The sequence below is a fragment of the Felis catus genome, chromosome F2 (assembly GCF_018350175.1).
Source record: "Felis catus isolate Fca126 chromosome F2, F.catus_Fca126_mat1.0, whole genome shotgun sequence".
Classification (NCBI taxonomy): domain Eukaryota; kingdom Metazoa; phylum Chordata; class Mammalia; order Carnivora; family Felidae; genus Felis; species Felis catus.
Window position 1 is genome coordinate 19,263,900 of NC_058385.1, and position 72,089 is coordinate 19,335,988.

At 37.0% G+C, this 72,089-nt stretch overlaps 3 long non-coding RNA genes across 3 annotated transcripts; 1 reads left to right on the top strand and 2 right to left on the bottom strand.

Annotated features, from left to right (window-relative positions):
• Positions 1 to 10,378: 10,378 nt before the first annotated feature.
• On the bottom strand, positions 10,379 to 21,231 carry LOC123383134. The gene is made up of 2 exons (XR_006592543.1): positions 21,155 to 21,231; positions 10,379 to 10,959 (listed from the first exon to the last, which is right to left on the bottom strand). It is a non-coding gene; the product is annotated as an uncharacterized LOC123383134 (long non-coding RNA).
• LOC123383133 lies at positions 17,955 to 23,129 on the top strand. Its single transcript, XR_006592542.1, has 2 exons — positions 17,955 to 20,200; positions 20,994 to 23,129. It is a non-coding gene; the product is annotated as an uncharacterized LOC123383133 (long non-coding RNA).
• A 2,830-nt stretch (positions 23,130 to 25,959) lies between these two features.
• On the bottom strand, positions 25,960 to 26,734 carry LOC123383102. Its single transcript, XR_006592468.1, has 2 exons — positions 26,405 to 26,734; positions 25,960 to 26,293 (listed from the first exon to the last, which is right to left on the bottom strand). It is a non-coding gene; the product is annotated as an uncharacterized LOC123383102 (long non-coding RNA).
• Positions 26,735 to 72,089: the final 45,355 nt, after the last annotated feature.

Here is a 72,089-nt window from a genome sequence, read left to right on the forward strand (position 1 = left end):
ATTATAGACAGAAGATCACACATATTTTTACTGCACACTCACAAATTATTGTAAATAGTTCTGACATAGTGACTCTCAAAGTGTGATCCCAGACCAACAGAGACAGAAAACTTGTCAGACATTCACACTGAGTTCCCACCTAGACCAATAGCGTCAGGAGTTCTGAGGTTGGAACCCAGCGATTTTGTTTTAACAAGCCCTCTAGTAATTCTGATCTAAGCTAAAGCTTGCTTCCATTCTCCTGAAATCGATTTCTAATATTTTCTTCCTACTCTTCCTGACACATGTGCACATGCGCACACACGTGTCATGGCTTCTGCTGGACCTTGAGCAATGTCCACTTGTCTTCAAGTCAGACAGCCATGCCTAGCCTGAACTAGGGCACAGGGTAGCTAGTGGAAGCTTCTTAATGGGACCATAAACTGGTTTGGCTCACATATAATAAGTAATGGCAAATAAGAGAGCTTTTATTCCTCAGTCACTTATACTATTAGTGGTGCTACACATGCTATTGACAACACTGAGATTTTTGAAGGGGCTGAATGGTTCTTAAACCGTTCTTTGAATGGTTCTTCCTCTGATTGCTTCCTGCTCCCAGGTTCTGTGTGATTTGAGAGATCTGACAAGAGCATGAACAGCTGGAGCCTCAAAGTCAACTTTACAAGAGACCCAGCCTACTGAGTACAGAAATGCACGTGTTCACACCCAGCCCCCCCCCCCCCCCCGTACAGACCTGGAACTTCCCACCCAAGTAAAAGTTCCAATACACAGAGCATGCCCATTACTCAGCAGTTTGTCTCCCACCAGACCTGATGAGGAAGAAGGAGAAAAGAGCCTCAATGGCCATGCTGGGAATTATTGCTACTTCGGCCTTCCCATATGAGAAGCATAAGCAATGGCTGTTACTCACTTCCTTAGTAACAGTGCTTCACACCATAGACAGGAGTAAAGAATCGGGGAAAGATCCCAGAGTGTTTAGGAAACCAAGATAGCCTGGACAGCAATAATAATTGTTGACATTTACTGACAGCTTATCAGTAACTACTCTTCTTTGTGGTTAATATATGTTTACCTTTTTGATACTTATTCTTTTAAAAATATATTGATTTAGGTGAATGTACTATTAAACCCATTTTGCAGGTGGGGAGACTGATACTAGGAAGTTAGAAATGGTTCCTGCATTGGTTTGGAAGTTGAACTAATAAAGGGAATCCAGTAGCCTCTGCTTTTACAGCCACCTTAATGTGATAAATCAGCATGCATAAATCATGGAAACCAAATAGTCAAAATAAGAGTTTCTTAGTAAGGGTAAGTGGCAATTTGAAAAACCTGATAAAACTTGGTAGAGAAAACATTAGCAGCTTGAAACAGAGTCGCATAAGCTTTTATTTTATTTGAAATATCTTATCGCTCCTGGATATTCTTTTGCCTTTCTTCTCCCTGAAGAGCCTTAGTAGTTACAGGTATAGGTGTTCTCTAGTTTTGCTTCTGTTGTCAATCCATGAGTATCTGTGAAAAGACTGAGAGCCTTGGGAGAGAAGGATATCTGTCCTCAGTTTCCTATTTCCAGTGTCCAGAATATACTTACTGATGTTTTCTTGAAGTGTTCATATTTTATACAAAAATAAGAGCTTCTTATAGAGTTTATCTTCATAGGTAGCCCCAGAAACTTGTTTTCTCTGATGAGCCTAATGCAGCCACTATATACTGAAGATTTCAGGTAGATTCAGTGCTAAGGCCCTTCTGTTATAATTAATTGAACACAATGTCTGAGGCCTCAGACTTGCCTAACCTTCAATTCCCTTTATTGCCCTTGCTTTATTGCTTCTAGAACAACTATCTCTATGTGCTCCCCCACTGGGAGTGCTCTCACATAATTTAGCTCTCCCTTCCCAGAACTACAAGTGCTGAAAACTGGAAATGATCTTGTCTGGGGCATGTGAATATATGTGCTCATGAGAAATCAACCGAGCTGGGAATATCCACTCAGGCCATAACTTTAAATCCACTGTGTGCTAAGAAAAACAGGCTCCATGGAAGGGTGAAGCCTGCATATGCTAACAGAGCCATTGTTTTTCCAAATTTCTGATTCTTATCCAAGCAAACCCACTCTGTTCTAATATATTACGTTGTCATAAGAAATGTGCAACATTACAATCTGGTTCATCTCTAAGTGTCTTTAGGGTATTCTTTGTTTCTCTGTCAATTTCTTGGCTTTTTCCTAGAAGTCAGATGGATATAAATACCCAAAGCAGAACTCCTTGGGAAATGCCTCCATGACCAGACTTGTGGGAAAGTTCAGGACCAGATGGTATTAAAGAAATTATGATAATTTCCCTCAGATACCCTTTAAACCAGACCAGCCTCCTGGAATACACGAAGAATGGGATTTGTGTCCTAGCGCTCCTAAAGCCAGATCTGTACCTCTCGTTCTAGAAACATAGAGTGTGTGTGTGTGTGTGTGTGTGTGTTTCTGGTACTTAGGACAATTAATTCAGCAAAGAATCTCTTCTCTTGGGTTCTACCTGCTGTCATCCAATGAAATATATATATATATATATATATATATATATATATATATACACACACACACACACACACACACACACACACACACACACACACAGAGCTTTGTTTGTAATTATATATAGCTTATCTCTGAAAGGTCCTATGTTGCATTTCTAAAAGGTCAGTTATGTAGGGAATTAAAAGAAATTTTTTATGAGATCTATTTGCTATAATGCCAGATTAGAGACTTCTTTTTCAGTCAGGTAGATTTAAATATTGCTTGGCTTTGCACACTCCCATTAACCCCTTCAACAATCATATTAATATTACAATGAACTTTCTTTTATCCCAGTAGGAAAATGGAAATGTTGTTTTCTTACTAGAACTTAATCATGGAAGATTTATTCACAGATGCACAGGGATCAGATTATGCCTTTCGATCATGCAAAGATGTTCATCTTAACATCCCTTAATGTCTTAGAAAGGCAACCAATCTGCTACCGGTTCAAGGGCAAAGCTGATGTGAATCTCAAGTAAAAAGAAAACAAATTCTGGGCCATCTGGGTGGCTCAGTTGGTTGAGCATCTGACTTCAGCTCAGGTCATGATCTCATGTTCGTGGGTTTGAGCTCCACATCGGACTTGCTGCTGTCAATGTAGAGCCCAGCATGCTTTAGATCCTCTGCCCTCCTCTCTCTCTGCCCCTCTCCCACTTGCACTCTCTCTCAAAAATAAACACTGAAAAAAAACCCAAATTCTAAAGCTGGCCTGATGTTTTACAGATCTGCCTAAGTAGGTCAGAAGGAAAGATCTATGGATAATCCAAGAAACCTAGGATTTGGTTCTCAGATGAGTATGTCTATGAACCATTCACCAGCTCTTGTTGTTCAATAGCCACCTCTGGTTACACTAGCAAAATATCTATCTTTATCTATCTATCTATCTATCTATCTATCTATCTATCTATATCTGCCCATTCTCTCTTACCAATTGGCTAGAAAATTCTCATTAACTCTTTAAAATAGCTTTTCTCTCTTCACTTGAACTGCCACCCCCTGAGTCCTTGCCCTCCCACCCATCTTCTGGGCTGCACAGCCTGCTTCCTCTCAGTGCTGTTCCAAGTTCTCTTTCATGGAATTGCCAGTAACTTCCTTCAAGCAAAAAAAGAAACAGAACAGAACAAAAAAATCAAACAAACTAACCATGTTACTTCTCTAAGAAACACTCTCAGCAACCTGTTGCCAATGCCTGTTGCTCATCTCAAAAGGAAAAGCTTTTGGTTCTCCAGAAACAAAAGCCAGAGAGTCTGTGACTTAAAGCCTGAGAGGCCTTCCTGGAATGTCAGTTCAGCCAAAATGCAGAATCAGGATATTGTCTACCTCTTGTGCCTCAGACATAGTAAATGTCATCTCAAATTATCATCTCAAGTTTTCAAATTAAAAAAAGATAATATAAAATTTTAAGATAAAACACATGAGTCTAGATTAACTCAATTTTTTCATCGAAAAACACAGGATACACACTGAGACTCCCTGAAGCATTGAATGCACTTCCTCTACTATGAGAAAACTTCAGAAAATCATAAAAACTCCAATCCCTTCACCGGGATCTCAGAGTTGTTCCAGACAAGACTCTAAATTACATTGTCATTGCCATCCCACAGCTCTACACTGCTGTGCAGATGTCAAACAAACCCTTGCACAGCGTTCGCGCCATAGATGTTGGGAAACGTGCTTTACATGTCCTTCACCTACCTCTTCCTAGCTGACTCACTTTCGTTCTTCAACATTCATTTCATGTATCACTTCCATGGGAACTTTTTATAATTCCCTGAATCAAATCTTGCTTACTTTTTATCTTACAGGAAAAAAAAAAACTTCATCATGATTTTTTCTGCAAATTCATGTCAGGAAAAACCAAGACAGACCTGAAATGGGGGAAGGGGATGATCACTGGTATCCCTTAGAGTGTACCTTTCTAGGTTAGCTGTGCTTTGCACTGTCTCTGAACTATTTAAGACTGATCATAATGTAAATGATTCTTTTCTAAAAATTTTTTAAGTTTATTTTTAGAGAGAGAGTGTGTGGGAGGGGTAGAAGAGAGAGAGAAAGAGAAAGAGAAAGAATCCCAAACAGGCTCTGCACCATCAGTGTGGAGCCTGATGTGGGGCTCGAACTCACAAACCATGAGATCATGACCTGAGCTGAAATCAAGAGTCGGCCACCTAACCAACTGAGCCACTCAGGCGCCCCTGTAAATGATTCTTTTGGGAAATGCAAAGAAATTGGGTCCTAGTGGAATGCAGTTGACTATTGTCCTATGGATAAACCAGTTTGCACTGATTTATAGGTTTTAGCATTCTTTGTTGCCTGTATTTGTGTATTTTTGAAAATTCCACTCTGAACTGATTGTAACATCTTACTGATTCCCCCATTAATGAATTTAATAAAATGTGTTCATTTTACGTTTTTTGACAACCATGCATTTTTTATCTCTTAAAATACATTATCCTTTAAGGTGCATATAACCTTAGTATTATAATTACAAACCGTTGCACTAAACTGCACTTTCCTGATGAGAGGGGTGTCATGGTAAATACTCAATAAATGTTAGATAAATACAAAGCATAAATACACTGTTTTTGTGCTTTGCAATGTGCCTTGAAACAAGAAAAGTCAGCAACTCGGCTTTTTGCCACATTTTTGAAAGTACAGATTTCTTTTGAGACTCTGTTCTAAGTGTGGAACTTTACCAGAAAACTACACATATGTATAGACAAATACAATACAGCACATGTGATTTTAGTGGCTTAATGGTATTTTCACACCCATTCTTCTTTTAAAAACTGCTTTAAACATTGTGTTTTGCCAGTTTTGTAAAATGAGCCATATTTTGAACCCCTCATCCTCAGTTTTCTCTCTTCATCTAAGAAAAACAGTTCAACAAAAACAAAACAGTAGCTTCTGTCTAACTTTAAAAACATCGCGCTACAATAGTCATGACAACAATGTTCTTTAGAGCAGAGAAATTTTTCAACAGTCCTGTCCTCACTCAGTTCCTCCACAATTGCTTAAGACCAAATGACTAGATATGATTCAAGTACATGGATAAACATGATATATGCAGAATATGAATGTCATAAAAAGATACAGTGACAGCTTTTGGAAAGGAATCAAATGCCTCAGTGAGAAGGGACATTTGCCTTCTAAAGATGTCTCACTTTTGTAAGAAACATATTAGGGGTCCTGTGGACACTGTGGTAGAAATTATATTATCTGTCAAAGAAGAAAACAAGAGCCTAGTCTCCCGGGGAACTTAGAATACAGGCTCTGTTCACTATTAGTGCCTCCACATGGTATTCTTGTGTAGAAAGGTGAATGTGCGACATGCCGGGAATAGTCTAAACCAACACAACTCCATAGTAACCACAAGGTTTAGTTCATTGTTCTCCTGACTTTCAAAAAGAATGCTAGGTCTTTTGGTATAGTGGAATCGACAAGATTCATTCCTTTTTGGTGGAAAATAATTCTATACTGTTAACTTTATAATATGGGGTTACTTTTTATTTCCTTTGATTAAAATAGAACAAACATGTATATACTAAACATCATCCTGAGCGTGGCACTGTGTTATCATTTTCCCTTTCTGAATTAACCTTGATCGTATCTGTGGAGCTGACTAGAAACAGTTCAAGGGTAAGATAAATGCAGTAGTTTTGCTTGGAGAAAATGTCCACAAAACAAACACCATTTTAGAGCATTTGACGGGATACAGGAGTGCTAATGCATAGGGGCACATGTACTCTATTGTTTATAGCAGTGCTTTCAAGAATAGCCAAATTATGGAAACAGCCTAAATGTTCATAAACTGATGAATGGATAAAGAAGATGTGGTTTATATATACAGTGGAATACTACTTGGCAATGAGAAAGAATGAAATCATGCCATTTGCAGCAATGTGGATGGAACTGGAAGGTATTGTGCTGAGTGAAATAAGTCAGCCAGAGAAGGACAGATGTCATATGTTTTCACTCATATGTGAATCTTGAGAAACTTAACAAAAGACCATGGGGGAAGGGAAAGGGGAAAAAATAGTTACAAAGATGGAGGGAGGGAGGCAAACCACAAGAGACTCTTAAATACAGAGAACAAACTGAGGGTGGATGAGGGGTGGTGGAGGAGAGGGGAAAATGGGTGATGGATGGGCATTGAGGACAGCACTTGTTGGGATGAACACTGGGTGTTATATGTAAGCCAATTTGACAATAGATTATATTAAAAATATATAAAGCATACTATATTCTTTTAGCAAGATCTATAGCTTTAGAGCTTATTAAATCATGCATTTTTCTTAATTGAGTTTGAATCTGTCATATCACTTATTGAGTTCTGATTTGAATTGCTATGCTCATGTCAGGGAATACATTCAGTGATAGAATACAGAATTAGATAGAGACTATTCACTCCTCAGTGCCCTTTAATACCTAAGGAGCCAATGAGAAGATCTTTCCTTTCTAGATTATTTACTAAACTTTTATAACTGAAATATAAGAGTTAGTAGTACTTTTATTTATATGCATAAATGATCAGCCAATTGGAAATTTTATTTCTATTTCCCCTTCTCTCCCAAATGCTGATGAGTTCAAGCAAAATCAATGAGAGATTTTTTCCCCCCTCTTTGGAGGAAGGTGAGGAAGGTGTTTGTTTGTTTGTTTATTTATTTCAGATGCATAGGATACCAGAGATACTCAGTCAATTAGCTCACACTCCAAGTTTGGATCAGAGGCCATTTTTAATAAAAGGCCTCATGAAACATATATTCTTATGATCCTTCATTCTTTGTTCTTCTGTATACATTATTCCTTATATCCATTCTTAACTACTTTTCGGGAGGCCATCTTCTAGGTTAGCATCTCTCCTCAATACTTAATTGTTGTGGTAGGCACAGTAATATGTTCTTATTAGTTTAGTAACCAACCAACCACGCAATTTGTGTCATTCTAATAGTACAGCATTTTATCATCATTCTTGCCCCTTTGATCTTCAAGTATTCTTAGATTTTTAATTTCTGGGTTTGTGTAATTTATTACATGGGATTCCCAAGTATTAGCCTTTACCTATGTTCTTTTATATTTATTCTCTTAGCAATTTCTTCCAATTTTATGTTTTCAACTGATACCTTATATTTAGGTGATTCCTAAAACCTCAGTGTTATGGACTGAATTGTGTCTCATTTTCCCCTCACTCCAACGTTGAAGTCCTGACTCCCAGAACCTGAGAGTATAATCATATTTAGAGATAAGATCTTTAAAAGGGTGGTTAAGTTAAAATGACCCTGTTAGGTTAGGTCTCTAATCCAATCGGACTAGTTTTTGTAAATCTAGGAAAAAACACCAGGATGCATGGTACAGAAAAAAAGTCATGTAAAGACGCAATAAGGAGGTGGCCATGTGCAAGACAAGGAAAAACACCCCTCAGAAGAAACCAATGCTATGCTCTGAATGTGCCCCCAACCCAGCTTCCAAATGCATAAATTAAAATCCCAACCCCAAGGCAATGATATTAGGAGGTAGGGCTTTGGGGAGGAAATTTGGTCATGAAAACAAAGTCCTCATGAATTTGATTAGTGCCCTTAAAACAGACTCCAAGGGCACCTGAGTGGCTCAGTAGGTTGGGCATCCAACTTTGGCTCAGGTCACGATCTCATGATTTGTGAGTTTGAGCCCCGCATTGGGCTCTGCACTGACAGTGTGGAAGCCTGCCTGGGATTCTCTCTCTCTTTCCCCCTCCCCAACTTGTGTGCTCTCTCTCTCTGAAAATAAATAAATAAACTTAGGGAGAGAGATCCCAGAGAACTTGTTTGCTCCTTCCACCATGTGAGGACAAAGCAAAAAGTCAACATTCTGCAACCCAGAATAGAATGTTTCTCAGAACCCAACTATGCTGACACCAAGTTCTTGGACTTCCATTCACCAGAACTGTGAGAAACAAATTTCTATCATTTATAAGTCACCTAGTCTGTGGTATTTAGTTATAGCAGCCTGAACAGACTAAGAGAGCACTGATACCCTTATCTTAACACTTCTTTTCTCCAGGACTATGAGAAAATAAATTCCTGTTGTTTAAGCCACCCAGTCTATGTTATTTTTTTTTGAAGCAACTCCTAGAAAACCAATACTAATAATTTTTAGCTTTCTGTTTCTAGAAATCTTTTAAATATCTTCAATATCTTGGAGTGTAATTCCAGATGATTTCCATATTTTCGGTATTGTCTTTATCATTGTCTTCTTCCCAAATAGACGTAAGATTTCTGAGCAACACTCTGTCACCAACTGGTATACTGAAGTACAATTCCAATACTACCTACCTGATATAACCTGTGTCAGACTCTATAGGCTAAATGGCATGATATCCAATAAGAGTATCCTCACTTCAAACACCAGCTACATTTTAAAGGTCCCCAGGTTTCATACACTTCTTTCCAACTGCAACCCCCCCGCCCCCAGGTTCAGTAATTTGCTAGAAAGATTCAGAAAACTCAGGAAAGCACTGTGCTTACACTTTTATTATAAATTATATAAATCAGGACCAGCCAAATGAAGACTCAAAGAGCAAGGTCTAGGAGGGTTCTGAATGCGGTCTCTGGGCTGTCTTGTGGAATCAGTTCGTGACACTTTCCTGCAATGTGTTCACCAGCCAGGAAGCTCCACTGATCTTCAGCATCCAGAGTTTTTATTGGGATTTCATTATGTAGGCATGATTGATTGAATCATTGGCTGTGACTGAACTCACTCTCCAGTCTCAACTCTGTTTATGTGGTTGATCTTTCTGGTGACTAGCCCAAATGCTGAATCATCTCATCTCTTGGCATAAATTCAAGTGTGATCCCAGAAGCTCACAAATCACCAAGATACTCCCATTACTTGGAAAATTGTAAGGATTTAGAGTTTCCTTTCCAGGAAACAGGAATAAATGCCAATCAAATTCTTTATTATACAACGGCAACCTTTGACGTTATCCTCATTTTGTGAAACAATACTCAATTAGTTTCTGAATTACCTGATAGTTTTTAAAAAATAATCCAGGGGCGCCTGGGTGGCGCAGTCGGTTAAGCGTCCGACTTCAGCCAGGTCACGATCTCGCGGTCCGTGAGTTTGAGCCCCGCATCAGGCTCTGGCTGATGGCTCAGAGCCTGGAGCCTGTTTCCGATTCTGTGTCTCCCTCTCTCTCTGCCCCTCCCCCGTTCATGCTCTGTCTCTCTCTGTCCCAAAAATAAATAAAAACGTTGAAAAAAAAAATTAAAAAAAAAAAAAAAAAAAGAAAGAAAAAAGAAAAATAATCCAGTAATTCTTAGATAATGTGTATTATTTTCAAGTTACTTCCTCTATTATTCCTTGCTTAGACTACTATAATAGCTTCCAAAATAATTATCTTTAATTATATCACTGTCCCTAATCCAAACACCACAGATTAATATTCAAGGCAAATTTGCAACTGTTTTACTATATTTCCAAGGGTTTTCTTCATTTTAAAGATAAATCCTAGTTTTTTCAATCAAAGCTTTCTTATCCCTGACTTTACCACACAGTTCCAGCCTTAACTTGAAAATGAACTACTACCTCATTTCTACAGACGCACCGTACCTACTTGCAGTCCACCTAGTGCGGTGTTACTAGAGTGACTTTAAAATCAGACAGACCATGATTCAACAAGAAAGACTAAATTCATTTACTAGTTGTCTGACTTTAAGTAATTTACCTTCTCTAGGCCTTGGTTCTCTATTGTATTAAACGGATATAATGTTTACTCCACAGGAACACTTTAAGGATTAAATGATTAAAAATATTTATTAGAATGTCTGGCACATAGTATAATGTCAACATTTTATTTTTATTTAAATAGAATAAAATGCTCGTAGAATTCTTTTTCTTTATCCCTGAATGGAGGTTTGCTACCCATCTTGCTAGATCCAATTCAAAAATCTCCTCCTTTCTGATGTTCTTAATTTTTTCCTCCAACCAGATATGGATTAAATTGCAAAGCACTATTGGGGTGCCTGGGTGGCTCAGTTGGTTAAGTATCTGACTGTGGCTCAGGTCATGATCTTGCAGTCTGTGTGTTCAAACCCCACATGGGGCTCTGTGTTGACAGCTCAGAGCCTGGAGCCTGCTCCAGATTCTGTGTGTCTCTCTTTCTCTCAAAAATAAATAAAAACATTTAAATTTAAAAAATAAAAATAAAAAATAAAAACTGTAAAGCACTCTCAATTCCTCTCAGGTAGTTTTCATGATGTTGTGTTTATAATGTCTTCATTGTATAATGTCCTTATGCTGTCCTCTCACAACATTGGAACATATGGTCGTTGAGGGCAGGGTCCTTCCAGTACATCTTGAATTTCTCATGACACTCAGTGCAGTCTTCACACTTGAAGGTCATGGTTGGGTTGAGTCATCTGTAATCCAAAATTTGTGAAAATTTTTTCATATGAAATATATTAACTTAAATGTTATGACTAAAAATTCCAGGAATATCTTATTCCCTTCTCATAATCACTATTTTTCCTTTCCTTTCCTTTTTTTTTTTTCCTTAATAGTACAGACAACAAGTCACAACTATTTTTTGGTGACTCTTGCTTTAAATGCATGTATACTCATAAACAAAAGAGCTATTTATTTTTTTTTAAAAAACCTACTAGATGGATGGCTTTATTTCTAATTTTCAAAATAATTATTTAATTTGGAGTATGGTATGTACACTTACAGATGTAAAAATAAGATTTTGAGGAGTTAAGTAAACTTTCCTAGGTTGTTCAATAAGTGAGTGGTAGAGCCAGATCCCAAATACAGCATGTCCATCTGACCCTAAAACCCTTCCCATTTTCAACATTCATTATAATGCCTCTTGGCAAAATTCCTACATGCTTTTGTATAACACATGTAAAGGAAACAGCCTTTAGGCTAAAGGCCCAGTTAAACCTCTAAAAACAAACCAGTCAGGGGAGTGAGTGACAAAATAAAAACAGAAATGCGGTAATGCTTCCCAGGGCTCACAGTGGTATTGTGTGGACAGGAAGTGATGAAATACCTGCATCCCATAAGAAAGGCTGAATTCACTGAGGGGACATAAGACTAATGTCTCGGGCTTAGCCTTGGCTGAGAGCCAGCCTGCAGGAACTCTAACACAATGGATATATTGATTGAAAACCATCTCTGCGTTGAAAGCACCGAGTCCAGCGACAGCATGCTGGAAGGAGACTGGTTTTCTTAGGATGGTGATTTGTTGAATGTTACTGGTATTTATAACATTTCAAGCAAGGTAGTTGAAGCTCACGACTTGCTGGGCAGATTATCACAACTATGTCTATCTCTCTGGTTATGAACATGTTGAGCTACACAATGAAACATCTAGGATTCTTTTGGGGCAGTGTTAGAGAGCCAGTGGGATATGGCATGTCTACTACATGATAAAGTCAGTTGGAAATATTATTTATGGTTATACATGTATGAATGAATAATAGACCAATGAAGTTAAGATACCCTTGTGATGAGAACACTTAGACAGTGGACGATAACCCTTGCCTATGAACCTTAGGTAATCCGGGGGATCCAAGAAGTAGGCTGAACTGATTAAGTGCATTTAAAGCTCTTCTGGGGACTGCCCATATGGGACCTCATAAGCAACTGACTCTGAACTCCTTCTGTGATAGCCACAGTCACCTAGTAGACATTTCGTTTTCCCTGACACAGCAAATACAACTCACATCCAATTCTGGTGGTCCTAATTCCAATCCAAGTAACCCCAGTGGTATTTTCTCCTGGGGTTATATGAGACATAAAGAGGTTCTCATGCAAAAGACAAACCCATTAGAAACTGCCTCTTCTACTTAACTCAAATTGAAAAGTTTGCATAGTTAGACAAGTAGTACAGACTGTACCTCTTGACTGTATGTCAAACTGTCCAGAGAATGTGTATTTAACTAATTCTTTCTAGTGAGCAAACAGAAATGTGTTTATATAAGGCACTACGCAGGTGAAGCTAAAACAAACCATTCTTATTCCACTTCACAAATATTATCTTTGGCTTGCAATATTTTCATGCAACATTATTATATACATGATAACTACTTTCATGACACAATTTAAATTTACGCACTGAAAATATTCTGTAAGAATTGAATTATCTTATACTACTCTTATACCATTCAACTTAATTCTCTTATGTGTTGTACAGGCATCATTCTGTCTAAAGTCCTTAAAATCCTTGGTTAACTCTTAAATGACTATGGGAATATATCCTCACCTTCTAAAATGTATTTGCTTTTAGAGAGATATAAAATTATTTTTGGATTTCTACTTTTGAGGATGTGATATATACACAGTTCTACCATTTGAATATCTCTTAAAGACTACTCCTAAAACCAAGAGAATGGAAACACACATACACACAACATAGACGAAATTAAAGAAGTTTGTGGAGGGTTGGGGGTGGTATAAATAAAGTTGATTCCTCACGTTATATCCAGGAATCAATCCATTAATTTAAAAGCTGGCAAATCAGGTAACTAAAGTGTGTCTTCTTAATGTTGTAAAGCTAAATACTAAAAGAACCAAGAAAATAGCATCAACTATTGTATTGGTAGCAGTGAGAAAAAAGAAAAAAAAGAACTGAGAGGAAGTAGGTAGGATATGTTAGTTTCTTGTGACCTCTTAGTGGAGAGTCATTTGATACTATCCAAATAAATAAAATATTAAATATATTATATTCAGTTACAGTTACAGAAGAAAGTGCTAAGTGTTCTAAAAACAGAAAACAACTCTCCCAAATTATAGGGTCATCATACAAACTCACAAAAGCATAAATAAAGGACACATCTAAAACAAAGCAACATAAAAGAGTGGAAAGTAAAAAAGATGAAAAAAACATTTTAGGAAATGAAGAAAAAAAACAGCAGTGGCCACAATTTCAATACTAGGCTAGTAGAATTCAGAGTGAAAATATCAGACAGGACAAATAAAAGCACATCTTATGATACTAATGGACATAATCTGTCAAGATTTAGACTGACCACATTAAGATATTAAGGGCAGAAGACTTTTGCTTCTTGTTTTATAAGCCAAATGAAGATAATAGAGAAGACCTAAGTAACGCAATAAATTTTATATGCATACGTATAATTCTATAATCTAAAATAGAGAATGTACCTTCTTTTCATCAACTATTAATACACATTGACCAAATATTAGGTCACAAGAGATCTGAGGAAATTGGAACAACTTATGACATAGATAACACTCTCTGATTATACTTCAATTGGCTGATGGTCTCATTAATTAAAATGTAGAAAAACAAAACCCTGTCAATTAAATAGCTCATATCAAAGATATAAACAAAATTGAAATTTCAAATATATAGAAAAAAAGCCATTATGAAAGCAAGTCGAACTATGTGTGCTCTGTAGGGAAAAGTCTTAAATAATCACATTAATAAATAAAAAAAAATTAAAAACTAATAGATCAAGCATTTAATTAAAGTGGTTTGAAACATGAAAAATAACAACCATTGAGTATAAAGAAGACATTAAAGAATAAGAAAACAGAAAAATGGTAGGACTAATACAATGAAGGGTCAATTCTTTGCAAAATAAGTATCCATATAATGGCAAGGTTATTAGCCAGTTTAATCAAGAAAAAAGGGAACAAGTATAAAAATAAATGTAAGAATAGAAAACAGCCATAGATACAGAAGAATTTACAGAATTATGGATGAAATCTTTGTCTAACTCTAGGAAAATAAACTTGAAAACCATGATAAAACATATTTTTCTAAGAAAATGTAACAAATTAAAACTGACACAAGACAAGTTTTCCAGAGGAAATAATGTTTGCAAAAAAGTCTTACTCATCTCTAAGGCATCAGCATCATAGTTTGCTAAGAGGACTATATAAAACCTTTAAATGATAAAAGAGAAACAGCTATTTAAACTGAGGCAGAAGATGGACAAGGACAGCTCTCAGTCCTTTTTATGAAACCAGTATAATGTTAACCATAAAACTCAAAAAGGTACTACATGGAAAACATTTATGGATATTAACTTAATAATCTGAAATATTAACAAGAATAATAGCGCCTGTCCAAGAGAGGTTTATATAAACATTTTTACCAGAGCTCAATATTAGGAAATCTATTAATATGATCATCTCCAAAGATGTTGAAAAGGCATTTTTCCCATTTTTGTATTTATACTTTATTTGGAAAAAAACATCTTGGGGAGCTTGGTTGGCTTAGTCAGCTAAGCGTCCAACTCTTGGTTTCAGCTCAGGTCATGATCTCACAGTTGCAGGATGGAGCCCTGAGTCAGGCTCTGTGCTGGTGCATGGAAGCTGCTTGAGATTCTCTCCCTCTCCCTCTCCCTCTCACTCTTCCTCTCCCTCTCCCTCTCCCCCTCCTCTGTTCACTCTCCTTCTCTCACAATAAATAAACAAACATTAAAAAAATCTCAAAGAAAAACAGGAATAGAGACAAAGTACTTTAATAAAATGTACATTTTGTCTCAACCCAAAGATACTGGAAGTCTTTCCATGGTAATGAAGAATGGACAAGAATTGCGGGGCGCCTGGGTGGCTCAGTCGGTTAAGCGGCCGACTTCGCTCAGGTCACGATCTCGCGGTCCGTGAGTTCGAGCCCCGCGTCGGCTCTGTGCTGACAGCTCAGAGCCTGGAGCCTGTTTCAGATTCTGTGTCTCCCTCTCTCTGACCCTCCCCCGTTCATGCTCTGTCTCTCCCTGTCTCAAAAATAAATAAAAACGTTAAAAAAAATTAAAAAAAAAAAAAAGAATTTCACTATCACCACTACGGTGTAACATTATTTTGGAAATAGTATCTGATATAGTTCATGAGAAAGAAAAGAGAGGAAAAACTGGAAAGGAGGAGACAAGAACTACCATTGTTTGCAAATAATGCAGCATGATATCTTCAAAACTACATATCTGAAACATTATTGAAATCAGAGAATTCAATAAAGTTTGAGTATGAAATTAACATATAAATCAGTAGCTTTCTTATTTATAAATAACGTATAGTAGAAAAGATAATGCAAGAAAAATCTTATCCTTAATAGCAAGTCAATGTATAAAGTGCCTGGGAGTAAGCTTGAAAACAAATAAGGAATATTGAAATAAATTTAAACTTCCCCAAACCTTTTAAATGCATTCAATTTATACAAAGAAGATTAAATATAGAAAGGGATATACAGTGCCCTGTTTTCAAACAAGAAGCACCAAAATTACTAGGAAGCAAAGTTTTTTTCTAAATTGATCTGTAAAAGTAATGCCATATCAATGAGATGAAAGGTATCGTGTATGTATATTTGTATTTTAAATCCTACAAAGTGACTTTGCAGTTCTGTGTATATATTTGAGTTTGTATAAATATATATGTATATATGTGTATATATATTTATATATTTTATACAGAGTGGGAAGACCTCTTCCCTTATGACTCAAAAAACAGAGGCATAAGATCAATAAATTTTGTCCTAACATGAAAAATCAGAATACAAATGACCAAGTCAGGAAAAATATCTGCTACACATAAAACTAAAATGACTGCTTTAAAAAAAAATGTTTATTTATTTTGAGAGAGAAGAGAGTAAGAGAGCATGCGCATGAGCAGGGGAAGGGCAGAGGAGAGAGAACACCAAGCAGGCCTCACGCTGTAGCACAAAGCCCAACGTGGGGCTCAGTCTCCCCAACGGTGAGACCATGACCCTAGCCCAAATCTAGTCAGACGCTTAACTGACGGAGCCACCCAAGTGTCCCCAAAGTGACCTCTTTTTGTTTATAAAAATGTTCCTTTAAAAACTAACAACTGAGTGGAGAAAAATGACAAAGAGCAAGAGAAGGTAATGAGATGAGGATGCAAACTTTGCTGCATAGTAAGTAACAAATTATATACACTTACTAAATGGCAGGATATTGTGAATATTATATAATTTACCGTACAATGAATAAAAGGAAAAACAAAACAAAACAAAAAAGCCGGGTAGGGAGTGGGGATTGCGAGGCATTAATGCCGGAGGGGAAACTTCAGTATTACAGGTTATTTAGGGTGACTTTCATTGAAGAAGTAAAATTTGAGTCAACGTGTGCAGCGGGTGAGAATTAGCCAGGGAGATAGCTGGGAGAAGCAGGACAGCCAAAGCAAACTTTCTAAAGCTCTCCTGGCAAGCTTCGAAGACAAGGCTAGAGCGGGTGGGGGGACTGGGGGTGGGGGGGGAGGCAAGGGAAGGAGCAGCCAGTGCGCTGAGGCCGGAAGCGGAAGTGCGCACGCGCAGAATGGAGGCGGGCTCTGGGAGTCACCTCAGGGAGGCGGCTTTCCGCTCAGTGAACGAAATACTCAGTGGGAGGTTTGCTGAAGCCCAATGTCACGTGGACTTAAGTTTACCTCGGTTGGCTCTGGCAGTGAGGTTTCAAATTGACTGTAGGGAGGGAAATGCAGGAGCAGAAAACTCAAATGACTCTAAAACGCAAATTTGGAGAAATATAAACTTAATAGTTAATAAACAATTGTCATTCATTAGATTGGCAAACAGGTTTTTTTTTTTATGGTAAATGACCATGTTTTGTGTAAAGAAACAGACATTTTTTTTTTCTAGTGCAAGGTAAATTGATTTGACAGAAACTATACAAAAAAATACAACATAATTCTGCGTCTATGAATCTAGCCTATAGGTTTAGAAGAAAATGCCTGAAATTATACATAATTACACATAAATATATGTAGGTAATTATACACACATACACACACACACACACCCCTATATAAAGATACTACCTGTGTTTAAAAACGTTAGAGTCATTCAAGAAGTCTATGAGTATAAGACTAGTTAAATAAATTACAAAAATATATCCAATAGAATATTTTACAGTAAAAGAGATTATGACTATTGGTATATTTGCACTTAGTGCCACAAATTTTGTTTGTGTGTGTGTGCATCTTCTTTTCACATTTATTTCCTTTGCTGCTGCTTTTTCTTTTTTGTTTTTCCTCTTTTCCCTTTCTCTATTAGGTTAAGCTGATTTTCTTTATTACTTCACCCACCCCATGAGTTTGTAGAATATCCATTCTACTTCTGTCTTTTTAGTGGTTTCTCTTAAAATTTCAATCAGATCCTAAAACTCTAGCCTCCAAGGCCTTAACCCAGATCTACTTTCTCTGCAACTGTAGCTTTTGGTTTGCATTCACTCTTCATTTCTGTAATAAAGAGATTTTTCTTTCCTTCTTTTTTTCTTAAAGTGTATTTATTTCAAGAGAGAGAGACAGTGCGCGAGGGAACAGGGGAGGAACAGAGAGAAAGAGAAAGAGAATCCCAAGCAGGCTCCGTGCTGTCAGCGCAGAGCCTGACACAGTGCTCAAACTTACTAACCATGAGATCATGATCTGAGGTGAAATCAAGTCTGATGCCTAACCTACTGAGCCACTCAGGTGCCCCTCCTTCTTTCGATCTTAACTGTATATTGAAAATTATTTTTGTGTTATATTTTATCTAACAGTTTTGTTTGTCTGGAAGAGGTGCCATCTAGGTGATTTCTACCTATGACAGTATCTGGAAATCAATCACTGAGATAAAGATTTTTTAAGACCTAGAAGTTGATAACACCTAGTCTTTCTTAAAAGAGAAATATGAGTATGTTTTCCTGAAATCTAATTTTTAATCACAAAACAAAAAGCAGGAAGACAACTTAAGAGAAAGGAACAAAGGAATAAATATCTTATAAACTGAAAGCAGCCAATGACTTGCCTAGATTATAGAGCAAGATAGAATATGAAATCATTTGTGAATATAAAAATTCACTTAAGAAAATGGAAAAACATATTTAGCCAATCCCTGTATTAATGTGCCAATCCCTATATTAACCCCACTAAGTTCAGAATATTTAAATAACTTGATAAATATCATAGATCCAATAAGTATTTGTTTTGAGATACAACGCCAGCCATGACTGAGCTGCACTTTTTCCATTTTAATATTCAGTATTAATATTCAAGCTTGGGAGTCTGCAGATGTATTCTGAAAATCCAAGAACATGTAAGTTGCAAATACTGACTATGATAATTCACAATTGAAAGCTATTTTCATGGAATCCATTCTTCCTTAAGTCAGTGTTTCTGTAGCTGGAGTCTGAGAAACCTTGAGAGTAGAAGAACTGTCCTTAGATACACTCAGGGACAGGACAGAAATATCGACAAGCTTTTATGGGCTTCTTATTTTATGTTCCCTGAGAAATTTTTTTTTTAATTCCAATCTTGTTGGTGCTGCAGTAGGTTGAAATGGATTTTCTCACCATCTTTTTTGGGGGTAGGAAGGGAGATCAGTGTCCCCAGGGACTGGCTGGCCTATTTACAGAAACTCTCAAGAAGGTCCTGTGCTGGGTCCAATCCAGGCCTGTGGGAATGGGGTGGAGGGGGCGGTGGTGGGCAGCCTAGAGGCTGTCCTGCCTCAGCTTGCTTCCTCATGGCTGATGTTCTGGCAACAAGTGCAATCCTTGTGCCCTCTTCCCTCTCCCACTAAGATCCAGCATATAAATTTTTGAGGCTCAGAGACAAGGCCAACTTTGTCAGTACTTAAGTATTTAATCTAATCTTTATCTAAACTCTATTTTTCTTTTTTAGCCTTTCTTTCTGTCTGGTTTCCTTTTCATGTGTTGAATTATTGTGATAACTTGCCTCCGCACCCTCTTTTTTTTTTTAACCATAAAGATATTGATAAGATTGGGGGTGTTTAAAAGGAAATAACTAAGATAACTGAGGGTGTGGACTTATTTGTGTGGGAAAACTAAGCCAGGAACGAGTCTTGTCACTTAATACTCTCAAAGCCCCTCAGCTCTGGAGGAGGGGGGGCTTAAGATATTTTAAAAAGCAATTTTATTTTTGTAGTTGTTTTTGAGGATTTGTAGATTTTTATACAGAGATCAAATATCTGTGATTTTCAAAATGCTATAACTTACATTTGCAATCCTTTTGTTTCTTTGTTCTTTTTCTAAAACATGAGCTTTTCTGATACATGGAAGAAATGGACACTTATGCCTACCAGTGAGTTTATGATAATGAGCATCTGTGTGGACTGTGGCCAGGAATGACGGACACACACAGGTTTGAAGACCTCCTAGCCCACAGTTTCAGTCTGTGGGCCAACTGGACTGCAGCCCCTTGCTTCTGGAGTGAATAGGGAAAACATGGCACTAGACCCAGATCCCACTGGCCTATTCAAGAGATAATCAAAATGACTTTGCCACATAAGACTCACAGCTGACAGAATGTCTAAATACAATTTCATTTAATTACCACAAAGATTATGTCATGCAGACTCTCATATGTCACATTGACTTTCATCTGAAAATAGAAGACTGAAACCTCAGGAGATATGTGCCTTAGCAGACTATGTAAGTATGTAGCAAAACTGAAACTAAACTCAAGTCTTCTAAATCCATATTCAGCTTTTAACTACAAAGGAAAAAGAAAATGTGAATTTACTCTTATTAGAAATTCAGGCTGTTGAAGCTGATTGTAGAGTATGTGCACTGCACAAAGGTTCTCAATTGAGGAGCCAAGTCAGCTGAAATTGTACTCCATCCTCTCCTGTCTACACCTCGCACCTTATATTGGCACAGAGGACTGCATCTATCAGAGAAAAAGGTAACTATTTCTTCTCCAAATGTGCCCTCTGATCTCCCAGCCATGTGCTCAGAATCATCATTTTCCCAAAAGAGTTGTATTTATTTCTCATCAAAGGGGCTCCACATAGACTAGAATAAGCCCTGGTTAGAATTCTATTAAAACGTCTCTCCTGAGTGGAAATTTTGAGGGCAGGTATGGTAGCTGCCAATTTCAGTCAATGATGTGGTCATTCTACAGATTGTACTTAATAGAAGAAATTCAATACATTTGTGTGTGTGTGTGTGTGTGTGTGTGTGTGTTTAAGTGAAAGAAAATCTCTTAAGGCTGATGCTGTATCTAGATAAGGGTTCCCAGATAATGGCTATCCCACCACCCCATTTTGTGCTTCTCTTTTCTTGAGTTTACGGGGTTGCTTGGATCTTTGAATTTTCCCGCTGGTTAATACTTAACTTTCGATTCCCTTCTTGGTAATCCAAGATCTATATTGCCCTATGTACCAGGATCTACTTCCCAAATTACTAATTACATAACAAAGCCATGTAAGATGTTATCATTCCCACAGTTGAATCATCTTGGATAATGCCAATTTTGAAGTGCCAATTTTTGAAAGTTAGGACTTACCTAAGAAAATGAATCTCTGATGTGGGAAATACAGGTATTGTTATATGTAGGTATAGTAGGCAGACTTCTAAAATAGCACCCATTGATCCCTGCCTCTGGTATTCTCACCATCGTGTAATCTGCCCTTGAGTATGGATTGGACCTACTGAGTTAATTTATAAAAGATTGTGGCTTTTTCTCTCTGACTAAGCTTGGTTGCTTACCCTGATGGAAAGGACCACTTAGCAACAGTCAGTGAAGAACTGAAACCCTCAGTTAAACATCCTACAAAGAACTGAATCCAACCAACACCTCATGAGTGAACTTGGAAGCTGATCTTTCCCCCATCCACCCTTGAGATCAACTACAGACCTGTCTGACGCCCAGGCTGCAGCCTTATGAGGGACCTTAGAGCAAAGGACTCGGCTAAGCCATGCCTGGATTCCTGACCTAACACATTGTGAGATAATAGATACATGTTGCTGCTAAATTTCAGAGTAATTTGTTATGCAACAATAGATAACTAATCCAGTTGAGTGCTTAGGGAATATTTTGATAAATGGAGTTTTTCTGACATCCTATCATTTAGAAAGAAACTACCTGGATGGGGGCAGGTAGCCAAATTCTTCATTCATATAGGAAATTTCAGATAGCTCTCCTGAGGTATATTTGAAATTGGAATTTAAACTATGGCAGATTCTCAGTGATTTTTATCAAGATTAGTTGAAACAAGACTGTTACTTTAGAATTCCAAGAGTTCAGATTATGCCTCAGAGAAGGAAGATAAAATGTGTAGAGAGAACAAAGAATTAATCATGTGTTAGTGGAAAAATTACTTAACATTTTAGAAGCTTCAGTTCTCCTATGTTACAAAAGGGAGCAATTGGACTAGAAGATCTCTAAGGCTCTTCTGAGTTTAAATTCTGTGGATGAATCTTAACTGCTTCTAGAGTTACTGTCCCCAACCTCCTCAAAAAAAGAAGACAGAAAGAAAGGAAGGAAGGAAGGAAGGAAGGAAGGAAGGAAGGAAGGAAGAAAAAAGGAAGAAAAGAAGAAAGAAAGAGGGAGGCAGGGAGGAAGGAAAGAAGGAAGCTTTACACCAAAGATCTAATTTTTCTGTGTAGTATTCCCCTATGGATCATTTATTACCTTTGGAAATTGAGGCTTCCCTGGAATAACCAAATACAAAAATCCATGAATTGGATAAATGAGATATTAGATGGCCAAAACAAGATCACTCTAGAGAAGGGGTTACTTCTAACAAGACCTGGAAAAAATTACATACACGTAGGAGAAAATCCTTGTGCCCTTTGAGAGAGCCAAAAATGCTGAGACAGCATGAATGCTTAAAGGAGTATGTAAGAAGCATGAATCATAAAACCAACACAAAATTGATAAATTAGACTATTAAAATAAAAAAATTGATCTTTGAAATACATTACTCATAAGTGAAAAAGCAAGCTACAGAATGGGAGATAATATTCACAATATACATTCTGAAAAAGGACTGATAGCAGAATATAGAAAGAACTCTTACAACCTAGTCATAATGAGACCAACAACCCAATAAAAAGATCAGCAAAAGATTTTAATACTTCTCAAAAATAGATACATTAATATAAGCACATGAAAAATGCTCAATATGTAGTCATTGGGGAAACACATATAATACCCACATGAAATGTCACTTCACACTCATTGGAATGTCCAAAATGAAAAAGACTAAGAATACACCAAGTGATAATGAAGATTGGGAGCAGATGAAATCACACATTGATAGTGGGAATATAACATTATATGGCCACTTTGGGAATCTTTGGCAGATTTTCAAAAAGAAAAACATCTATTCACCCCATGAACCAGCGATCTCACTTACAGGTAGTTAACCAAGAAAAATAAACATGTCAACACAAATCTTTATTTCCAAAAGTCAAAACCTAGACATGACTCATAAGTTCATCAGCAAGTGAATGAATAAACAAAAGCACTATATCCACACAATAGAATACTACTCAGCCATAAAAAAAAAAAAAAGAAAAGAAAAAAAAGTATGGACATATACAAAATTAGGCGAACCTAAAACTTTAAGTTGAATGAAGGAAGACAGGCACAGAAATGTACACATTGCACAGTTCCATTAACATGAAAAACTGAAAATATAAACCAAAGTGACAAAAAACAAATCAGTGGTTGCCCACATCCAGAGGCTGCAAAAGGGATGGCTGGTCAAGGGACATGAGAAAACTTTTTGGATAATGGATATAAATATTTTGTATTTTGATTGCAGTATATGTATGTGCCAAAGCTCTTTGAATTATACATTTTATTAAAAATTTTTAAAGTTGGCTTTTATTTATTATTTTTAAATTTTATTTTAGAGAGAGAGAGAGAGCATGAGCTGGGGAGAGCCAGAGGGAGGAGAAAGAGAATCTTTTTTCTTTAATGTTTTTTTAAGTTTATTCATTTTTGAGAGAGAGAGACAGAGCATGAGCAGGGGAGGGGTAGAGAGAGAGGGAGACACAGAATCTGAAGCAGGCTCCAGGCCCTGAGCTGCCAGCACAGAGCCTGATGGGGGGCTCAAACTTATGAACCGCAAGATCATGACGTGAGCCAAAGTCGGACGCTTAACCAAGTGAGCCACCCAGGCGCCCCAAGGAAAAAAGAGAATCTTAAGCAGGCTCCACATTCAGCATGGAGCCTACATTGGAACCCCGATGTGGGGCTCAATCCTATGACCCTAGGATCATGACTTGAGCTGCAGTCAAGAGTTAGATGGTTAACCAACTGAGCCAGTCAGGCACCCCCCGAATTATACATTTTAATTGGATGTCATTTATTGCATGTAAATTATACTTCAATGAAGTTTATTTAAAAATGACCTAGGGGGTGCCTGCATGGCTCAGTTGGTTAAGCATCCAACTTCAGCTCAGGTCATGACCTCATGGCTCATGGGTTTGAGCCCTGAGCCAGGCTCTGTGCTGACAGCTCAGAGCCTGGAGCTTGTTTCAGATTCCACGTCTCCTCCTCTCTCTGCCCCTCTCCTGCTCACACACACACACACACACACACACACACACACACACACACACTCTGTCTCTAAAATATAAATAAACATTACTTTTTTTTAATGATCTAAAAGTAGGACAAGAGGGGAAAACAATCATAAGATGCAAGGTCAGTGACTGAGTGGGATTTCAGATGAAAAAGGCCTTGTTCAACAGGCAGTAAGATTGAAATGGATTTGGTTTTGAGTTTTCAAAAGTGCTTCTCAACTTCCAGATTTAAGACAGGTTTTTCCTTACTTCTCAAATGTCTTTATGTGAAGCTAAATTCTATAGGTCTGGGTTACTTATTCTACCTTTTTTTTTTTTTTAACTGATTTACTTTCTACATGAGAGCCTACTCCTGAGGGGCTTCAGACTGTTCTAGATCTGTAAATGGTTGTAGTCTCGGGTTTACTATATCTGACATTAACAGTGAGAGACATAATAAAGCCACCAGGAAAGACAGGTAATTTTCCAAGTACTTATGATTTTTCTGTTTGAGACAAGAAGACAAATTGCCAATATATCATAAAGGGGAGAGTAAGAGAAAAAATATATTAATATCATCTCAGAGAAGTCTTTTGAAACTTATCTGGAGGATTGGATCAATAAGTATATAGCATTCACCAGGCAGGGTGTTTGGCTCTGAATCTGGAGATGATCCAGATATAGATCGTGAGCTAACAGAAGCCTTGTTGGCATCGTCGTCATATGAGGAAACATCAATTTGCTTTTCAAGAATTCAACTCAGGGTGCTTGGGTGGCTCAGTCGGTTAAGTGCTAGACTTCAGCTCAGGTCATGATCTTGCAGTTTGCGGGTTCGAGCCCCACGTCAGGCTCTGTGCTGGCAGCTCAGAGCCTGGAGCCTGCTTCAGATTCTGTGTCTCCCTCTCTCTCTACCCCTCCCCTGCTTGTGCTCTGTCTCTGTCTCTCTCTCTCTCTCAAAAAATAGATAAACATTAAAAAAAAAAGAATTCAATTCATACCAAGCATCACAACAATTGAACATTTTGAAAAGAATCAACCCTTAACCCTTAGTGTGGGGGTGGGACAGGGGGAAGGAGTCTGTGCGTATTTTAGTACCAGTTTCTGTCTCATCATTTCACTGCCCTTCTCCCATCTAACATGTCTGGCCTCTTGGACAAATCTGCCTGATTTAAAACCTGGTTCTATGTGAATGGTATTTAGACAGGAACCGCCCATTTCAAAATAACAGCTTTTGTATAAATAGAGCAATAAGGACAGGTAATATTTTATCACTGCTTCTAGTTCACACTCAGTTCATAAAACTACTTGCTGAGAGAGCCAGCTTCTTAAGTCATTCAGATTCAATAGGGCTACTCACTGGGCGATCTTGAAAGAGTAGGCTTGAATTAATTAGGCAATGGAAAACCTTGCTGGGAATAATGGGGTGCCTATGTGCATTTGGATAGCTTTGATAGGCAGCCCCTTACCAGAGAACAGGAGCTCCAATGTAAGCCAAGAGGTGCAGGTCCTGGCCATACAAAGCAAGCATGAGCCTTGCTTTTCTAACCTGCAACTTTGTAACTTTTAATCAGTCGGTGGTTTAATGAGTTCTATGTTTTTAGCACTCGGTAAGAGGTTGATGCAGATTACAAAAAAATTATAAGATATGATTCTATTGATCTTATGATTGCAATGATATGCAAGAAATACAAGCATTTTAAACTATAAGCATAAATATAAGGGCATTCGTAGGTGCCCAATGAGTATTAAGACTGTTAAAATGTTTCTGAGAGCTGAGTGAAAGTTGCCAACATTTAGCTCTTCTTCCTAGGCTAGGAAGACAGGGACCAAACTCTACTAGAGGCTTGGGGGCCACTAGAAGGTATTTTTTTCACCCTCTTTCCTTTAGGCAAAACAGGTCTCCCAGACCTATAACATATTTGTCTCCAAGTTGTAAGTGTTCCCTGGTTAGTTATAAAAAGTGCTGCCAAAACTGATTGCGCCTCCAACTAAAGAAAGTAAATTATAGAATACTTTGCACAAATAGACATAGTGTGAAGCTGATCTCTTATGAAAGAAAATACTTAATGGGAAATTTGTGGATTTGTTAGAACTGTTCATGACATTTGTAAATAATTTTGACTCATGACACATGACATTTGAAAGTTTCAGGACATTTATGATAATATTCTCTTCAATATTCTTGCCATTCTGTTACCCCTGTTGTATCTCAGAAAATCTAGATTTTGAAAATGTGAGACGTATTTTTTTCTTCAGAAACCACAGGATCACTCGTGGCCTTTTATGTAAGGATTCTCTGGAAGGTGGAGCTCACACTGTTTTCTCTCTTTTCCTCCCTTTCTGAGCCCAGGTAGCCATACTTAAAAGAAAGGATCCCCTTAGCTGACCTTTCCAGGGCCTTTAAAAACCACCCACTATGCTTCTCCATGCCTCTTTGATCCTTCCCGATGTGCAGTGAATTTTCATATCAGAATGTTTCCTGGAAAATAAAATTTTTATTACCCTATTGTCTTTTAAAAACTATCCCTTTGAAGTCCATGCCATTGGGCTATACTCCCTCTCCCCTTTTCCCATGTCCGAGGACATTTACCTCCACTCCAACACTTTGGTCACCTTGTGTGACTCATTCTCCACATGGATGACTCATGCAGGACCCTAGATCTTTGTCCCCTTCACTTCACCACTTTAGCCGAACAGTCACAGTCACATCTGGATCTGTAACTCCTCCACAGCAAAACCTTCCGTAGAGCTTCTTGGCTTACCTGCCCTGTGACTATTTCTATGAGGATATTGAGATCTTCATCTGATGGGGTGCTTGGGTGGTTCAGTCGGCCAAGTATCTGGCTTTGGCTCAGATCATGATCTCACTTGGGCTCCGGTCATGATCTCATGGTTTGTGAGTTTGAGCCCCGCGTTGGGCTCTGTGCCGTCAGTACAGAGCCTGCTTGGGATCCTCTGTCCCCCTCTCTCTCTCTGCCCCTTCCCCACTCATGCACACATGCTCTTTCTCTCTCTCTCAAATAAATAAACATTTAAAAAAGTATTTATTTATTTGAGAGAGAGAAAGAGAGGGAGGGTCAGAGAGAGAGGGAGACACAGAATCTGAAACAATTTCCAGGCTCTGAACTGTCAGCACAGAGCCCCCACACAGAGCTTGAACTCACGAACCGTGAGAGCATAACCTGAGCAGAAGTCGGATGCTCAACCAACTGAGCCTCCCAGGCACCACCAAAATAAACATTTTTTCAACAATAAATGCAAAGTCCTCATTTCTTCCAAATCCTTTAGCCTTCTCGTTTCTCCACTTCTGTCTTTCTCCAGGAAAGAACTCATAGTTCATCATTTCAGCAAACTTTCTTCAATACAGCATTCCCCCCTTATCTGTGGTTTCTGGTACCTGTGGTCAGCCATGGTCTGAAAGCAGATGAGCCTCTTTCCAACACTTTGTCATGTCACTAGCAGCCTAACGCTGCATCATAATGCCTGTGTCATTCACCTCACTTCACCTCTTCACGTAGGCATGTTGTCACCTCACATCATCACAGGAACAGTGAAGATAGTACAGTAAGATATTTTGGGAGAGACAGAGACCAAATTCATGTCACTTTTATTATAACATATTGTTATAATTGTTCTATTTTATTATTAGCTATTGTTTTAATCTCTTCTTACTGTGCATTATTTATGTTAAATTTTATCAGAGGTATGTATGTATAGCAAAAACATAGTGTATATGTATATATATACACACTATATACACTATATACATATACTATATATATATATATACATACACACTACACTATAGTATATATATATAGTGTATATAGTGTGTGTGTATATATATGTATATAGTGTATATTATATATAGTGTATATAGTGTGTGTGTGTGTGTGTGTGTGTGTGTGTATAGGGTTTAGTACTACCTGTGGTTTCAGATATCCACGAGGGGTCTTAGAATGGATCCCCCACAGATAAAGGGAGGTACTATACTCCAGTCTCCTTGGTTTTCAGGCTTTTAGTCACTTATGTTTCATTTAAGTTTGGAATTTTGTGGGTATAACTTTGTAATTTCAGTCTTCTGTACATGAAGAAAATATCGGGCTGGTAGGCTTTTGATGTACATTTGTCAACACTATTTTTCTTGACAGCAAAGAGAAATCCTCATGAGTCTGTCTCCAATATTTTCTGTTAAATGACCTTCTAACTCAGGTGGTTTTACCCTTCTATGCCGTGGAACGCTTTGGCCAGCTGGTGAAACCCACAAGTGTCTTCTCAGAAAAAGTTGCTAAATTCCCCATATAAAATACCTAGGACTACAGAATAAAACAAATTACACTGAAATGCAATTATCAGAACCATAAAAAGCACATTTGCGATATGGTAATCTATGGGCTTTTTATTAACATATTAAGTAACAAGAGGTAATGTGAGGTCAAATAATTCTTAAGTGTATTTCAAAAGATCTGCAACAGTGTATTAATAACAACAATGATGGCAATAATAATAATAACAGCAACAACAACAGACCATTGCTAACAGTATGATGGTTTGTGGCCTCCATGAATTTGAGTTCATAAAACTTCCTGATCCTCTACATGGACTTCCAGTGTCCCCAAGTTACAAATGCTGAGCACCTGGGTTAAGTGCCACTGCAGTAACTGAGGCTAAATTTGACCCTTCGAATCTGTAGCAGATCGAAATGACCAAAATGTAGAAATTGAGAGAGAAGCAGCACAGGTCTGCAAAATCAGCCAGCCAACAATCATATGGTGCTGTGTCCAATGGATCAATTTGAGAACTTAATCTACATTTTTTCCCCCAAACAGAAAACATATGGTAAGGGAACGGTGAAAGGGGCTAGCTAGCTGCTGCTGACACGTCCCATAAGGAATTCAGAGATCAGAACTGGAAGACAAAAACGTTAGTAGCCCAGATACATCTTATGCTCAGAAAATACTCATTTGGAGCTAATATGCTCTGTGTTCTGGATGATGACCACACTACTGGGAGCTTAATTACAGCTTGACAAATGTTCATTGAATGTCAGAAACCTAATAATAAACTTATCAATAAGGCAAATTAAGATGAAAAGTAGTGAACAAATAGCCTTATGAGAAAAAGAATAAAATCTGACATCATTTGATGCAATCCAGCCATCTCATTATTCAAGAGCTTGAGAAGAATAGGAGTGGGAAGAAGTGAGATGTCCGGTAGACTACAAAACTTTCTACCATCATAATCACAGGAATTTTTAAAGATCTCTAACGATAGTTGTGTTTTCAACATCCAAGAATCAAGCTGGAAAAGCATGTGCTTGCGTATAGAATTTGTCTTAAAAGGACTATTTCAAAGTTGTGTTAAAAACTGGTTATGCTATTTCAAATAGCTGGAGACTATCCAGAGAACCTTTTAGCTAATCTTTTAGCTCATGAAAAGATTTTTGAAGTAAACCCACGTTAAGATACTTTCAGCTGATTGGCAACAGGTAAAGTACTTCTATATTTACTTCTATCTCAAGGAAAAAAGAAGACTGTTTCAAAGTCAGATATTTATTTCCATTGAAATCTGAAGGTGACTTACAATTGCCTGGTTCCAAAATGATCTGCTACATGAAAGTGCTTCTGATATTTTATCTTCTGAAAGGAGATAGCCACGCTGCCGTCATTCGTAAGTGCCTCAAAGACAGAGAGCATAAACACATTTAATTTCTGCATTAAAGATACTGCTTGAATGGGAATAAAATGGGATCACTTATAAACAGCCATTTCCCTTTTGGTAACAAGGTATCCAAAACCATTCCCCAGTCTTCAAATCCAAAATATTTCCTGTGTAATACTTGTCTTTGGTCAAAAATAAAATCAATCAGTCAATAAAAGAAAGTTGTCCATTACTTATCATATCATACCTGCCTCTATTCACTTATTAAATAACTTTTTTCAGTTGGGATGAGCACTGGGTGTTATATGTAAGTGATGAATAATTAATTCTATTCCTGAAATCATTATTATACTGTATGTTGACTAACTTGGATTTAAATAAAAAAATAAAATTAAATGTGTAAAATAAAATAAAAAAGAACTTTTTTCATATAAACCCTAATAGAAAAAATAGCCAGAGTTATAGCCATTTCTCTTGCCTATTTTCTTAACAAATCAAGAAAATTAGAGAAACCTTACTTTTACTAGCATAAACCATATCAAGAAAAAATCAGTGCAAATAAGAGAGAAAGCAGTGGAGTAATATTTCTTTTATAAAACGTTACCTACATTAGTTACCAGTCAAATGACATGTTCAACAATGGGAAAAAAAATTAACAAATTTGTAGATGTAGTGTAGGTTGTCATTCTTTTCTCAAAGTAATAGTTTTAGAATTTAATAAGAGTTCTATGCTTACTAATAGCCTCTGTGAAGGAAGGCATCATTTAGCCTAGCTAGCCTGATGTGAATTCACAACTTAAAAATTCAAACAGCTTACTTTACTGATTGTCTTTAGGGTTAATGTGTTTTCATTAGAAAGCCTCCAAGGTAGAGAGCAAGGTGACTTATACACAACACATAAATATCTTCTGCTGTAGTGTTAGAGGCATTTGTTGTGGATCATTCTGAAGGATTCAGAGCAGCATTGCACATGACCCCTCAGTTCTAGTCTCTAGGATTTTCTCATGTTCCACAATAAATTTCTTAAAAATATAGTTTATTGTCAAATTGGCTAACACACAGTGTATACAGTGTGCTCTTGGTGTTGGGGGTAGATTCCTGTGGTTCATCACTTACCTACAACACTCAGTGCTCATCCCAAAAAGTGCCCTCCTCAATGCCCATCACCCATTTTCCCCTCCCCGTCATCAACCCTCAGTTTGTTCTCTGTATTTAAGAGTCTTTTATAATTTGCCCCCCTCCCTCTCTGTTTGTAACTATTTTTCCCCTTCCCTTCCCCCATGGTCTTCTGTTAAGTTTCTCAAGATCCACATATGAGTGAAAACATATGATATTTGTCCTTCTCTGCCTTATTTCACTCAGCATAATACCTTCCAGTTCCATCCACATTGCTGCAAATAGCATGATTTCATTCTTTCTCATTGCCAAGTAGTATTCCATTGTATATATGAACCACGTCTTCTTTATCCATTCATCAGTTGATGGACATTTAGGCTCTTTCCATAATTTGGCTTGCAATACGATTTTGAGCATTAGACTAGATTTAGCGATATTGAATGTCTTGCCTTGCTTTCTGAAAGTGTGTGAAGCATTACAAAGAAAAAGATACATATGGACTATGAGTACAAATGAAGATCTATGTGTAGCGCTTCAAATTATTGTAATTTCTGTAAATAGTGTTAAAAATGTTTCCTAGAATACAAAGAGGGGAAATATCGTAAGATTTCAGTTTGTGATCTGTCTACAAATACTATAAATTTTAACTGTTAGTGGCAGCAGTGTATGTCTGTTTTACTTACACTATTTGTTTTTCTTTGAAAACATAGTGTGTGCAAAAGTATTTGGGTTGGGTTTGGCAGAGTGGAAAAACATAAATGAAACTAGAAAAAGAGCTTCCAGTGGTGAATGTTACAGTGTATAAATTAAATTCCTAATGACATAACTTGGGGAGTTTTTTTCTTTTTCAACAACCTTGCGTGATGTAAGCTTTATTACTGTGGAAACTTAGCACATTCGGTAGTTTGCTCATTTGATTTTACCTTCCAATAACTGAGAAAAGATGAGCACTTGGATGTGGGTTTCTATTATATAAATGTCTAGGTAAAGTTAGCTAATGGCAGCTGCTGATGAAACCTGGCTGTATACAAGGAGATGTTGTTCTTTCATAGAAATATACCCTCATTTGGAGTTCTTGATAGCAATTTCTCCCACTTTTATTGTGCACATAACTATGCCTCTTAGTTTTTTCCACAAAGATATTCAGCTCTTCTAATTTTCTCTTTTTGGATCCTGTTCTGAATAGTAGTTCTCTGGGCATCAAGGATAAATGCAGTAATTCAGGCTCCAGTTTTTCTTGAAGGACAATGGCATTCTCCATAATATACTTAATAGACAATCATGTTCTCATGTCTAAAATAAATATAAATCATCAAAGGATAAGATGGCCTACTGAATGATTTTACTCATAATTCTTCCTTCATATGATTTCTTAAGGACTTAGAAGTATCAGGTTTTAACTGCTCTGTAACTTAAAAAAAAAATCTGTGAAAATTCTTCTAGTTCTTCAAACTCCAGGCTGAGACATTTTATAAGAACCTTGTAAATGTCTATGAACTATGTTATCCAGGCCAGTTTTGTTTTATTTGGAGAAAATGATTTATCCAAATCCTATATTCACTAGCACAAAATACAAATATTCTCCCTATTGTTGTCAAACACTTCACAGAGCCCCATTCCATTGATTTGTTGAGCTCAGTCAATAGCAGATTCTATGTTCAAAGTATGATCACTCATAGACCTTATGATTCCTACTTTTTGTGGTGTGGTCTCAAATTGTCCTATAACTCAGGCAAATTATTTGGCAACTATGTCAGGAAAGAGGGCTAAATACTTTAGATGTTCCAGCTGGATAGTATCACCACTACTAGAAGAAATAAATGCAGTATGTATCCACTGATAGGTCAGTGAATAACTTTTGCTTCACTTACATAGCCTGATATAGCATGCACATATTTATTGATACACACACTTTGCTATTCAAAAATTACTTGAAGCACTTTATATTAAACTTGGAAATATAATAAGCTTTAATTCATATACAAAGAACAATGCTTAATTAATTTTATCTTCTTTCCACTAATAGAAAAAATTACCTAAAGAAAACTATCGCACTACGTATAAAATTTAATTGTAAACTTTTGCAAGCTAAAACAAAACAGAAAATTCACAATGTTGCATGAAGTTCATTGCATCAAAAAAGTAAGAATGAGTTTAATTAATGTCTCTGTAAATGCCACTATGGACTCACTGTTTAAGTACACTGTAGGTAGAAAAGCTTAATATATACGAAAATATGTCCAGAAATTAAATAGGCTTCCTTACCTTATTTTTTTTTCAAAATAATTTTAAAAGTTCACTCTATGAAACAATTTCAAAGGATATTATTCCAAGAAGCACACACCTTGTTGGGATGGAGTTTCCACTTTCAGATACTACATGTATCTACTCAGAATGATCTTACAATTTACCACTGAAAACTTTCAAAAGTATCAGAGATCATAGATAATTTAAATGACTGGTTGTTTTTGCAAATAACATGCTTGTAATAGTTTTTTTTTTCATGGTGTCACTAGAATGCTTCACTTATTCTGATGTCATTTCAAAAATAGCATATATTTCTATAATAAAGTATTATTCATTTTTGCATATATATAATGTATAAAAATATATGTATATATGTGTATTTTTCATAATACTATCTGACGTTTTGTCATTTAAAATAGGGCATACTTCAAAAATATGTAAAGCTAACTATAAACTTGGAAAAATTATAATTTCAACAAAAATTAAAGTAAATATAATAATAGTTGCACTTTATATTTTTTTCAACGTTTATTTATTTTTGGGACAGAGAGAGACAGAGCATGAACAGGGGAGGGGCAGAGAGAGAGGGAGACACAGAATCGGAAACAGGCTCCAGGCTCTGAGCCATCAGCCCAGAGCCCGACGCGGGGCTCGAACTCACGGACCGCGAGATCGTGACCTGGCTGAAGTCGGACGCTTAACCGACTGCGCACCCAGGCGCCCCAGTTGCACTTTAAAAATAAGGGCTTATGATATTCCACTTACATATACTTATTGATTCAACCTTCACAAAAATGCTATGAAATCTTACTATATTTTAATTTTTATTTTGTATTCTGATTTTTTTTCTAAATAAAAAAAACTGGAAGCTCAGAATGACCAGGTAACTTATTCAAGGTCACATAACCAGTGGATCTAGAATTTGAATCCAAATCTGTCTGATCCTAAGTTTCATGTCCTTCCCACTATGCTTTACTGTCTCACCATACTTTCAATGAAGTGCCTGGAAAATAATGCAACACTTTCACACTGACTACTTGACCTGCATTGCAAATTTGCCTGACATTAATACAGTTTTCCTACTTGTTAATGCATTTGGTTTGAATTTATAAGCTGACTACCTGACTCTAACTTCCTCAACTTTTCTGATTTTGTTATGGGAAAACAACAACGACAACAACAAAAACTAATGGTGGTTCATGTGCGCTATACCTGCTGGATGAGAAGAGATGCTGTAACCAGGGAAATAGTGCCTTAGAATGTTGCCCCCAAGCCAATGGAGCAGATAGGCAAGTAAGGAAGAACACAGGCAACCTCATACACAATAGAGTCTCTCTAGACACTCCATTCTACTGAGCAGGCTAAAAACACACCCTCTTTGAAGCTAGGGCAGGTATTTTTGTGATGTCATAGACGAGGTGTATGGAACACCTCTTCTCAGAAAGCCTTCTTCTATAACTACTTTTGGGCTAGATGGAATACCAACATCCAACGTGGTCTTGCCTAATTCTTATTCTTTGATATCTACTCTCTGACCAAGTAATATATTCTGCTACATTTCTTTCTTAATATTTAAATATCTTAATCTTATGTGAGCTTTCTAAATTTCAGCCTACATCACCTATGGGGGGCTTAAGTGGGCAGGACAGCATTAGTGCCTAAATTATTCTGCATCTGTTGCCTCATTTGGAATCCCAGTAGGTGACTTATAGACCCCTTAGTTGTTCATGTACTCCAAACCCCATAGTCACGAGTGATCAAAATGGCACCCAAAGTCAACTCAGCAATGAAATTAAACCCCATAGTCTTTATTGAGTTGTAATAAAATGTCACATAATAATCTGCATCCCATTTTATTATAGTGATTTGTCAAACTACAAACAATACCTGAATTAATATATTAGAAATAAAAAGTGTGATATTTATTTAACACAGAACTTTGTTAATAGTTATTAATACTTCCTTCTATTAGGCTATTGCACATTATAATAAAATAATTGATTATGTAGTCATCCTTTTAGTCTTGGCATTTCTAAATGTTTTCCATTTTCACCAGATATCATGTTCAAGTCTACTTTTATCAGCCATGGATTCTAGGCAAGATCCCAATTATCTCTTAACGATCTTTCTTATATAAAATATAAAAAGTTAATTTGACAGCTAACTTGAAGAGGATTATCTGCAGTCCCAAGTAGATTTGGAATATAAAAATCTCGTTAAATGTTTCTGTTTCTAGTTACTCTATATTATATATCAATGTAGTTTAATAGAACAGTCACTTTTTCTTTGTGGAATACAGACTTTGTTCTTTGTGAGTATTAGGTCTGAAGTGTTGGAAACATAAACCAGCATTCTCACTGTGCTGCTTTTGCTCAATTGTGACATTATTCTAAGATTTGCCAAAGAAAAATGTGTAGTAATCATAGGAAAATTGAGAATGCTTGTCTGGTTCCCAGCTATCTAGGGTAAATCTCAGGATGTCTGTGAGACTGCATCTGTATCAAAACTTTTTTTTTTTTTTTTGGCTGGACAGTCCTTAACTTCCAGTCAGACTGTTCCTAATAGGAAGGAGGGACCCATTATCTTGTACGTCCATACAGCTATATTTAGGATTTGTCCCTGCTTCAGAGGGATCTGTCGAACCTGTAAGATTGTTTTGAAGGATTCTAAGTTCATTTTGAGAATTTGGATATCACTTGAATGGTAACATAGCTCAAACTTCCACCCACCTTGGTAACCCTGTAATGACAGGAATGCCACCCTCTTCTCGTTATCACCAACACATCACAAAGTTTTCCATTTTTATGCACTCAGTATACTATGTGTTGCACAAAGGAGGAAGGTTGCTTTGAATGGAGAAGGAATCTAGTCAGTCTGCTCAATCTTTTGTTCAAAAACATCTCTTACATACATTCTATAGGATAGGCTCTAGGCTAGACACAGGACATACAATGCTGGATAAAACAAATATGATAATGTCCTTCATGTTGCTTTTCCAAAGGACCCTGAAGAGTTCTACTTAAAATCGAGAGTCTCCCTTTGATTTCCCAGGCCAGCCAGAAACAGTTATCCTTACTCTCAATGGGGTCTGGGTTCCCCTCTGCCCATTGCTCAGACTGAAATATAATCCAGATGTTGTTTGGTGTTGTAAATTTTGAACGGGAAATAAAGCTCCGCAGAGAATCCGGAAACATTTGTGCTGTACTATAGAATGTTCTGGAAGCTATTGTGGCAAAATAAGACCTCTGTAAGATTCTGTTTGTAAGTTGCATCATCCTAGCTCCCGTACCAAGGGCAGGGCATGACCAGTTTAGCATGCTTTCAAGTAAGGGTTCATAGAACCAATTTTTCAGACACTCTAGCTCTGGTCAGTGTCTCCTTTGTGCTTGTTATTTGGCTCTAACCTATTGACTTCAGAATATGCTGATATCAAGCTTCATGCATCTTCATTCTCTGGAAAATTATTTATGACCCTCAATTCAACTGCTCCATCTGGTTTGTGGACTAACAATAAGGAAAAAAGGACATCAGGAATTCATTAAGATCTTTTTTTTTTTTTTTTTTTTTAACTGGAAATACTGTAAATGCTGTGGGCATTTTATCTGTTTGAAAAGTGTCAAGATTTGGTTAAGTGAGTTCATTTGTATTCTCCAGCCTTCCTTTGCTCTCTGTAACTGCTGCTTTACTATGAGCACCCATAATTTGACCAAACACTGCCAATTTCCTGACACTACTTTAATATAAGTAAATGTTCAGCTTAGCCTACATAAAAAATACAAAATCACAGGAGTAAGTAAGTTCCAAAGATACATTTTTAAATCTTCCAAAATGAGGTTGTAAATATAAAAACATAAGCAACAACAACACAGACTAAGGTAAGTATTTTTATGTAGTAATTTTAAATTACCAGAAGCAAAAACTTAAACTTGATCTTAAAATTAAGAATTAAATAACAAAGATGGATAGGTACTAAAATTCTTAAGGAAAATTGTTTTTAAAATGTGAACAAGAAAAAAAAAAGAAAATAGGTGTAACAAGGAGCAGCATTGATGAAATCCAATCACTAACATCCATAGTGATTTGATAAGCCATATATGATCACAATTAGCCATTGTTAACAGCCTGAGAAAAATGAAAAGAGCCTGAATAAAGACATTGGTTTTCTTCCTGAAGTGATCACCTGCTGATTACATCATTGTAAAAAAAATGAGTAAAAAAAAATCAGTTTTGAGTGAATATGTTGAGGGTAGGGGGGAGAACAAGTCATAAAGGCTAATTGAGAGTATGAATCAGTGCTTCGGGAAAAAAATCTCCCCAAATTCCCTGAAATTTTATTAATATCCAAGCCCAGATCAAGGCCTTTTTTAATGCAATAAGAAGTACATTTCAAATAGATTAGTTTATCTATTTCTCTACCTCAGTTTAATTTACAATTGGAAATTATAAGCATTTCATTAATCAGTTAACAAGGCATATTTATAAGGCATATTAGTTCATAAGTTACAAGAGCAAACTGACTTATTTTAAAGGCAACCCTGGTGTTTTAGCAAGGAAAGACTAATGCTGTTTATTCCAGGGGTCAATCTTGTTTTTGGTTTTGGGGTTTTTTTTTTATGTTTTATTTATTTTTGAGAGCAAGAGAGACAGAACATGAGCAGGGAGGGGCAGAGAGAGAGAGAGAGAGAGAGAGAGAGAGAGAACTCGATGCAGGCTCCAGGGTCTGAGCTGTCAGTGCAGAGCCTGACGCTAGGCTTGAACTCACAAACTGCAAGATCATGACCTGAGCTGGAGTCAGACGCTTAACTGACTGACCCACCCAGGCAGCCCTACAGGGCTCAGTTTTTTAAAAAAATAAATCTTCTTGGGATTTTATGGGATACTGTGTTTTGCGATGGCCACAGGTGAAACACAATGAAGGTAATACCTCTTTGAAACGATACTGTAAGGAAACAATGAAGAATATGGGTATAAAAGTAATAAATTGAGAACCAAAATCTTATTTGTGTTCCTGCTGATAGAAAAGCCACAGGTCCCATGTTGATATTATTTGTCATTTAAGAATATGCAAATGGATCATATGAAAATGATCCTTGCTATGAGAACTTGCTAATAAGGGCAAGGACTCTGTGGCAATGACCTCTGTCATGGGGGGCAGACTACCTGGGCCCTTGATGTCTAAAGTTTCTTGACTTTTCTGGCTTGTACCTTTACCTTTTCCAAAACTTATTTTCCGGTTCACTACTTCTTAATAGATTGTCATGTTTTCCAATGATGGAGAAATGGGATTAAATAAAGTTGGTAGATAAGAAAGAAAAAAAGTGGCATCCTAAGAGAAAAAAAAATGGTATGAACAGTGATAAAATGGTAATTTGAGAACTGTCTATAAGTAGGCACTGAATATCAATTCACTATGTTTCTGTGTCTGTTCTATCTATTACAAATGCTTTGGAAAAATTCTAATTAAAAGTATGTAGCAATAGAGAAGCCAGAAATAAGCCCTTAGATTTATTGATTTTTTTTGGCAAGGGTGCAAAGACAATCCAATGGCAAAAGAATAGTTTTTTTCAAGAAATAGTGCTAAGACAATTGAATACTCATATGCAAAAAAAAAAAAAAGGAAAGAAAAGAAAAAATCATTTAGATGCATACCTCACACTATATACAAATATCAATTCCAAATGTATTATAAATCTAAATATAAGAGCTAAAATATAAAACTAAAAATGAGAAAATATGGTAACCTTAGATTTGCCAAATTGTCTCAGTTATGTCCCCCAAAGCAAATTTCATAAAACAAAAAAATGGATAAATTAGATTGCATCTAAATGAAAAACTTCATCTTTCAAAAGACATAATTAGGAAAATGAAAAGATAAGACATACACTTGGCTAAGATATTTATAAGTCATATGTCTGATAAAGGACTATATGCAGAGGAACTTTTACAATTCAATAAGAAGATAATTAAAAATTGGTCAAAATATGTTGATGTCTATTTGTATATTCTTAGTCCAAAGAATATATAGGAAAGACTAATAATAACCATCTGAGAAAATGCTTAATATCATTAGTCACTAGGGAAATGCAAATTAAAACTAAGGTGCCACTTTTTACACCAAGTAAAGTGGCTATAATCCTTAACATTGAAAGTACCAACTGTTGGTGATAATGTAAAGAATCTAGGAACATCTAGGAACATAGAATCTAGAATACATTCCTTCTAGTGGGAATACAAAATGGTATAACTACTTTGGAAAACCCTTTGGCAATTTCTGAAAAGTTAAACATGTACGTACCATATGACTCAGCAATTCCTGTTCTAGTTATCTACCTGAGTTATGTATATGGATTTTCCTAGCAGCATTATTTGCAGTAACCCCAATCTGAAACCAATCTTGATGTTTATCAACTAGTGAATGAATATATAAAGTGTGATATATTCATGCAATGGAATTTTATTTACTAGTAAAGAGGAATGGACTCCTTTTACACACAGCAACATGGATGAACCTCAAAAACATACTAAGTGAAAGAAGTCAGACACAAAGGAAAACACAGTGTATGTTTTTGTTTATATGAAATTTCTAGAAAAGGTAGATTCATGGAGACATAAAGGAGGTCAGCAGTTGCCTGAAGCTGGTAATAGGAGCAAGATTGATAGCAAATGGGAGTGAAAGAAACTTTTGGGTGGTGGCTGCACATTTATATAAGTTTAATAAGAATCTTCAACTTTTATACTTACAATTGGTGAATTTTATGTTGCATAAATTATACCTTAATAAAGATACTACAATTTTTAAAGGTATGTGAAAGGCAAATCTCCACTAACATACCTATTTTTTCATACTGCTAAGAATAAGCAAACCATTGAGCCTACAAGGAATATAATGTTATAAAGAAAAAGTGAGTGATTTACTTCTACCTGTAAAAGTTATTTCAAAGTTTAAGGTTGTCATTGTTTCCTCAGTAGACTATTTTCACAGAAACTAAGTCCAAGGAACATTGTCCTTACCCTGGGTTTTCTGTAAATACATACCGTAAATCCAGGAACTTAATAAGATGAATGAGGTTTTTCCCTTCTTATTGGGTACCAAGGACTACTTGGCATCTGTCAATGTTACTGAAGTGCTACATGCAAATTACCTGCACATCAATTGCTGAAGAATCTTGAATAAAGACTAGAGAAGACCAAGGATTATAAATAAAGTCTTAATAAAGCTTAAGCAGAGAAAGAATTTTTTTTCCTCCTCAGATTTACATTCTTTTTGACTCATTACGACAGAGGAGCTATCAAGGAAGATGTGAGGAAGGGAAGGAAATGAGAGATGGGAGCTATACTTTGGATAATGTTCAACAATAAAGAATGCAACTTATTTTAATATCCATTACTGATTCCTCGACATGTTGCTTTACTTAGTTGTCTTAATTCAGTAAAACAAACTATATCCATTTTCAAATATCAGGCTATTGTTTTGTCATACCCATCATCAAATGATCCTTTCACTATCTTTTATTTGGTTTTAACTAGCCAAGGTCCATTGAAATTCAGTTCAACTCTGTGTTAGTGGAGATTGCAAGACAGTGTTTATGGGAGAGAAGGCAGGGTGTGTTATTCTATGTTTAATGTAGATCCTGCTCCAGTTAAGAAAAAAACTGTATTAGTATGAAGAAATTTGCCAGCCTGGAATCCACTAAAAAAGGAATAAGAAAGAAAGAAAGAAAGAAAGAAAGAAAGAAAGAAAGAAAGAAAGAAAGAAAGAAAGAAAGAAAGAAAGAAAGAAAGAAAGAAAGAAAGAAAGAAAGAAAGAAAGAAAGAAAGAAAAAAAGAAAGAAAAAAAGAAAGAGAAAGAAAAAGAAAGAGAAAGGAAAGAGAAAGAGAACTTTTTATGACAGTGTTTCAGTTTTGACATATAACCTGATGGGAGTTATAGGAATAATAGAAAAAGTAAGGGAGTGTCATTTATAGAGTCTATGGCTAAAGTTTCAGAGTAGGGAATGTTCATATTTGAAGGCTATGTCCTAAATTAGCAGCGGTATTTGGAGGCTTTGGAAAATATGGACTTTGTCACAGGTTCAATCCCTAGACTGGAAGAAACTAGGATATTGCCTGCATAGGAATGTACATAACTGGGGGGTGAAAGCTTAGAAGTACAATCCTGTGGGTTTTTTTAAATATGACCAGCCTTAGTATTTCTATAATTGTGTTTAAAATTGACACAAGATTTTGTTTGTAAAGTTATTCTTTATTTCTCTAGAGACTATTGGGGAAGTGATGATTGCCTTGATCTAAGTCATTTTCCTTTTGATTATATTTTCAATGAAAATTTATGGTGGAATATGAACTTACTGTTGAAGCTGTCATCACAATTACGTTATTATCATGTGGTTAGAAATGTATGTCTGATATAAACTTATTAAGTAATTAAATCTATTAACTGTTAATAATGACTTCACTATTTAAATTCCATATTGCTTTTTAGATTCCTAAAATGAGTTTCCTACATCCTAGTATCTCATGTAGTTAAAGATCAGAGTATGGACAAAAGAGTTTCCAAGTTGTCAAAGACATCTCTATACCTCTCCTCATTTTTTTTACTAAATCAAATTAATTGGCTTTTACTCTCCTAACATATGAGGAATTATATATTTTTATTCTTTTTTTACATTTATTTATTTTTGAGAGACAGAGACAGAGCACAAGTGAGGGAGGGGCAGAGAGAGAAGGAGACACAGAATCTGAAGCAGGCTGTCAGCACAGAGCCCGACACGGGGCTCCAACAAGCGAACTTCAAGATCATGACCTGAGCCAAAGTCGGACACTTAACTGACTGAGCCACCCAGGCGCCCCCATATGAGGAATTATATTAAACATAAAACTTGAGAGAAGCTTTGTCTGGTATTCATAATTTAAACTCTTTAATCTGTTTTAGATTTTTCTATTGCATTCTTCTACCTGGTTCTTATAAATCAGCCTGCAAAAGAACATATTCCTTATTAACTTGCACATTAACAAATCCAAAGTTACAAACTACGGGTAGGCTAGCCCACGTTGTACAGGAGCAATTTTAAATACAGTTAAGAAAACATTTTCATTCCATGCCAGAACTATTCCCAAACATTCATTAGTAGATCGAAATGTGCCTTCTAGACCCTATGTGACTGATCAGGGTTCATGATGTCTGAAGAAAAACAAGGAAGACTCATGGAAGCATAAACACCATTTTGAGAAAATACTGTTCCTTTTATTTTCAAAAGCATCTACTGTGCATTGTAGAGGATTTTGTGACTCATTAAGTGAAGATGCAATAATTAGGATCAAAGTATATATTTTGTTTTGAGATTAATTACATTTTGAAAACTGGCTTATGGACAATAAACATTTTCTTACATGAAACACAGAAAGGATCTGAAATGTCCAAAACTGAATTTTACTCCACAGCAGTTGGGAAATCATTCAGTAAAAGGGAAATGGTAAGGTAATGCAGGATATCATAAAGGTTTTCTGGCTCCATATAAACTTTCTCTTTGGTCTCAAAAACATTAACCAACGCAGAGCTGACTGCGGCTGAGCTGGGTGTTCTTCCTCAATGCTTTATTACCTTCTTGAAGCTGACAGCAAAATGCTTCGGCAGTTGATTCAACATTAGACTCTAACGGTCTTAAGTCTAAGGGAAGCTGGTAACTGCTTTGCAAATGTTAAAGGTGGAAATGGCATTTTCAAAATCTAGATTTTGTTCTTTCTGGTTTTTATGTGTTTTTCCCAGAGGTAGATTTTTTAAGAAATATGAAAGTTGTATTTTGTAATTTTGCCAGGAATGTATTCATGAACATAAATAGAAAGAGACGGGATGATAGGACTGTGTTTGTATTTTAGGAGAGTATAAAATGAAAGTATGTGGTGTCTGTTTTCTTCGGGATACAATATGTCATCTAGTGAACAATTTTTATATATGTTTTGCCATCTATCATCCTCATCCTACTTAAGAATAAAATTAGAGTTGGCTGTATCCCAGTGTTGTTTTAAACATACAGATTCACAAAGGATACTGTCTTCTTGGATGTGACCTAGGCAGATGTTGTTCATGAAAAGAAATTAGAAATAGAGAGATGGGTGTTAGAATTGAAAGGAAGGTGTTTTATTTGGTCCATCCAGTCAGGACAGACTAGATTATGCTTTGGTGATTAAAAACACCACCTCAAATTTTATCATGTCAGAAGTTTCTTTCTCATGCACATTACCCATCTAATATGGACCAGCAGGGAGTTGGACCCATTGTGGTTACTTAGACATAGGATGACAAAAACTTCATCCTGAAGCAATTCCACTTGACAGTAGAAAAGTTTTGAGGGAAATCTCAGCCTGGCCTTTAAAACATCTGCTTAGATTTCATTGGCCAAAGCAAGTTACTTGGCCAAGTCTAACTTCAAAGAAGATCGAGAAGCACAGTTTTATCGCATGCCCCAAAAGAGAGAGCCAGAAATATATAATGAACAGCACAGAGGACTTAAACAGTATTATAAATAATATTCAGGGAGTGATTTGTTGGAGACTGAATTGATCACAACTTAGACAATCAGTTTTACCTGCAGTGACTTACTTCAGTTTCTTCAACTAATCTATTTATTGGTAAAACAAACACTGTTATGATTTGAGAAGTCCCCTCTGGTATATACCATTTCCGTGTGGTCTTCTTGTCATCAAGAACTATTTTGATTTCTATTTGAAGAAAAGAAAGTGATTTTCAAAGATATTGGTCTTGCCCTAAATAATATTTTCATAAAATTTTCTGAAATAAGTCCAAGGCACATATTTCAGTAGGCATGAGAAGGCTCTAGAACATTTTGCTCTGCACAGATAACCCTTATAGAATATAAATTATTCTCATTATGTTAGGAATGGTGACCTGCAGCCAGGTCTTGATCCTTGAAACTAAACAAAATTATAATTAACATAACAATTATACTCTTATCAGTTGTATCTGTTTATTAAATATCACATATCATATCCCTATTACGGATCATTGAACACAACCTATAGGAAATTATTGCTTCACAGCCACATACTTGCACCATGCTCTAAAACATGGTTATTAGAGGTCAAGGTTTTGAGGTATGGATATTTTGACACTAACTAAAGCTACCATATTTTTCACCCCAATTGTTAGAATACCTTTTTTGGTGCCACTTTTATGCATAGAAAGTAGTCTATAAAACAGAATTTGGATGTTAAGAACACAGTAGTTCCTCAATGGAGATATGAAAATAAATATAAGAAGGCTTAATTTTCTGAAACATTTTCTTTACTGGAGAAAGCTGTACTTGAAAGTATGTGATTATCTCCAAAGTACATGACAAATACATGTTGCAACATCCATCTGTCAGCATTGCTAGCAAAGTAAAATGTAAAGAACATATTTTATTTTGTTAATGGGTCAGTATTAAAAAGAAATCTGAAGTCATTTCTTCCATACCTTTTCACAATAGTTCCCTAGCATCAAGATAGGATGGACTAATTTGCCTCAGTTGCTTTAATGTAGGAAGTACTTAAAAAAAAAAAAAACGAAAACGAAAACCCTTCAGACATTGAAGAGAAAGAACATACCCTCAAATAATTAAAAGAAAAAAATCAGACATCTAGGGGCACCTATATGGCTCAGTCGGTTAAGTGACTGCCTCTTGATTTTGACTCAGGTCATGATCCCAGGGTCATGGGATGGAGCCCTGCATGGGACTCCACATTAAGCATGGAGCCTGCTTAAGATTTCTCTCTCTCTTTATCTCTCCCTTGGCCCCTCCCTTTTGCCCTGCTCACACACTCCTCCTCACATTCTCTCTCCTTTTTCCTTTCAAATAAATCAATAAATCAATACATCAATAAACAAACAGAAAAAGAAAAACCAGAGCTCTAGTCAGGAATAAACAGGACATCATTTAGTGATATAAGATGGCAGGGTAATTCACTGTTTTTATAGTAGAGTTTTTAAAATCACAAGGCCCCCTATATTGGACTAGAAACTGAATAGGAAACACAAATTTCTTTTGATTTGGGAGTCAAAGGAGTCCTAAGGCTGAGATTTTAAACTCCCCAACAGATTTTTGGTTTTACAGTAGTTGGCAAAGTTATTTGCATATGCCCCCTGAATTAATAGTAGTATGCTTCATTTGAAAAATAGAGAAAAATACACATCATAGAAAGTATAAATCACTCATAGACTTAAAAATTTATGTAGACTCTGAGGTGCCTGGGTGGCTCAGTCAGTTGAGCATTTGACTTCAGCTCAGGTCATGATCTCCCAGCTTGTGGGTTTGAGCCCTGCATCGAGCTCTATGCTGACAGCTCGGAGCCTGGAGCTTGCTTTGGATTCTGTGTCTTCCTCTCTCTCTGCCTCTAACCCACTTGCATTCTGTCTCTGTCTCTCTCAAAAATAAATAAACATTACAAAAATTTTTTTTTAATTTATGTAGACTCTGAAGTAAAAGTCCCTTTGTCTTCTTCAACCTAGTATTTTTTTTCTCTGTGTTTATGCATACACGTGATTCATAGCTGTGTAACTTTTAGAAAGAGGAAAGGGCATATTAAACACATTGATTTGTAAGTTTTTTTAATAGAACATATCATGTACACTTTTAGTCCATACATCTCAATTTACCTATTGAGATAACTATTTAGTATATCATTGTATTATTTTTCCCTGATTTACTCAGTCATTCTCCTACTGATGGACATTTTTGTGGTTTATAATTTCATATTATTCCAAATAAAGCTGGAGTAAGTGTTTTAAATATTGTGAATACTTTTTAAATGTCTTAAATATAAGAATCAAAATATCTTAGCTAAAAGAAAATGTATTAATTACAAGAGTCATGGGATCAATAGGAAGAAAACAGAAAGACAAAAGATGGTTAACAAAGAATCTCTGTTGATTAACAATCAGCTGGAGAACTCAGAACATACTGCTTCTCTATGGAGTCATTTTCAGAAAGTCTGTATGTGATATTTTTGATGCATTGCGATATTACTGAGGTAATGCATTCTAACATCATGCCACTGATTCTCTGGGATCCTAATAAGTGTCCTAATTCAAATTTCAATGAGCACTTTCAAGTACCACATGACCTGGGAATGAATGTTGATTAGATGAATTACCCTAATGACAGACAGTCAAGGCTATTTACTGTCACACTATAAGATTTCTGTTTGGTTGTAAACCCAATGAAGAAAACTGACTCATGTCCAGATGCTACTGGAGAAAACATAAACTTTATATTTTAGTGTCCAACGTGTAAACCCAGATGATATGTACTTCACTGTTAATCACCTAAGGTTTATATTGGAGAGACTTAGTTAATTTACATGGTATAATTATTTTCTATATTTTCCATGAAGTTTTCTTTTCCAGTAATTTGCAAAAACAAAATGAAAAATCAAAACTCAAACTGAAACTTTGTTGCAGAATAGAGATTACTCTTTATACATTCAAATGGATTTCATGATCAAACTTGTAAAAGATTGAAAGTTATTTTTAAAAATTACCTATAGGGGAGCCTGGGTGGCTCAGTCGGTTAAGCGGCCAACTTCAGCTCAGGTCATGATCTCACGGTCCGTGAGTTCGAGCCCGTGTCGGGCTCTGTGCTGACAGCTCAGAGCCTGGAGCCTGTTTCAGATTCTGTGTCTCCCTCTCTCTGACCCTCCCCCATTCATGCTCTGTCTCTCTCTGTCTCAAAAATAAATAAACGTTAAAAAAAATTAAAAAAAAATTACCTATAGAGTTAGGCTTTGCCAAAATCCATATTTTATTGTAAACGGATTCTGGAACATTTTAAATTATCTCAAGTTCACCTAATCTTAATCACAGTGACTGTGATGTGTATGATACCTCTTACTTTTACATGTATCTTCTACCATTAATTTTATTGTTTAGATCAGATTTCAGGTGGTTGTGATTTTTCCCCAAATACTTAACCACTTTACATTCAGAAATTGAGAGATTAGTTTATTTCAAGGTCATTGGCTCTGTGCTATCAGTGCAGAACCCCACATGGGGCCTGATCTCATGAACCATGAGCTAATGATCTGAGCCGAAATCAAGAATTGAACATGTAAACAAATGAGCTACCCAGGCACCTCCTGCTTTATTATTTTAATGATAGATCTTGCAATGTATTGAACTCATTGAATCTGCTGATTAAAAATATGCCTTCTTTGTCATCTTATTCAACATTTAATAATTCTAATAACTTTATAACTTCTAGTACCTTTCTGAGATTTAGTCCCAATTTGACATTACTAACTATGCATATCCTACTCTTACCTCTGAAACTAAATGCTTAGTTTAAGAGCTTATAAAAAGCAATTTCTTTTTTATGACCTGATTTCTAAAATGCTTCTTAAAATGTAACTCATCTTTGTATAGTGAAACATAAAAGCCAATATGTTCTTATTCAAAAAGGTTGTTTTGAATTTATTAAATAATGCAGTAAAAATTAGGTGACAATTTTAATTTAATAAGAATAATATTTCTATAAATATATTGGAAGCATGATGTGTAAATGAGCATTGAAAACCAGGAGGACATTGTATATAAATTTGAGACACAGATTGCTATGTAATTTTAACAGATAGAATCAATTCTGAAACATGAATTGGAATTTCTATTACAACTTTATAATGCTTAATCAAATTATATGATTGTTGTAGCTTAAGACTTAAAATATTTATCAACATGTCTGCCCTACATACTGTTGAGAGGTCCTGATTATTGGCCAATACATGTATAGTGATTTATTATCTGTATTAGTGTTCTCTTATGTTTGGTAACTTAAATCACTTAGCAAGAGTGGGAATAGGTGCTTCAGAAAATAATCCTAAAAGATTTTGTATTGCTCTAATGAGATTCTTTGCTTTGAATAGGGCAGAATTTGTTCTAATTTAAAAAGAAGACAAATAAGGATGATGTAGGAAATTCTCTTCTGATGCCCTTTTATATACATCAGTATCCTTGTCAACCTACATTAAATAGCAACATTTAAATAAATAACAACCATATCAACAAGAGAAGTTATTTACTATTATTAGGAGACAATTCTCCATGAGTCTTTCACATTTCTATACTTCTTACAACCACTCTGATGAACAGTACACAACTGCCTTTGTTCTCAGCTATATTTTCAAGGAAGTTTATACAGCAAAGAGCCTTGGAAGACTGAGCAAAGGGCAAGTTTGTCTACTGTTTAATAAATAAAAGTCTTCCTTAAAGGCAAAGTTCCGACAAGCTTACTGTCCATTATAAAAGATTTGGTTTCCCTAAGCTCAGGGCTCCCTTCCTGTAATATGACCCTTTACATGCACAGGCATCACCTGGTCCTTTTAGCATCATTCTGTGGAATTGGGACTCAAGGAAACAATACAAATTGTTGATACTCTGGATACTGCAATTACTGTGAGCCATAAACTGTCTTTTGTATTTGTCTCAGGATTCTCATGCCTTTTTCCAGCATCCTGGAACTGGCAGGACTACCTTGTTAGCTTGCAAGTAGAGTAAAAACTCTTTGAAACAACAAAACTAAGATGCTTGATTTTTTTAACTTATGATCGATGCTTTATTAAAAAATCCCTTAGTTCTTCAGTGAAAGCATATTATGTGCAATGTTCTGTGCTAGATGCTATAAATGGAAAGAAAATTGTTTCTACCCTCAGATAAATGAATGTCTAGTGAAGAGATAGATGTAATATAAATTTTTAAGTATAAAAGGAGCTTTGGACCATTGAATACCTAATTCTGCTTGGGTTGAAAAAGTTTCACAAGGAAGGCTTCTTAAGGAAGGGAAGGCAAAGAAAAGACGTGGAATATGGAAATACATCTTTTAGAAAGTTACAAGCAGGAAAAGTTCCCAGGCACTGAAACCAGAATAATGACAGAATTTATTTGTAAGGCTGAATCTATCCACCCAGAGAAAAAGCCAACTAGGTCTGCTAGCGTTGTGTGCCAAGGAAAAGAATTTTGATTTTATTTGGAAGGCAACGGAGAGTCATTGAAGGATTTTGATAAGCAGAAGAAATGCTTAAGTATCCCTCTTTATTTTTTCACATCATTTATCACAACTTGACATATTATACATTTCTTTTATTGTCTTATCTTTTAAAAAAAATTTAAATGTTTATTCGTTTTTGAGGGACAGAGAGAGACAGAGCATGAGTGGGGGAGGGGCAGAGAAAAGGAGACACAGAATCCAAAGCAGGCTCCAGGCTCCAAGCTGTGAGCACAGAGCCTGACATGGGGCTCAAACTCATGAACTGTGAGATCAGGACCTGAACCTAAGTTGGACTCCTAACTGACTAAGCCACCCATTCACCCCTTATTGTCTTATCTTAAAATATACATTTCATTAGAGCAGGAGCATTTTGTTGTCACTGTTCATTGAGGTCCTCAATGCCTAAAATGATACCCAACAGATAGTTCATAATCTCTTAGTATTTCTTGAATGAATAAATAGGAGCCACGTGGAATATGGATTACAGATAAAGAAGCATGAGATCAGAGGCATGGTATGCAATAGTGACTATTACAATACCCGGATGTGAGATTATAATGGCTTGAAAAAACACATTCTTTGAGATAGGTATATAGAAACAGGTCTGGAGGAGATAGTAAATTTATCTTAGCACATATCAATTTTGAGATACAGCAAGACATCTATGTGGAGATAGCCAGTAGGCAGTTGGATATATGGCTCTTACACTGTGGTTAGAAATCTTGGCTCGATGTAAACATTAGAAAGTCATAAGTAAGCACGTGTTATTTAAAGCTATGTGCAAGGCTAAGAGCACCTACAGAGAGGCCAACTGAGAAGCAAAGAATACATTCCTTTAAAACAACAACATCTAAAGGGCAGGCAGAAATAACCTGAGGATAAGGAACTAGGGAGGTAGAGAAGTAGGAGGAAAAATTGCCAGGATTAATAAGTAATTTTTCAGGTATGTATATTTTATACAAGGCAGAGAATATCTAAATAAGTAATCTTTCATTTATGAGGGAAAACCTTCTGGAAAAAAATTTATGATGTGTTTCACCCTTTGAAAATGAAAAAGAAGAAATCGTTCTATTTGGGATCTTGGGAGAACATGTGATCTGGTTATGTTAGATTAGCTATAAAAGAAGCACATTTAGAAGATTCAGCTAGAATCCAAACAACCAAATCTCACTTGAGAAAACTTGAGTTCCTGAGTCAAACTGAGAGTGAAGCAATCACTTCATGAGTCTTAATTAAAACATGAATTATTCTCCTTCATTGTTGTTAGTAAAATTCTATCCTATTATTTACTGTGTACTTAAATACCAGAGAGTAACGACCATTCTCTTAGCTTGATATTCAGAACAGGCTAATCATGAGAGGCTCACTCAAGTTAGAAGCACTAAGCAAATGAAAATAGAGGGAAGAGGAATCAGAGATGTTTCAGGTCAGTTGGTCAAGCTCAGTTACTAGATCAAAGAATCTAAGGAGTTTCATGAAGATGACTTACCAAGGTCTGCCTATATCAGGAGCTCTAGGCAAGACTCCACTTGAAGGGAGGGAAAGTCATTCTTGTTGAGACTGATATCTGGATACCGTCTTTTTAGAAATCCCATGAAGGTTTTCTGTATCTGTATTTTATTTTATAATAAACAGTTGAAAAAAATCCCATGAAATCTTTCTGATGAACCCGTGAAATGCCTTATTTGCAAATCCTTTCTTATCAAAGTTGACCCATCTATTTTCCTGCTGGCTTTGTCTTGTACTTTCCTATTTGATTAATATACCATTTACTGGTTTGGGACCTAACATTTTGTTAAAGTGCAATTACTTTTGTTTTCCTGTTTTTCTTGGTCTCTCCACCTCCCTTACATTTTGTCTAAGTATCTGTTCGCTGGCAGTCATTTAAGATTAGACCTCCATCGAGGTAAATTTGGCAAGTGTATTTCAAAGACAGCTCTACATAAAAAGTGGTAGACATGTAAAATTATTCTTGGCTCTTTGCCATGAGAAAAATATACAGAGTTGTCCACAAATACCAACTCAGACCTCATAATATTTCTGTCAAATGAGGTGTGAAGCAGTCACAGATATACATCAACTAACAGAGAGTGACTTTGAGTATTTTGTTTTACCAGAAACATAAGAATACTTACGGCTTAAATCATGAAACGTTTGAGTCCTTGTATTAATGATGTCCTTTTTACAAATTGCAAAAGAAGTTTCAAGGTTAATAGTGGATTTGCGTTACTAATAAAGAATTAACAACACATTAACATTTTTACAACTGGAATATAATGCTCATAATTTTAGTGCCTTAGAAGATGGGAATTGAAAATTGTCCCACTTGTCTGAAACAGACTAGGCTATTTTTGATTATACATCATAAGTCATCTTTCGTAAAAACTACACATGGCAATGTTTTTCTTTTTTTTTCTTTTTTTCTCCCCAGCTTTCTGAAGTATAAATGACAAATAAAATTGCGTATATTTAAAGCATACAACATGATGGTCTGAAACATTGTGAAATGATTACCACAATCAGGTTAATTAACACATCTATCACCTCACATAATTACCTTTTATTTTTTCTTTTCTTTTCTTTTCTTTTCTTTTCTTTTCTTTTCTTTTCTTTTCTTTTCTTTCTTTTCTTTTCTTTTTTTTGTGTGGTGAGAATGCTTAAGATCTAACCTCTCAGCAAATTTCAATTATACAATACAGTATTATTAACTATAGTCACCATGCTGTTTGTTAGATCTGTAGAACTTACTCATCTTATAACTGAAGGTTTGCGCCTTTTGACCAACATCTCTCCATTTCCCCCACCTCCCAGCCCCTAGTCACCACCATTCTATCCTGTTTCTATGAGTGTGACTTTTGAAAACACTTTAAGATTCCACATACAAGTGAGATCATACAGTATTTATCTTTTTCTGTCTCACTTATTTTGCCTAACTTAATGCCCTCCAGGTTCACTCATGTTGCCTCAGTGGAAGATTTCTCTCTTTCTTGTGGCTGAATAATAATATTCCATTTGTCCACTCATATCTTCTTTGTCCTCTCATCTGTCAATGGAGAGATAGGTTGTTTCCATATATTTACTATTGTAAAATAGGCTATTTTGAATTGAAAAATATTGAATAATTTCAGAAGTATGTCATTGGCATTGGATTTTTTGTGTTGCTGAAGTACTCTCATTTTTCTCCCTAATGTTTATGCACTTGTCTATAAAAGGTTCTATTATTATTATTATTATTATTATTATTATTATTATTATTTAAATGTTTGTCTTCTTTTCTTCTCTTTTATTTTATTTTAATTTTATTTTTAATTTTTTTAAATTTACATCCAAATCAGTTAGCATATAGTGCAACAATGATTTCAGGAGTAGATTCCTTAGTGCCCCTTACCCATTTAGCCCATTCCCCCTCCCACAACCCCTCCAGTAACCCTCAGTTTGTTCTCCATGAGTCTCTTCTGTTTTGTCCCCCTCCCTGTTTTTATATTATTTTTGTTTCCGTTCCCTTATGTTCATCTGTTTGGTCTCTTAAAGTCCTTATATGAATGAAGTCATATGATTTTTGTCTTTCTCTGACTAATTTCACTTAGCATAATACCCTTCAGTTCCATCCACATAGTTGCAAGTGGCAAGATTTCATTCTGTTTGATTGCCGAGTAATACTCCATTGTTTGTGTGTATGTGTGTGTGTGTGTGTATATATATATATATATATATATATATATATATATATATATACACACACCACATTTTGTTTATCCACTCATCCATCGATGGACATTTGGGCTCTTCCCATACTTTGGCTATTGTTGATAGTGCTGCTATAAACATGGGGGTGCATGTGTCCCTTCAAAACAACACACCTGTATCCCTTGCATAAATGCGTAGTAGTGCAATTGCTGGGTCATAGGGTAGTTCTATTTTTAGTTTTTTGAGGAACCTCCATACTGTTTTCCAGAGTGGCTGCACCAGCTTGAATTCCCACCAACAATGCAAAAGAGATCCTCTTCTCTGCATCCTCACCAACATCTGTTGTTGCCTGAGTCGTTAATGTTAGCCATTCCGACAGGTGTGAGGTGGTATCTCATTGTGGTTTTGATTTGTATTTCCCTGATGGTGAGTGATGTTGAGCATTTTTTCATGTGTCAGTTGGCCATCTGGATGCCTTCTTTGGAGAAGTGGCTATTCATGTCTTTTGCCCATTTCTTCACTGGGTTATTTGTTTTTTGGGTGTCAAGTTTGATCAGTTCTTTATAGATTCTGGATACTAACCCTTTATCTGATATGTCATTTGCAAGTATCTTCTCTCATTCTGTAGGTTGCCTCTTAGTTTTGCTGATTATTTCCTTTGCTGTGCAGAAGCTTTTTATTTTGATGAGGTCCCAGTAGTTCATTTTTGCTTTTGCTTCCCTTGCCTCTGGAGATGTGTTGAGTAAGAAGTTGTTGCGGGCAAGATCAAAGAGGTTTTTGCCTGCTTTCTTCTCGAGGATTTTGATGGCTTCCTGTCTTACATTGAGGTCTTGCATCCATTTTGAGTTTATTTTTGTGTATGGTGTAAGAAAGTGGTCCAGGTTCATTCTTCTGCATGTCGCTGTCCAGTTTTCCCAGCACCACTTGCTGAAGAGACTGTCTTTATTCCATTGGGTATTCTTTCCTGCTTTGTCAAAGATTAGTTGGCCATAAGTTTCTGGGTCCATTTCTGGGTTCGCTATTCTTTTCCATTGATCTGAGTGTCTGTTCTTGTGCCAGTACCATACTGTCTTGATGATTACAGCTTTGTAGTATAGCTTGAAGTCTGGGATTGTGATGCCTCCTGCTTTGGTTTTCTTCTTCAAGATTGCTTTGGCTATTTGTGGTCTTTTATGTTTCCATACAAATTTTAGGATTATTTGTTCTAGTTCTGTGAAGAATGCTGGTGTTATTTTGATAGGGATTGCATTGAATATGTAGAATGCTTTGGGTAGTTTAGACATTTTAACAATACTTGTTCTTCCTATCCAGGAGCATGGAATCTTTTTCCATTTTTTGGTGTCTTCTTCAATTTCTTTCATAAGGTTTCTATAGTTTTCAGTGTATAGATTGGAGATTCTTCAACAGAAATTTTAGTTTATCCTGGCCCTGTGAAATAGATATAATTCATTTGTAATTACTATATCAATATCTGGCATTTACAAGATATGGGCTTGACATATAATACTTTAAAACTGCTTATTCATATGATTTGATGATACTAATTTTTAATTACACTCTGGGGTATCTACTCTGGATGCCCAGGATATTTTCTCTTGTGTTAGTTTAAGAAGGAACTGAGCATGAAGATTCTTAGAAGATTCTCACAGACCAGGCCAGCTCTGGAAGTGAGTGAGTGTGGGTAGTAGAAGATTTTTTAATGACTTCTACCATTAGAGGTTGGTAAGGTTCAGGTAGGTGGGTAAAGCTCATGATCTTTAAGGAGCCAGTATGATTCTCTGAGTTCCTAAAGAGGCCCTGTAACAAAGCCAGTAGAGTCGAGACTTTCAGGCCCCTAGAGAGTGACCTGAGGGGCCATGGTGACTGCTGGATAGTCAAAATCTCCAACTCAATAGTTGTCTCTAGACATTACATAGCACTATGTTTCCTTATTTTGAATCTCTCAACTGCCTCCCTCTTCCTTAGATTTCTACCTTTAGACCATTTTAAGTCCATTTCAAATGTCATTTTCCTAAGAAACATGAAGAAAATTATTTATCAACATTGTCAAGATTTTAACTTATACTTCAAGTTCACCAAAGTTTCAGAATACCATTTGTGTAGTTTTCTAAAATTTTTTTTAACGTTTATTTATTTTTGAGACAGAGAGAGACGGAGCATGAACGGGGGAGGGTCAGAGAGAGGGAGACAGAGAATCTGAAACAGGCTCCAGGCTCTAAGCTGTCAGCACAGAGCCTGACGCGGGGCTCGAACTCACAGACCACGAGATCATGACCTGAGCCGAAGTCGGCTGCTTAACCGACTGAGCCACCCAGGCGCCCCTGTGTAGTTTTCTAATGACACCATATAGATTAGAGAGATCTCTTTGAAATATTTAAATAGGTGCAATGAATATATATTTTATGTGTCGCTTCTGATTCTACTTGATATATTTCCCAACATCTGTCACATGTTGGCCCTGGTTGTATTTGTTGAATGAATGTAATGTTGGTTATTTATCTGAATAATGCAATGAACACATTGCTGAAATGTGAAAGGAGGCAAAAGTTAGAGCTTTTAATTTTTAAATGCAATGAATTCTATGCTATGTGTAGGCAGGTGAAGTTGTAAAGAATGTAATTAAGGCTTCCTCATTTCTGACAAATCACTGAATCAGTTGTGAGAATGACAATGTCTTCCTCAATGCCAATGAAAATGACAAAAATTTTAAAATATTGTATTTTTATCTAAGTGTTGTTTTTTTCCAAAGGCAATAAAAACTGAGAAATTGAGGAATGACTGCATCTAATATGATATGCTGTCTTTTTTTTTTCAATTCAAAATCCTCAATAACAATAGTTTTAATTTTTTTTTTTTTTTACTATCTATGACTTAATAGTAAATGATATCAAGGTTTATCTGGTCAAAATGAATCTGAATGCCAAGGAGTAATGCCAGGTAAATGCAAACAATATGATTAACTGTGTAAATGTTGACTGGATGATGAACAGCTTCAGATTCTTATAAGTGCCACAAAGTAACAGCTATTTTAGGGCCCACATCCAACTAAAGTGTTACTCCTATACTTCTGCTATGTTCCGAAAACAGAAACGAATGGAATGCAAACACCTAAACACAGAACCTATAGGGCCTTTGATACTGAGCCCAGGGACTGCTACAGTTAAGAGTTCAGGCTACTGGCATTTGGGTAAGATACATCAAAATTTAGCCAAGAGATTTGGAGCCTTTGTGGATCTGAAACAAATGACCCTAAACATTCACACATGAGCTAATTTAAGCAAAGGTTTGTTTGTGTTCTGTTGAGAGACAGGAATCCGAGAAGAGAGGAAGTTTCGGGTCAAATGGTAGAAGCACTTGGGAGTTTCAAAGCTCCAGGATATTGACAAATATATAATGCTTCTCTGAGGGGTCTTGTTGGGGCTCAGGAAGTAAATGTGAGGTTGACAGGGTGGTGATAACAAATGCACAAGTGTACAAGGCAATCTGCTTGGCTTTTTGAAGTTGAGACTTGGTTGGGAAGAGATGCAATCTAAAGTTGAATCTACACCTTTGCCTATTAGATCTGATTGTAGAATTACATCTAAAAGTGTTTGAAGAATTATCACATTTTTCCAGAGTGATATAATTTTTTGCAATGACCTTCAGTTTTGAGAGACTGATACCATTCCTTACCCAGTTTAAATATAGGACACAAAATGCATTAAGCTAATTGCAAATGAAGATGAACACAACTTGCAGTGTTGTGTATGTGAGTGTGCAGATGGAATGATGGATGGATGATGAAACAAAGGGGCACTTGGTCTGCAATGCTCAGGTTTTGAGAATTCCTGAAAGTTATAGCTCTGAGTTTTCCACCTCCCTATAGTGATGAAATTAACCCTTTAGGGCTATAAGACAAGGTGGACTGAGTGTCCTGACTGCCTACACATGACCCATTTCAAGTTCTCAAAAACCCAAATGCAGACTCTCCTGTTGGGACTTGGAATAGAAGCAAAGGGTCCGCTTCCATTCTTGCAAATGGAATCCATGGCTTTCTTCTTGTTCCTCCAACTAACTCATTTAAAGCTAAGAAAAATATTCTTAAATATGTATTATGTGATGAAGGATAAGGGATGGTACCCCTTACAAACTCAGATGGAAAAGGAATAAATGCTTAATGGAAAAGAAATCACTGTGATCATTGAACTTGGATAAAAATAGTCTTATTGCAGCTTCAAGAGCTGACATGATACTCTAGAACCTAACAAATAGGAAATAGGAGGTTTTTTTTAAAGAAGGGATACAATTTTTAAAGTTTATTTATTTTGAGAGAGAGAGAAAGAGAGAGAGGAAATGAGCAGGAGAGGGGCAGAGAGAGAGAGAGAGAGAGAGAGAGAGAGAGAGAATCTCAAGTAGGCTCCACATTCAGTGCAGAGCCTGATGTGGGGCTGGACTCCACAACCGTGAGATCATGACCTGAGCTGATGCTTAACTGACTGAGTCACCCAGGCACCCAGAAGATGTTTGAAAATAATTAGAAAGTGATGAATTTTGTATGTCTAATACCTTTGTTTTTGGTATAGAATATACTTACTTATAAGGATTTTTTGATATGCAAAAAGATGTACATAATTAGTGGACAACAAGTTGATGCATTTGGAGATAAATATACATCCACGAAACTATCACCAAAATCTATACCATAAACCCATCCATCTCCTCCCAAAATTTCCTCCCTCCTTCTTACTTTTTAACTGTTTCTTATTGTTATTTTATTCTGTGTGGTAAGAACACTGAACTATCCTCAGCAAATTTTCAATAGTTATAAGCTTTTATATTTCATCTTTGTCATGGCTGTGCTTAAGAACTAGCTTGCAAAATTCCTGAGGGCTGAGGCACCAGCTCTCTGAAGCCAGTAAGCGCCCGCTTCAGTAGGTCCCTACTTTTACCTCCCCCTGGTGTAGATGAGACAGGTTCAAACTCTGAGACTGCATGGAAAGAACCAAGATCCGTCTGGAGAAAGGAAAATCGCCAAAGTGGGAACTTGTTTGTTCAGTCACATAAGCCGCACTTTCAAGGGAGACCAAAATACCTTCATTGCTTCTGATTGCCATGACTTCTCCACCAACCATAAGCAAGACGCTGATCATATGAACCACATTCAAGGAAAAACGCTTTACAGAATTATGTGAATTGTGGAAATAATACATATAGGGCTCTAAGTTGGTTTGAATTCACTTGAACAAATTATGGAGATGAGTGAAAAGTACTTTTATTTGTGGTAGAAATTATGTTTTAAAATGACAAATCCCTGACTGCTGCTGGATCCTGCTCTTCAGTCTGAAAATGAATTCCTATAAATAGCTGAAATCTGAGAACAGAATCAATTTGAGTGTTTGTGTATGTGTTATACTTATCTCTGTGTGTTTCCCTATAATCTTTCAGTGTCTAGACACATTTATTTCAGTAAATTAGAATATAAGTTGACTTTTATTTGTGAAACATATGAAATGATATGAATTAGACGAAAAACATGTTATCAATTAAAATTTCATTCATGAAATCCTATACACGTTCATGACATAAATAACTGCTTGTTTTAATTTTCTCAAGCTAACCTAAATTAAAATGAATCACAGTAAAACTGAAGCTATAAAATATTTTATCATGTATTTTATGCTGATACTAGATGCACTAAAATGAACAGAACTCTAAATATTTTTCAGGCAGCATCTGTTACCCAGATATTTATAAAGATTCTGCATCAATACTGTGCACAGTATAATTTAAGAGGAAGTTCTTTGATGTTGTCACTGTTGATTCATGTAATCCCATTTATCTTTCTCTGCCTTTGTTTATTTCTAGTTCACAGTGTTCTCTTTCCTCTTTTGCCTTCAGCCTATTTGCTGAATTTTCCATAACATCCATGCTATAGTCAGAGATTTTCTGAATATCACCAAATAAAAGTCAGTTCATTCAAATATCATATGTGATTTTTAGTGATTTTAGTAAAAGTATACTTACTTCTGGAAGAAAATTGGGTTAATTATGGCTGCCTCTTTGGCACAAATCGATAGTGCTAGTTTTGTGAGGCAGATTATGTTAGTGTTCCCAGGCCCTCTTCAAGGGCATTCACATCTGAAGGTGGAGACTACTTCTGACGGTGAACAGATCCTAAAGGTCCAAGAGAATCAGCTATAATGGTGGACTGATAGGCAGTATCGGTGTATTGATTAGGCTTCTAATTTGCTAACGGAGCCATAGTGATGACCACTCGAATGAAACAACATGATAGTCACCTGCTCTTCCTATAAATGGGGTCATACTTGACTAAAATCCAGTTCTGGGACCACTGAGCTGAATTGGCTAATATACAGTGAGGAGTGACATAGGGGAAGGCTATAAAAGCACATTAACAGAGGTTGGCCTGTGTGTCCTTTCACATAATCTTTTGAAATTGCTCTTTCCTGGATGTGAAATAAATATTTAGAATATTTTTCATTAGTCATCAACATACTTTTAAAATGACCTATGTTGCAATGACTGTGTTCTCATGGTTGATGTTAAAATAAAGGTCTGGAAGGCTGACTGGACAAGGAGCATTGGTGAGGTCTGATTGGTTGAATTCATATGTGGTCTCCTTCCTCCAGACAATAATCACTGATGTACTTGCACAAGATTGCTTTTGTGGTCACTACTTCTGTAATAAAGTTTTTTTTGTATGAATTTATATATTTTATATAGCACATGTTTATTTGTTCTAGGAAATTTCTGAGATGTCAAGTTCAAAGAATTCTGCAGATATCCTTCAAATAGCATCTCCCCATGAAGACCAAATGGTGTGGAAGATAGAAGATAGTAATGTGTGACAATTAACTATTTCTTTTGCTGCCGTGTCACTGAGGAAGATTTTTACATCCATTAATGAGCCCCTTGCAATACTGAGAGGCAGTTCATGCCCACAAAGTAGAGCATGGGTCAGCTCTTCTGAAACAGGTGGCAATGAGATGTTTGATTCAATTCTAAAGCAGTGAGGCAGTAGTCCTCAGAATGCCATCCCTCACTGGTGGCATTATCATCACCTAACAGCATGTTAGGAACACAAATTATTTCCTGGCCCCATCCCAGACCTACTGAATCAGGGGCCTCTGGGGCTGAGAGCCCGCCATCTGCAGTTTAACAAGGTCTCCAGGTGATTCTAGTAGACATCAGAGTTTGATACTGCACTAGAGCACCCCTTGCCATCGGGAAATGGCTAGGAGGCAGTTCATTGACAGCCGAGTATGCGCTGGAGACGATGAGACAGCATTGACCTAATGCAGGTATAGACTATAGTTTGAAAGCCGCCATATCTTTGATGGTTCAGACCTGGTGTATTTTCATTCTCTCCATGGTTGTCTCATAAATTGAGAATTTATTATAGCTTAGGCCTCCCCATGGCCCCGAAGAGGCCAAGCCTTGATTTGCGCCCCCAGTTCCTGCCATCTTGTCTAATCCTGATCCTAGCTTGCAGACATTCTTATTTTGTACCAGCTCTGCTGAAATCCCGGTAAATAAAACTTCAGTCTCAATCCCTTTGTAGTGTCCCCCTGCTCTATTACCACAAGTGCACCAATATTGCTGGGCACACGGTTTGCAAGGGTAACTAGCAGACCCTTGGCTGGAGGATCTAGGAAGGCAGAAATCCTGTCAATTTTACTTACCCCTCCAGCCAGTGATATGCTAGCAAATGTTTAACAACTGACTCTAAACAAACAAGCCCTGATTTATAGTGTTGCTGATTGTGGTGGTGTCAATACACTCACTCAGGCTAATTTCAAGTGACCAACGTGACGAATTGGGAAGAGACGTGCACAACTGGATCTCACACATCTATAGGAGCTGGCTCGAGGACACCACAGCCTCTCTTCTCAGTTCCTACCTGGATGCCTAGTAAACAGCAAGTGCCTAGTAAATAAATATTTAATAAATGAAAGAAAGTGATAGGTCAGTGTGGACCTTTCTTCACCACCACTGGAAAAGCAAGTCAACCTGCACGTACCAGTGGTGAGGAAACACAACATCTGTATATGTGGGTGGTACATTTTTGGCTTTACGTTCTTATGCAGCCTTGGAGAATAAACAGTTGATGTCAAATTGCATAAACATTTGTCACATATTCAAAAACAGTGATGTTCTTGTAAACAGGTATAACTCAGCTATTCTAACTCAACCCCAGATAATTCAGACAGGTAAATTGATAGGAGTATATAATTTCAAAGCAGGAGTGGGCTATATTCTAACATGTTCAAGTGTTTGAACTTGTCATTGAAGTAGGATAATTAAATTGGTGACATTGACACTTGTAGACATGACTTTCTTTACCTTTTTAGCTCTGATGAAGGATATGTGACGTGATATGAAATTCACTGTTTAATAAAGCCATAGTGTACTTCCTTTAACATTACCAAGTGCGATGTGCAAAGAAGTCCTATTTAAAATGGCAGTGCACCTGTTGGGATGAGCACTGGGTGTTGTATGGAAACCAATCTGACAATAAATTTCATATTAATAATACATAAATAAAATTGCAGTAATATCATTTGATAAGGATTTTCCCCCTGAGCTGTTTATTAAGGGACAGAGTATCTGTCAAATGTTTTCAGAACTGTCTGTTATTTAGTACGGATTTATAACCCTATCTGAAAGAGGAGTTGTGCCTTCTTTTTCTGTAGTAGAGCTGATTTTTGTGACTTCAAAACGTGGATTTTGACTACAGAGCTTTTGTTAACGTCTCTGCCATTAGATAATAGAAATCACTGCTGTTCTTCATTTCCCTGCTCTGTTCTTCACTTTCTAAATGCTCCCCGTGGGTGTTCATGTTCACTGGTATTTTCTTTCAACAATTCCTGTAAGTTACCCTTTCTTTGCGGATAAGTAAGAGTTTGCAAAACTTTACACCCTTATTCTTCAATTAAATACTGACATGGAGCAGCGGCGTGGTGCATGCTAATCACCAGGACCTCCCTGTGGGAATCTGTGCTGGAAGACTGGTTCACATTGAAGGCAGACAGCGCTGTTGACACTGGCTGTCAAAAAGGCCTCATGTCTTTGAAAGGAAATCTTAATCTTCTTTATTCATGTGTGAACAGGTCCAGGCCCCCATCCCCGGGACTCAGATGCATTGGCTGGTTAAACTCCAGGTTGCTAGGTTTTGGGGTAGAGTCTGTTTGCCGTGTCTAGTTTCCCCGAATGGATGAGGATTGAAAATTAAAATCTGTCTGACACAGACCATGGTTTTCCGTCTCTGTTTGAAGAGACATGGCAACCTAGGGCGAAATGAAAAGGAATTTTATTGAGCGCAAAACCACTCAATGTTTAAATGTTGGACGGGGAGCCGAATGGTGATTTGGGGCAACCGGTAGATTGTTTATAGACAGTGGGATGGCTGTCAATCAAGGCACAATGGCAAAACTTGTGTCAGGAGAAAAAAAAGCGCTTTTCTAGTGGCTGAATTCCCGTTTCCTGTTGAAATGCTCAGTGCCACGAATAAAAAGCTTTTTTTCTTAGGTTTCCAAGAGCAAAAATTTCCGAATAGCAGAGATGCCTATACTGTTAAACATCGTTTGATCTGGGTGGCACAGCACTTATTAACAGTTTAAAGCTAAGTTCTATCCCAAAGATCTCCCATACAGATTGTCTGCTGCATTTGAAATTTCTTCCTCTTGGTTTTATCTCTTCTTGCCACATTTTTCACAAATAGAAAACAGAAGAAACAAAAATGTAACTGCCGATTGGAAATCATCAAAGATATTTGGGAACAATATGTACAGCAAATTTTAGAACCCTAATACAAAAAAGATCTTAAGCATACATTTGATTTGCTTTTGGAAACCTGTTTCTTTCTAGAAATCTGAAATTTTCTTGAGTGTTCTTTTAGATCATTCATGATGCATTTTTATTGCTGGTAGCATTTGAAAAAAAACATATAACAAAGAAAATAACCCTGCCAATTAGCAATGCAAACTAGCTTTTCAAAATAAGTTTTGACTCTATGTTCCCAGAGAAATCTTAGGGCATGCAAGCAATAAATGTTATATTAGCCTAGTGTCTTAGTCAAATGAGTTTCTTCATTTAATTTTTTAAAAATCGAGATTTGAGAACTTAGCAGATAATAATAATAGATTCCAATATAGCTTCTAATTCTCTGAGTATGTCTTAGACTTCTGTGTATCTATAATAAGCTTATCCTATATATATATGTGTGTATATATATATATATGTATATATATATATATACATATATATATATACATATATATATATATATATATATATATATATATATATATATATGGAGACATTAGAGCTGAATTATCAGAAAGGAGATATCCATCCGTTGGTGCTGTGCTAGGAGTGAGGACAGTAAATTTGCTGTGTTGCGTCATTGGCATTTCAACCCAGCTCCCCTTTGGATTCATGTCACGTATTTGTAAAATGACTACCCAGGGATATGGGTCCAGCCTTGACAAGGGAAAGAAGCAGACCTACAGGAAAGAAGGCCAGCAAAAACATTCTGTTGTCATTTTTGGTTTTGGGGATTGTTGATTCATCGTACTTCTTATTCCCAAACACCTCTGAATGGTTCTAGAAATAGTCACAGGACTATTTATTTAATCCTGTGATTAGAAATTTGACCAGGCCGATGTAGAGAACATATTTGTTCCCAAGTCTCAATCACGCTTGTCATTACTTCCTTTGAGAGCACTTCCCTGAGTAGATTAAAATGTCGGTAAAATGTTATCCTTGACAGCCCTGAGTAGGCACAGCAGGTAAGGAAAATTAGAGTTGCCTAATCACAAGAAATTTTATGAGATGAGGTTGAACATGAGGCTGGGGGAGTGGAGGAGATCGCACATCCTAGGAATATCTGGGTTGTCCTGACTGCCGTCAGAATCACTGCAAAATAGAATGGATATTTACCAATCTGGTCATTTTTACTCCTCATAAAAATAACAGTGGGAGAGTTGGAGCCATGTGAGGGGGTCTGACAGTCCCCACTTGGAAAGGACCTGACCCCCAGATTCCCTGACTGCTGCCTGCTGCCCTTCCCACCCCCTCAAGCATCTCTGTCAGCCAGCTGGTGGGAAGAGGTAAGAACACTACCTTGTCTCACCACAAAGTAGAGAATTATTGGCTCCGGGACTCTGGCAGTTCCCTGAGACTATGAAAGTGAAAGTAGGTTTCTATACATAATCTCAACGTTGATCAGAACTGCCACACGTGGCCTATAAATATTGCTAGAACCAGAATGATAAAGGATAGAAAGATCCTTGCAATTTTCCATAGTCCTTCCAAACTTCAAGAGTAATGAAAATTTAAATGGTCTATGCATACATATTCCCTCAGGAACTGGGAACAGCAAGCTATCATGTCTTTATGTTGGCATTTGGGATTATTAGCTTTGGCCAATTTAAAGTTACAAAATCACCTGGAGCTTCAAGGAGGCCCCCCCCAAAATAATTGTGAATGTAAATAATGTTAATACAGTAATAATAATGTAGATGCCTTGGGGATTAGGAGGAAATACTTGAAATTCCACAACACAAAAAGGTTTTTGAAACATATATTTGTCTTTAGGGTGAGGGGTGGGAGGGGGTGGTGTTTAACCAAACTGTCTTCTGCCATTTAATTTCCTTGTTCCAAGGCTATCACTGCATCCTTCAGGTGCTTCCCTGCACTCCTTGAACCCCTGAAATTAAGGTTCACTGTGTCATTACAAAGGACTGGGAGAGGTGTACAGTCTTGGACAAGAAAAACACTCTGCTCTATTTTCTGGAACTATTATATCTGCCATTTCTGCGCCCGTGTCATCTGGGCCTCATGGCATGGAAAATGTTTGAGTGATGTGATGACTATAATTTCCTGGGCTTTTCCAGATTTCAGCCTTTGATTGTAAATCAACCTTAAAAAAATTAACCCAGCATTTGAAATTGTCTATGTCATTACTATTGATTCCCCCTCACTTTACAAAGGTTCTTTTTTCCCTCATTGTAGACATTCCAAAGACCTTCTGAGTAGCCACATCAGGGACTGAAATGAAAATAAAAATAAACTACCCTAAATTGAAAATGCTAGAAGGGAAAAAATTATATTAGATTTCCCATGCTTCAAATAAAATGCAATAAATTTGTCTTAAAAACAAAAACTGGAAATGAACTTCTCTGTATTTGAAAATTATAAAATATAGTAGTCAAATATTTTTTAAAATAAAACGATAGCTCTAAACTAAATACATACGTGTATGGGAAAATAATCCTGACCTCCCTCCTATCCCTGTCCCCAACACACACACACCCAGCCAGAATCCCCTGAACAAGAAAGAAAGAACAGAGCATTTTGTCTTTTTTTAAAGTTTATATATTTATTTATTTACTTTCACTTTTTTAAAATGTTTATTTAGAGAGCAATCATAAGCATGAGTTGGCGAAGGGGCAGAGAGAGAAAGAGAGAGAGAGGGAGAGAGAGAATCCCAAGCAGGCTCCGTGGTGTCAGCACAGAGCCCAATGTAGGGCTCAGTTCCACAAACTGTGAGATCATGACCTGAGCCGAAATCAAGAGTCAGACGCTTAACTGACTTAGCCATCCGGGTGCCCCATTTGTTTGTTTGTTTGTTTGTTCGTTCATTCATTCATTCATTCATTCATTCATTTTTAGTAATCTGTACACCCAATACGGGGCTCGAGCTCACAACCCAAGATCAAGAGTCACATACTTTTTCGACTGAGGCAGTCAAGTGCCCTAGAATTTTGTCTTTGACAAAACCATCACATTGGTTTATTTAGCTGGTTACCTATTTTTTCCCTTGACCTTTGGTATCTGTTTTTTATCATGGCTTCCATCAATACTTTCCCAGTACTTCTGGTGTCTCTATTTTCTCACAAGGGAATTTCCTTAACGTTTTATCCAATAATACACTGATTTTGATGCAGCCATACAACAGGCCTTGATATGGTTATGTTTTACTTGCTTTGGTGAGACAATAACATCATTCCACAGATGTCTAGTTAGTTCTTAAGGAAGTCTTGTTGCATACCAAACTGAGGACAAACATCCTCCCTCTGTATTCAAAGGAAAAAGGAATGAGTAAGTAATTCTGGTATAAGGTCTACTTCCTAGTGATCACACTTTTCCATAGATAAAATTTCAGGCAGTTCCTTGGCTTTCCTGGTTCTTTTCAGTCGCAAGAACAGTCTCATGTCAGTTATTAAAGTCTCCTCCTAAGATTGCATTTCAGGTTTTATCTGATGGTGAGTTAGCTTCCTTCCCCAGTTCATGGTCACTGTACGCTTGAAAAGTTGCAATGAGTGAGGGGAGTGGTCGGTCAGTGGTTGGCATCCTCATTCTTCCTGGCTCCATGCTCTCTATTCCATGTGGCTGCTGTTGTTTTGGGGTTTGTGGGGACGTGTGAGGGAGGGGTTAGTATAAATTTAGGGTGCTGGCTCTCACTCGATGGGCCATTCTCATAGATGCATTGGCAATTCATGTAGGAAGCTCTTGACTACAGTTCTTTTGTTCCAACTGTGCTTTCTTAGGCTCTCATTTCCCTGGTCCTTTAGCATCTAGACTTCTAGATGCACATGCTCACTCAGACCCAAAAATTCACAACCTCCATAGGTAGGACCCAGGTGTGGAGGTGTTTTATAAGCTCCCAGGTGGTATAAATCCATAGATTGCCATCATACTTGTGATCCATGAATTTATACTCAGGAGACTTTTCTTATTTCCACCCTCTCCTCTCTACCCCTGCATGCTACAGTGCAAAATCTTACCTCAGGGAAATGTTTCCCTCTACAGCTACATACAATGATTTTCTTTCTTTTTTTTTTCAATATATGAAATTTATTGTCAAATTGGTTTCCATACAACACCCATTGCTCATCCCAAAAGGTGCCCTCCTCAATACCCATCACCCACCCTCCCCTCCCTCCCACCCCCCATCAACCCTCAGTTTACTCTCAGTTTTTTTTTAATTTTTTTTTTCAACGTTTATTTATTTTTGGGACAGAGAGAGACAGAGCATGAACGGGGGAGGGGCAGAGAGAGAGGGAGACACAGAATCGGAAACAGGCTCCAGGCTCTGAGCCATCAGCCCAGAGCCCGACGCGGGGCTCGAACTCACGGACCGCGAGATCGTGACCTGGCTGAAGTCGGACACTTAACCGACTGCGCCACCCAGGCGCCCCTACTCTCAGTTTTTAAGAGTCTCTTATGCTTTGGCTCTCTCCCACTCTAACCTCTTTTTTTTTTCCTTCCCCTCCTCCATGGGTTTCTGTTAAATTTCTCAGGATCCACATAAGAGTGAAACCATATGGAACTTGTCTTTCTCTGTATGGCTTATTTCACTTAGCATAACACTCCTCCAGTTCCATCCACGTTGCTACAAAGGGCCATATTTCATTCTTTCTCATTGTCACGTAGTACTCCATTGTGTATATAAACCACAATTTCTTTATCCATTCATCAGTTGATGGACATTTAGGCTCTTTCCATAATTTGGCTATTGTTGAGAGTGCTGCTATAAACATTGGGGTACAAGTGCCCCTATGCATCAGCACTCCTGTATCCCTTGGGTAAATTCCTAGCAGTGCTATTGCTGGGTCATAGGGTAGGTCTATTTTTAATTTTCTGAGGAACCTCCACACTGTTTTCCAGAGTGGCTGCACCAATTTGCATTCCCAGTGCACTCTAACAGTGCAAGAGGGTTCCCGTTTCTCCACATCCTCGCCAGCATCTATAGTCTCCTGATTTGTTCATTTTGGCCACTCTGACTGGCGTGAGGTGATATCTGAGTGTGGTTTTAAATAATTTTCATTACCAAAGAGAACAGTAAACATCTCATTCTAAAACATCTGCATTCAGGTCAATGGTGATCCTCTGTCCTCCATAATGAAAGTGCTTTAAGGGGCATTAGAGTGGCTCAATCACTTAAGTGTCCAACTCTTGGTTTCAGCTCAGGTCATGATCTCGAGGTTCAGGAGATCAAACCTCCCATCAGGCTCTAGGCTGATGGCACAGCACCTGCTTGGGATTCTATCTCTCCTCTCCTCTTCCCCCATTACCCCACTTGCTCACACTTGCTCTCTCTCTCTCAAAACAACATTAATTTTTTTTTAAAAAGATGCTTGAAAAAAATCTTTATTTGAATATTTAACCTGCTGGGTTGAATAACTTTCTCAAAACAAATGAACAGTCTTTTTTAGGGAAAGCAAATTTTAACCCCTCTTCCAACTTTCATCCCTCCAGCCCCTGTTGATAAAGTTTCAAAAAATTATAAGACCTGACTTCAGTGAGGGCACTCCAAAACAACTTATGGCTGGTGCTACAAACACCAAAGTTCTGTCAATTACTAAGAGATGACCCTGCCTCCATTTTTCCTTCTGTAAAGCTACAAAAGAAAAGTCATTAGTTTGATGGCTGAAAGTCACAGAAACAACATATCTGATCAAGGGGCAATGTCTATATAGATGTTTATTTGACTACTAAAAATGAACATTGGATGAGCTATGGCTCATCTACACCAGATATTCTTATAAATGATCTCCTTAACTGATAAAGGTAATTAAGAGTAATTGATTAGGAATGCCAAGGGAACCTCACAAGCTATAATAACCTTTCTGGAAATGCCAAATGACCATAAACCTAGTTTCATTTAATAGTGTCCTTTAAATTTTTTTTTACTGTTTATTTTATTTTTGAGAGAGAGACAGAGTGCAAGCAGAAGAAGGACAGAGAGAGAGGGAGATACAGAATCTGAAGCAGGCTCCAGGCTCTGAGCTATCAGCACACAGCCCGTGCAGGACTCGATCCCAGGAACCATCAGATTATGACCTGAGCTGAAGTCGGATGCTTAACTGCCTGAGCCACCCTGGCACCCCTAATAGTATTCTTTAAAAGACATTTTTAATGTGAGAGGAAGTACCGTGTCAAAGACAGCATCAATACTGTTTATTTTCCCAAATATGAGTTTGCAGTAAGCATTGAAAGTACCTTAAACAAAGGCAGAAGATAGAATATTCCCATACACACACATAGCTCTTTCCATATGGTCCCAGGCTAAACATGATTTTAAAAGCATGTAAATTGCTGGCTGGCTTTAAAGTGGATTGATCATAACTTTGTAGACAGCTGAACTGTACTGTTCAAATGCTCTCTTTTTGGTCAAAACTTCAAATGAGAATTCATGATTTGTCAAATTGAGATAATCCTGGAAAAGAAAATACAATAAGAGATCCACCGAATTCAAAACGAAATGGAAACTGTGGTTCCTGGCAAGGAGAGCTCAAGCCGGATACATTTTATAGAGCAAATCGAGATCTGGCTTCTGGTTAAGATGACATCAACATAAGAAGAAAAAATGTAGGTCATGGGATGTCTGGGAAGGAGATCTCAAAAGAATGCAGGCCGTGGAACCCTGGCCATCTGTTGTGCTCAGAGCAGCCAAGTAAGATGCCACCTCTTTCCCAAACTGCCCTTCCTCTTCTGTCTTCTCACAACACTCTTTCGCCCAGAGACATCTGGTTTTGTGCAAGAATAAAATTTGCCGGGTTTTTTTTTTTTTTTTTCAGAGTGGTTGGGTTTAAGCCAAAAGTCAAGCCTGACCCAGGACGCACTTCCTCAGAGCAAAGAGATACTTTTTCCGGGCAAATCAGACTACTCATTAATACACAAAGAAGCCAATCCTCAAGTATTTCATAACATTTTTAAAAATGCTATACTTTACCAGGTGCTTTTACAGGAACAAGGACCTACATAATGAACTAATCTCTCTGAAACCATGAACCTTTCGAGCCAGCATAATCCGTGGTGGCAACCTGTGCCTCTTGGACAAAGGTTGATTGTTCTTTCTTTATGATCATGGGCATCTTGCTATTTGATATGGCGATACTCTCTGATAGCTATCTGTTTTAGTTCTCTAACTATATACACTGAAACTGCTTAGTTCTGAAGATGAAGAGAGTTGAATTGTCTCAGATGCCCTGCCCCAACTTCAAGAATGAGGAAAAATTGGGTGAATTCCTCTGTAAGGCACTCAAAGTGAACATGCCTCCCTAATTCTCCTTTTCAGGGTGTTGAGTTGAATTTTTCATGGCTTTTCACAGATACAGTGTTCAGTTCCTCCAGCAGCACGCAAAGCATTGATGTGTAAAAAATCACCTCCCTGCTAAGTAATCAGAGGTAAAACTAAGGAAAAATGGGAAATTGATTTTAAGTGAAAAAAATGTACATATTAAATAGAGAATAATTCCATGCATTGACTCTATTTTTTGGCCAGTGCCAGGCACAATCTTGTAAGTGTTTGAATGCATTTCTTTCAGTGACTAAAATACTGAGGAGATTGGTATTTACTTTCCATACACTAGAGGTGAAAGAGATGAGGTATGCGAGAGAGTTAACTTGTCCAGGGTCAGATATCAGGGAGGGACAGAGCCCTGACTTGAATCCAGAGTTGACTCATATAAATGATGCCCAAAGCTGGTTGTTAATTGTGAAATAACTCATGCAGAGGTTTCTACAAATATAAACTTTAGCTTAGTCTTAAAACAAGGGGAAGGAGTACGTCTGTCATATAAGTTAGTTGTGAGAATAAAACAAGATGAAGCGTAATTATTGGCTTAATAAAGAGTAGCTACCAGCATTTTGGAAGAAATAAGACAATTATCCTCACAACGGGTAAAAGTAACATTCTCATCTAGATTGTTGATATTGGATAGCTTGGATTCTTCATTTATTTATAGATGTATAGGGACGCCTGGAGGGCTCAGTCGGTTAAGCGTCGCACTTTGGCTCAGGTCATGATCTCGGGGCCCGTGAGTTCGAGCCCCACATCGGGCTCTGTGCTGACAGCTCAGAGCCTGGAGCCTGCGTCGGATTCTGTGTCTCCCTCTCTCTCTACCCTACCCCACTCACACTCTGTCTCTCTATCTCTCTCAAAAATAAATAAACATTTAAAAAATTTTAAACATGTACAGCTCTGTAGAGAGTAGTTCTGCAAAAATGAACGAAACAGACACAATTCAAGGAAGAGATTAGAGGGGAAAACTAACAAAAGTGTGCGTTTAATTACAGAATGCTCGGAAAGACACAAATTGGCTGAAGTGAGCAATCTAGTGCTTCTGTGAGAGACACAATACCTTCTTGGAGCAAAGGGCATCCCCTGCAGGTTCAGCTGGTATAACCTGGCACCAATGATCTGCAAGGGTCCCTGTGCATGTGCTTGATGCCTAAGAGAGTGATTACAACAAAGGACAAATCACATTATTGTGTTTTCCTTCTTACTTAATGTGATTAGGGACTTTGTCATTTGATCTTTCTGTACAAACTAGAATCAACCTGTGAACCCTGCTTAACCTTCTTCTGATAGTCATAGTTAAGGTTCCTTTCCCCCTCTAATTGTCATTGACATCTCAGAAATCTTATTCTCTATCAGAAGAAGTTGGAAATTTGTATTTTGAGACCAAGGGTATATTTGGCTGTCCATTAAAATGTAGAGGTTGTGAATCCATTATTTTCCCAATATTTCCTAAAGGATTTCCTTTAGGTTTTCTGATAATCGTGCCTGGACCGGAAAACTAACCACGTGTAGCAACATACACGCTGGTCCTGTAGATGCTTATATTCCCTTTCTCATTAAATTTAGAAATGAACTGTAGTAATAGATGGTTCATAGATTCTAATAGATGTAAGAAATACACATCAAACCCGTGCACTGGACTTTCTACTGAGAAAATAAATAGTAGTCTCTGAAAAATTACTTTCCTGGTTTGTTTTTGTTTTTCAAACACCCCTCATTAAATTAGAATAAGTTGATTGATTTGATGCTGTAGTAATAAAAGTTTTAAGCTAGCCAGTATCAGTATCCAGTAGAGGGTCCAATTTTATCACATACCGGAATGTTTTATTCCCTAAGATACAGGCTTAATGCCAAATCAAGGACCGGTGATTGTTCCAGAGATTCTATGCCATTTGAAAGCAGTTCTTTAGGGACTGCAACTGGATGGCAGGGGATCTTGGGACTTTTCTTAAAGATGGATTAATAGTCACACCATTTTCAAGTAACTATTTATTCAGGGTAGATAATGGACGTTATGGATAACAGAGATTAATAGTAGTAGATTAATAAATATAGATCATGGAAAATAGAGATTATGCTAACTAAATTCACCATCCAGCCCAAATCATTCCATAAAACTGCAACTGTCCAAGGCCAGGTGTGTGGCAGAAACCAGAGATGAGAGGTTGCAGAGGATGTAATCACACCCCTGTGAGGCTGATGCTCTCAGGTGATGTCTGAGTATGGAGTATGGGGTATGGAATATGGAGTATGGGGTATGGAGTATGGAGTAGTGCTGGGGTTATGTGAGGAAAAGTGCTGCCAGCCCTAGAAAGCTTGTGAAGACAAAATCAAAAAATTGGGACAGAGCTGAAGTCTTGCCAGAAGCACTGAAACTGATTTTCTCAGACTTTGCCAGACCTGTCAAGTGTAGTATGTTGCTCTTTTTCAGCAATAGATCT